This window comes from Anabrus simplex, chromosome 9 (genome assembly GCF_040414725.1).
Source record: "Anabrus simplex isolate iqAnaSimp1 chromosome 9, ASM4041472v1, whole genome shotgun sequence".
Lineage (NCBI taxonomy): Eukaryota > Metazoa > Arthropoda > Insecta > Orthoptera > Tettigoniidae > Anabrus > Anabrus simplex.
In genome coordinates, this window is record NC_090273.1 from 25,045,936 (window position 1) to 25,118,024 (window position 72,089).

Consider the following 72,089-nt stretch of genomic DNA (forward strand, 5'->3'; position numbering starts at 1 on the left):
AGTGGCGCCATTATGTGAGAAACACCATAGGTCTGCGTTTCCTGTGCGACGTACCTTACTTGTGACTAGTAACACAATGTGTGGAACACCGCGAGTCTACATTACTTGTGATTAGTACCACTATATGAGAAATACCATGGTTCTACTTTACTAGCGATAAGTACCATTATGAGGGGCCGTAGACCCAAGATTTTGGATCCCTTTAGACAACAAGCATCATCGATTCAGGATGGTGCTTCGGAAGCAGCCCCTTGGTCAGTATATACTATTGTTTTAAGGTGGGGGATTGCGGGTCGGATTCACTGATGAGATGAATTTTGTTACTTGAGCAGTGGATTAACTAATGATGGTGGAAGTTAGGAGGATATAACATACAGACTAGCACAAGAAGGAAATCCTTTCTGAAGAAAAGAAATTTGCTCACTTCGAACATTGATATAGGAATTAGGAAGATGTTTTTGAAGACTTTCGCCTGGAACGAGGCATTGAATGGAAGTGAAACATGTACGATAACTAGGTCAGAAAGAAGGAAAATAGAAGCTTTGAAGTATGATGTTTCAGAATAATGCTGAAGGTGAGATGGATAGATAAGTTCATAATCATGGTTCATCGTTGTCTTTTTGAATTCTGGTCAGTGGATTGATTTTGGAATTATTTTTAACTTCCAGTATTGTGAGTTGGATCCGCTGATTATTTTAAATTCATATTCATCCATCCATTCTTCATAATCACGTTTTGAATTCTGGTCAGTAGACTAATTTTGGACCTTTAAATTGTCATTACATTTCGTACCATTAGGGGCGATGACCTAGATGTTAGGCTCCTTTAAATAACAAGCGTTAATCATCATCATCATCGTATAGTAAATGAAGAGCCACTACAGAACAGGATAGAGGCATCTAGACTTAAGTGGTATGGACACATGAGGAGAATGACAAAGGAAAGGTTATCCTGGAGGATGCAAGAAGTGGAGATAACAGGAAAACGACCAAGAGACAGGTTGATAAAAGGAGTGGAAGAGTGTGTACGGAGAAGAGAAGAGAAGAGGACTGGGAAAGAGCGAATGGGAGAATTAAGGGAAGGCAAGAGGAGATGGAGAGGCTTACAGTATGTTCCAAGCAGACGTGCCCAACAGCTGGAAACTCCAGATGGTGGTGGTGATGATGATGATTATGATGATAATCAAAATATTTCAGTTCGTAGCCAAACGTGAGGAAACACAGTCTTATTTTAAAGGTCAAAACTAGTTTTTATCACAGAGTGCCCGTCTAAATTTACTACCGCCATAAACATCCCGGTTATCTGTGGTGACTTAACAGCACAGCAACGAGAATTGCTTACCTTGATGCACAAGACGTGTATGGACGACACGAGGTGCTAGCTAGTTCATATTCTTAATTTAACTTCTTCTATAAACATTGTCGCTAATTGAAGTGCGTTGCGTGGTATCCTCTGGCATCACGCCATCTACAGATTTGCTGTAGGTAGAGAATATAAGTTAGACAGTAAAGCATTCCTCAGTGATATCTTAACAAGCAAAGATGTGGGTGATATTTTCTACTTCATTGCAAGAATACTTAAGTTCTCACCTGCTAGTTTTTATTACCTAATTATGCCCTGCAGGTCTAGACAAGTGTTCATTTAATTTCCTTTAAGAGGGACATGCAGGATAGCTCCAATTTCAACAAGTATTGTACTCGAACGCAACTTTGGTTTGTCAACTGAGTGAATATAATCAAATTTTAGCTTTAGACCATACTTACCTACGAGTTTTCAGGCGGATTTTCTGCAGGTCACGTTGTGTTTTCGCCAGTTGTGTTGCTTGCGTTCTTGAGCAGGTTGCTCCTTTTATATCAAGAGCTCCTCACTTGCCCTCACGGAACTGATTGAACCGTGTCTCAACACTCCTTGTGCAAGCCGACAATCGAATTCTAGGCCTTCATTTAAGACGCAGTGCTGCATACCCTCGTAAAGCTGACAAGCAACGAAAGTACTGTTATTTAATTACAAATAAGGAAGACACACATTCTCTTGTAGGATATTAGAATTTTCTAATACCCTGTAAATCCAGATGCGTATGGTGATGCAGTGACTTAACCACTAGCATGGTGTTGAACATTTACGGAGGAAAACACTTAGGTTATCAGCTACTGCCTGATAACATTAAATTCAGCAGGAGGAGAGATTAATACATGGTAAATAGTACAGAGCAATATGGAAGTGATTAATTAGGCAGAAGGTATGTCCGGCTGAACGGGGAACACCAGCCTGAATGCCCCGGGGTACTTTAGGAAGGTTATCAAACACTACTGATCTGCATTTAGGGCAGTCGCCCAGATGGGAGATTCCCTATCTGTTGTTTTCATAACCTTTTCTTAAATGACTGCAAAGACATTGAAAATTTATTGAACATCTTCCTTGGTAAGTCATTCCAATCCCTAACTCCCCTCCCTACAAAAGAATATTTGACCCAATTTGCAATTTGAATTCCAACTTTATCTTCATATTGTGATCTTTCCTACTTTTTAAGACACCACCCAAACATATTCCTCTACTAATGTCACTCCACGCCATCTCTCCACTGACAGCTCGGAACATACCACTAGTCGAGCAGCTTGTCTCCTTTCTCCCAAGTCTTCCTGGCCCAAACTTCGCAACATTTTTTTAACGTTACTCTTTTGTCAGAAGTCATCCACAACAATTCGAGCTGTTTTTCTGTGGATGATTTCCAGTTCTTGGATCAAGTAATCCTGGTAAGGTTCCCATACACTGGAACCATACTCTACTTGGAGTCTTACCAGAGACTTATATGCCCTCTCCTTTACATCCTTACTACAGCACCTAAATAACCTCATAACCATGTGAAGAGATCTGTACCCTTTGTTTACAATCTCACTTAAGTTACTACCGCAATGAAAATCTCCCCTTAACCTAGGTACTTGCAGTGATTCCCAAAAGGAAATCAGTAATTACAACTGAGAGGAGGTTTCACGACCAACAGCTGGCCTTCAATCTCAAAGTAAGTTTAAAACCAATATAGCTGCCTCGTGATCTTTCCATAAAAGAAGAATATATTTAAGGCTAGCAAGTATGGTAGAGAACAACGCTAGTAACACATGCTGTAGTGGACATCAATTTGACCTTACATCATGGAAATGTTTCTCAGCATTGGTATAATCAATTCGGACCAGACTACGAGTCTTTCTGCTCCATTGAGTTTTAATTTCCAGAGCTCGCGAATATCGATTGTTCTTCGGTAGATTGAAGTCAGAGTACTCGAGTTACCTTCTTGATTTGCGTATCGCGGGGAGAGAAGACTCGCTTCACGCCAGATAAGTGAGCGCTAATTCAATTACCGGTAGTCTGCCGCACATAGTGACACGTACCCAAGAGACGACAATTTTCCATCGATTTCCTTCACGTCACGATATCTTCAATCCTTGGAAACTGAGTTGAATGAAGACATTATCTGTGACGATCCCCCTTTTTCTGTTCACTCTGCAATTCTTGCTGTCCGTTAGCTTCTTTGCAGTTATCTAGAGTGAATGAGAATATTAACCCTTCGCGCTGATATGTTCCAGCACAACGATCTCCCCAGAACTCTACCTACATCAATTTCTGCTGAATAGCTCGGATAGTAGAGCGCTGGCCTTCTGAGCCCTACTTGATAGGTTCGATCCTGGTTCAGTCAGTTGGTATTTCAAGGTACTCGGATATGTCAGCCACCTGCGGTAGATTTACTGGCACGTAAAAGAGCTCCTACGGGACTAAATTCCGGTACCTCGGCGCCTCCGTAAACCGTCCGTTCTACAGGACCGATTTGCTTCATTTTCGTTTTAATCTCTCCGGAATTATCTGCCGGTGAACCATGAGACGTTCATAGTTCTCTAAGTTCAGGTAACTTTGATTAATCATAAAATCATATCATTAAATGATCACTCCAATAATTGCAGGCGAATGCTTGCGCTTACCCGCAATACATCCTGTACTTGGCAGGTTGCTAAGCGACTAACACTCTCATTAATATTCTGATATGAGTTTTTTTTAATTCTTAGTAATGTCATTGAATGCAGCTATGTTTGATTATTACCTGTGAAGCCAGAGAGTATACACTTCCCACTGATGATGGAAGAATACTATTCTCTGCTAGATATTCTTTGATTCGGCGACTTTCCCCATTTTCGGAATATACTCAACAGAGGGCAGAACGGTCCTAATAACTTACATGCGGCTAAGAGAAAACGTCTACGAGCAAACAGACCCCCATCATGACATACGCCTTAGACATTATCTGGGAACACTTGACGAAGGATAACTAGCTATACTAGAAAGAGTGAAAATGCTACTTCGAGGCAAACCTATGAGCTCACAAGACAGCCGTTCTATATAGAAGAACTGCGATTAAGAATACCATTGAGTTCTACGAGACAATACCAAGTTTTACATCAAGAAATGCAGGATAAAAAGGCGAATATATGGATAGATTTTTACCAAACAGACGGCATGATGAGTGCAGAATCTGACCTATTTAGAATGAACGCTGCGGAGCAGCTCGGGTCCTCTAGTTATTGCAAAATGAATGTTGTCGGGTGAACATCCACTGTGTCACCAAAGTGCAAGTCGACATCGTACGACATAGAATATCGAATGGACTTCTATCCGTCGTTCACAAATCTTACTATTTCTGGCGGGTTTGAACCTGTGACCTTGGGATCCAGAGGCCGACACTACCACTGATCTACATATTCACTAAATGCAAGTAAAGTTATTCGACTCTTAACAGTAAAAATATACGTTTAATCATTGCTTTAGTTGTCATTAGTAGTTATTAGACGAGTTACCATGGAGTTACTTTTATTATTGTAATAACCTAGGTGACAATATATGGCGGTAATTAATAGAATTACTACTGTATAGTCATCTAGGTCCAGGGGCGAAATCGCGGGGAGAAGGGGGGTTTTCCCCCCACCGATGATTCTATCTCAAAGCTCCCCCCACTAGAATTGCCCAGGGGAATTCGTTCATTATAAAATGAGGAAAATATAACACATATATTACTGAAATCAATGTATTTTACTGCGTATATTTTCATAAAAACATCAACAGTAATACACATAAGATCAAAATAATTGGATGACTGCCAGACCTTGAGCAACTCCACACATGCAGTCTATTTTTCATGTTTCATTCTGGTAAGTCCATCTGAAACCCGCGAATAATTTTCTATTGAATATCTTTATTGTTATAACAACAGAATTGAAACAAAAACATTTTAAATGTACATTTTTAAAGGAGAGGGGTCATTTACTTAGAAGGGAATTATATACCCCTATATACTGTTTGAAATAAACACCAGTAGTTAAGTCCTACGATTCTTCTCCCCTCACCAGCATTTCTTCCGATTTCGCACCCTGCCTAGGTCATTTTGTCCATGTTATTGTTTGGAATTTTTTCAGAAATAAAGAAATGCAATACTGTATTGACTAAATAGAGTGCGCTGGCCACACTCTCCTGTTTAAAGTCGGTGCGCCCAAGTGGCGGTGCATAACTTTGTAACCAGCCGATAGATCGCGTTAATTAAAAAGAATGGTCCATGCTTTCTTTTTCTCTTTTGTCTTACAGAGTTCTCCCCTTAAGCTTTGATTTCTTTGTCCTGTTCTGTTACTTTATTTTGCCCGGTGTTGCTAGTGGTTGTTTTGGAAACTTTAGTGTCAGGAAGCCGCGAGTTAGAGACACACCCAGGCTGTCGAACCAAAGACTATCTCTCCCGCTGGCAGCTTATGTTATACCGGTAAGTTCGGCAACAGCACTCGGTATTTCAGAACATGAATTAATTGCTTGGAGTTAATTCGCCTCTTTTAAACGTCTACCTTAAAGTAATGTGTCGAGCACGTGACTGCGCGCTTTGAGTCACGTAGCTATCAGGTACTGGGTTCGAGCTCCACTGTTAGCAGTCCTAAAGATGAACACCATGCAGACGCTTTTGCTGTACCTTAATTAAGACCACGGTCGCTTCCCGCCCCGCTCTCGAATATTTAACAGAATTTATACGGTAAATGTATTTTTAATTATTTTACAAACCATTATAATATTACATGTTGATTAATTATTTTCCTGCTTGCATCCAATTATTATAGGAGTAAATTGATAACATGTTAAGTGCGTTTACCTATTTTCAATGCTGTAGGAATGATAGTGTGAGGAAATGTAACCTGGTGTCAGAATTACAAGTATTCGGTAAATTGAGAAAGAAAATTGACATGAACATGCACTATCGTACTTGGTGTTCAGAACAGCACTGCTCTATACTCCATATTGTCTTTCAATATGGTCAGCATTTTCTTCCTTCTTAGTCATTTGTAGGGTATATTTCTTTGAGGCTAGTGATTTCTATCAATATTTATGGGTTTAAAAAGGGATGTGGAAATAGCACGGATAGTTGTATGTGTAATTTAAAAACCTTTAATTAGTCAAGAAAGTGTATGTATATATATATATATATATATATTCTGATTCAAGATGATCACTTCTTACATTTATATATATACATTCATTCATATCATTTGGGGTACCGTGTTTGAACTCGAATATCTCATGATGACACTTCTTTCCCTTCTTCCTCTTCTCTTCCCAAAATCTCTTCATCCTTTGGCTATGCTCCTGTTTCCTTTGTTCTGTCCACAATGTTCCTGTCTTCTTCTTCTTCTCCTCATTTACTATACATTTTTTATTCCTAATTTTGTTTCTGAATTATTATCTCCTATCAATTGCCTGTTGATCCCCACCTGCCTTAAGTTTTCCTCTATTTCATGATGCCAATTTGTTTTCTTGCTTGAACTGTTTACTACATCAAATATTTTCATTGTAAGTCTCTTGTTGTCCATTCTCTGTGTTGGTCCAAATATTTTTCTGAGAATGTTACGTTCTGTTTTTTCTGTCTCTATGATGCCTGATGCTCCAATTGTAGTCGTTTCTGACGAATATATACGTCTTTTCGACGCACTTTCACTTTTGGGGTACCGTTAAACACATGAAGTATGCTTCTCAGTGAAGAAACTTCTCTACAAAGGGCGATTGTTTACATTTTAATAAAGAAAGAAACACTCCTCTTTGGTAATGAGTTGGGGTGAAAATGGCGGAATAACTTTGCTGATTTTCGTAATGTAGCTATCCTGAAAAGGAGAGGGATTTCCCTAAGCTGAAAGCACAACTAATCCTATGTTACAGAGAGATAAGAGTTTTTCATCGTCTACTGGACGAAATTCAGAATCAAAGTGACAGGAGGGTTACCGGAATCAGGGATTCAGGCGGTAGAGTGCTGGGTTGTTTCTTTTTAGTTGAACTAACAAATAGAATGTTTTCGGCAACGCTAGTAAGGCTTTGATTAAGGTACAGCCCCAGCATTTATCTGGTGTAAAAATGGGAAACCACGGATTCCCATCTTCAGGGCTGCCGACCATCTCCCCAACGTAAGCTCACAGTTTCGTGGCCCAAACTCCCATAGCTACTGAGAGCAGTTAGAACACCACATTGTACAGAAATTCAAGACTCTTGAGTGGCTATAATAATGACAATTTCTGAAATGCAAAAATGAAATTTCACTTGCAGATTTTTTTTCACTTAATCTTTCTTCTACTTCGCTGACACTCCCAACTGTTGATCGCAAGATACAGCTTTGTTGTTGAAGACTTGATCCCCACAGATTCTTGCATTAGACCAAATCTCATTCCTTGTTCCTGACGTCACGTGATGTTAATTACTCTGGAGAACTAATTAATGTGGTAATGTCCTGACAGAGAGCGGTCTCTAGCCCCGGGTAGCAGCATCCTCTCAAGGGACACGCTGGAAATATTCTCATCTCTCTTCTGTGTGTTCAAAATCTGTTCATATAAAACAGAGGAAATGTTCTTAAAGTAGAGCCTAGGTAGCATCTGAAACCTTAACTAAACTCACTCTCATCCCAAGAACATTCACGGCTTCTTATCTATTCAGCTCGTATTCTCAACGATACGGAATGGAATCTCAAAAGAGTAAGTCCTCCCATCAATAATAATATGTAGCCTTGAAGAGTGATAGTATTGTTCTTCTAAAGAGTAACATATAAGCGGAACTACTGAATGGTGATGGTGGGATTATTGCTTTAAGGGGAAATACAACTGGACAACCATCCTCTCTTCATCAAAGGAAAAATGGAGAACGATCCTTCAGAAATGATGGTATCCGAAAAAGGAAGACAAGGGGCACGAAAGGCAAGAAAACGAAAAACCTCGTAAAACCCAAACAAAACCCAATACATTGTACCCCCTGCTGGTGAGAACGGTAAAATACATCCATGATATTCCCTGGGACCTAGGTGCTTTCAACTTGTGCGTTTGGGTTGGCAGCCACGGCGTCTTAGCTGAATCTGGCATTTCATCCGTTTACTTGTACCGGGATTCCGACTTTAATCATTCCTTTCCGACCTTCCTTGTCTAACTCTTGTTCTTTTCCGACCCCGACAGTATTAGGTTTGCGATACCTAGGGAATCTTTTATTTTCACTCCCTTCGTGGACCTTCTCTTCATTTTGCCGGTCCCTTCGTTATTCGAAGTTTGACCTCTTTCTGTCTTTCCTCTGAGTATTCTTAATACAGAATGGTTGCCCAGTCGTAGTTCCTCTTAAAACAATATTTGCCGCCACCACCAACACCACCACCGTTGGGGTCGAAAGAGAACAAGAATTGACCAAGGGAGGTCAAGTGAGAAGCTAGGGATTGAGGAGGCTGGCACAACTAAGTGGTCGCGGTGATTATTGTTTTAAGAGGAAGTACAACTAGGCAACCATCCTCCTGGCACAAAGAAAGCGGAGGTAAAGTTAGACTCAGTTATTTGACCCGTGGTCTCCAGCACACGTTCCAAAGTTGCCGGGCTCCCCTTTCAGTCACCTCCTACGACAGGCAGGAGGTAATATGTACCTATGTACATTCTATTTTACTGACTCAATCTTTCGTAATTCAAACATTCTTAAGTACAAGCCGGCTTTTCTGGGATACCACACTTTTCTTTTAATATATGTCCTCCGTCTTTAGAACATTTGACCATCAACGATGTACAGTGTTTAAAATATTACAGCGAATAAAGAAAAACAATTGGATAACAAAGCGAAGTGCCTAGAATAGATCGGAGGGGGGGGGAGTAGAGAAGAAAAAACACACTTGGAATAAACAGTCTTGTTTGTTTAAATATTTACACCAGTTTTCAAGTATTTTGTAATTCCGCTGTACATGTAGATCTCCGGTTGCCAGTAACAACTGGATATGTGTTGGAAAGGGAACCCGAATATGCACAATTCTGTGCGACAGGATACAGTTCTACGGCACTCAAAGTTGAGGTGATTAACATCTTCTGTGTTTCCTGCACTAAACGGGCATTTTCCACAAGCTTGATCATATTACATAGGAGAACACTTTTCCATGCACTTTGTTTCCCTATCCAGTGGTTTTGACTCTTGTGGGTTTCTCTCTACTTTAGTCCCATAAATGATAGTAGATTGGATTGGTTGGCTCTCAATTAACTACGGATGTAGAAACTTTAATCCTTAAATCACAGAATAGGTTAAAATTAACTCGGTTCTTTATGGCTTACTAGTGACTGTAATGGTGTTACATTATAAATTATACTTTGAGTTACTGAATAGTTTAAAACTTACGTATGCCTTACTGTATATTTGTGAAGAAAACAAAGAGAATGAGAACTTTGTTAGAAAAATACAAAATAAGAAAGGAAAATAACTTCAGAAGAATAATTATGAACTAGACATTGGAGTAGTCTGCTCTCTGTCTGAACTATGTGTAACTATGTGTACTCACCGCCCACTCAGTACCTCTTTTCAAAAGGGTGACAATTTGGCGCCCAAGCGAGTGGGTGATGATTAAGGGAAGGTGATTACGGTGTGACATTGTCACTGGATTCTCACCAATGCAACCGCAGTTCGAATCCTGATCATTGGGCGTCAGATTTCTGAAAGTGAATTTCACGTCCCCATACCCCGAATTCCACTTAAAATGGGAAATGATGTGCGAGAGCATCGTTTCGTGTGTTGGTAACATTTGCTATAAAGCACGTGTTGATAGCAAAAATGTTGCTAAAATTGTTTCATCTTTACCGTCGTCTTGCGGAAAACAGCATTTCTGTTGACAACACAGGAAATCTGTTGCTAAAATGACATGTTAACAAGGAATTCACAAGCGGTTTTTGAAGTATTACCAACATCCCTCGGAAACGTGAGATGGCAACACTGGTGAAAAGTGGCTTTAGAGCGTTGGTTCCCATCCTGATTTTAAATGTCCAATTCCTCTTTATTACGGTCTGTGTTTATTTATTTCTATATCGTGCATATGTAGCGGTGATTGCTTCAACTACTAGGAAGTGTCAAAATTAACCTCATGTTTTCTTAGTGTACCATGATCCTCCTAATTGGCTGGTATTTCATTTTCAGAAACGACAAATACTAATTAAATAATTATAACAGTGCGAATTCAGAATTCAGACATCCACTCAAAGACAGTTTTGCAGTAGGAGTTCTGTAATGTTAGTAATACAGTATAAATGGTGATTATAATTGGCATTTTATTCACCTGTTATCCTACAAGAGTAGTGTAGGTTATCGGTAATGTGTCTTCACGCCGCCCTGGTTCGAGACCTCGTACAGACAAGTCTCAGCCCATCAATCAACCTCGTTGTAGCATTAACATGTCAAGATATCAGACTGGGTATATAATTAACTGTACCGATTGATTTCTTGTTCTCATGTCTTACTTCAGCTCACTACCGAATGAGTACTGAGATTAAACGACTGGTTGATCCGCACCTTCGTGCAGTTTGTTTCATATTAGCTGTCTTTACTTGAAATTGGTTGTACTCACTTCCAATGTGCAGGGTACTTACTTATGCTTGATAGCTGCAAAGGGGGAGTAAAATATGGCACAATTGTATTATATAAGACCAGATTAAGTAGTTGTACTCATGACATAAGTGTGATAAATCTGAGAACTTAAGTATCCTGTCCTTAGCGTGGGAGTACGTTCCCCAGCTCTTACGAATTTCAGTGGTTGTTTCTCACATTCTAGTTATCACTATCAAACAGTGATGAAAAAATTGTCCTTCACCCTTACGATTCTTAGTATTACATTTACATGGTTTATTAAATTAATAAGTAAATAAATAACATGATGTGTATATATCTTTTTACTGGTCATTCATTCCCCCTATCAACAGCTGACTAATCAGTTTCAATCACCCTGCCATTCTCATATTCATGTGCTCACATACTTCCTTTCATTCTGCCAGTCTGTCATTCACGCATTCTCGCTCACACTCTTGAGATGGTCAAAATCCCATAGTTTGGAGTAGTTTGCAGTCTTCGAATGCTCAAGGATGTGCGACGGAAAGCCAGAGGTAATGTCAGAAAGGCGGGTAGCCCCGTGTATCAAGCCATTCTCTCGCTCCAATTACATCACTCTTTGTGTACGATGAACGTATGGAACGAATGGTAGTTAAGCGGCTCACAATAGCAACTTATAATAGAGTTATCGATTTGCTAGCTCAGTTTCTTAGCTCGTATCAATTTCTCTTGCTTTCTTTTTAATCGTTTTAATTTTTTTGTGTGCTATTGAACAATAAAGTGTCCGTAACAATTAAATCTAGCACCTGCTTGTTTGTACATTTTAAAAACTCGATTTATAACACGATACTATCACGAATATATCTCTATATTTTGTATGCAAATTGTGTTAGCATGGGTTTCCTGAAGCTAATGCTTTTCGAATGCTGCTAAGATGTTCATAAATGTTTAATGTCAACAGTTATGACCTCGAAGATTTTGGAGCTAGATTGATATTGTTTCCAATTTTTAGGGATATTCTTAAGCAAGAGAGGTAGCTAGTTTTAAGTTCAGAAATATATCCTATTACTAAACCTAAAACAATCTTTTTGAACTGTTTAGTGTATATTTACATATTTTAGTAGTAATAAATAATAATAATAATAATAATAATAATAATAATAATAATAATAATAATAATAATAATAATAATAATAATAATAATAATAATAATAATAATAATAATATGCTTTTAACTACTGTGTACAAGCATTTGGATTTGGCGGCGTCTAGGTTGTTAGTGTGTCAAATTCGAAAGTCTGTTTAATTCTACCAGATGGCAGAGGAACGGATTTCTTTTGGGTGATCTACGGATGAGGGTTACTACTTCCACCTGAATCCAACAGCTGGAAGTGGGAAGGATTTTGGTAGTTTCTCGAACATTAGTTATTTTGCTACCGTGAGACATTTATTTATTTATTTATTTATTTATTTATTTATTTATTTATTTACATAACTGCCTCCAGGCGAAGGCCCCAAATGATTCTTTACCCACAACACAGTAATAATGAACAAGAAAACGATAATCACAATATTTTACAAAATAATATGATACAAATACATTGCTAAACAACATCTAGATGTCTGAATTAAAATGGTGTTTCGGAATTTAACCCATTCCGGTCTGGACCTGAACATTCCTAACAAACGTTCTGGACTGCGCATTTTTAAGGATTTAAAAAAGATTATATCTCTGTACCAAAAGGAGATGTTCGCACGATTCTTTTTTCTTTGTGCTTGTTTGAGCATCTAGTTTTCAAAAAAAATGTTTGTTTCACGTCAGCTATCACTTGAGATTTTAAAATTGTTTATATGTTATACCATATTTTGCGAATGAAAAAAAGTCTCATGGATTACTAAGTAAGTACTGTTTTTTGAAATACCGTTACATTCACCCTAGTTTGATAACGTAAAATGTGCATTGCAATTACAAAACAACAATAAGGAAAATGATATAAAATAATAACTGTTCAATAATACTAGTAATAACAATAACGAAAATGGGAGCTCTTATGAAATTCTATTTATATATAATTCTATGTGACGATACTGGCTCGGAAGGTGGTGTTAGCGAAGATACTCAGAGTGAAGATGATATTCATGATATGTAATTATAATTTTATGCACAAATGGAAACGTTGACATCCAAATATGAATTCGAAACAGCATCTTGCATTTCATTATGATTGGAATTCATTTTACAGTTTACCCTATGTTCCCGCGCGTTTCATAATTGCTCGAGTACGTAAGAATATCTACATATTAGTAAAGTTTTCTGTTCTTTTTAATATATGAGGGATTACGATTACGTACAATATCAAAAATATAACTTTCATCTAGCACTTGCTTGCCGCGAAAAGCCATGTTTTAGAGCACATTGAGTGACAACACCTACTAATGCACACTCGTCAATAATATCGTAAATTCTCTGACTTAGACAGATTGTTTAGATTAAAATGGTGCTTCGAAATTTAACAGTAGGTCCAGATAAAGTAACTGTAACTATCGATGAGAAAAAATGTGTTCTGTAGTAGAAATACGTGTTCTTCAATATTTTTATTGTGCATAGAATATATTTCCATTACGTTATCGAGAACAGTAGAAGTCTGACAAGAAGCTCTAACAATTTTCAAAGAAGATGGAACTGTAATATTCTTTTGGGAAAATTAAAAATGTGTGTAAGTGCATGCATTAGAGGGTTAAAGGACAGTTTGACATTATGGCTTGTTTTAAAATTGAAAATGATATGGATTATGATATATTTCCTTTAACCATGAAATACGTTGTAAAATAATTATCGCCGGGCTGAGTGGCTCAGACTGTTGAGGCGCTGGGCTTGTGACCCCAACCAGCCCCAACTTTTGCAGGTTCGATCTTGGCTCAGTCCGGTGGTCAGGTTAGCCTCGTGTCAGTAGATTTACTCGCACGTAAAAGAACTCCCATGAGACTAAATTCCGTCACCTCGGCGTCTCCGAAAACCGTAAAAGTAGTCAGTGGGATGTAAAGCAAATAACAATAAAATAATGATCGCTTGTAAGAGATATATGTGAGGTCTCAGAAAGCCAAATCACACAAAGTGAAGCGAAGTACTCTGATAGAGATATCAGAAGGAGATGAAGTGATTAGTTTTAAAGAAAAAAGAAATACATTCGAAAGAAAGAAGTACAAGGTAATTAACAGCTTTTGGTTCGTCCTCGAGATGACGGTAAGAAATGATGGTGATCCACTGGAATGAATAAGATAGACGTTACTTGCAATGTATCAATATGAGAGCCAATTACGAGGCATGTTATGTGTAAATGGTGCTATTAACACAAGTAGATTTCAGGTGCAGAGGAAAGAGATCTAGACGATAATGAAGTGATCTGCTCTGCGGCCTCCCCCACATTCGATCAAAACAGTTTTGATTGCTCAAAATGTAGAGCCAGGGTGAAAAATTAAGTTACCTCCTAAGTTCCTCTGATTGACCAGTTTTTCGTTTGTTCCTCATTCCCGTGACTTCATATTTTAATCAGGTATTCTATCTTCGAAGGTTACTTTTAACAGCAGTCTCTCAGAATTTTTCGTCGAGAATTCTCCCCGCTTTTGGGTTGCCGGTGTGGTATTTGTTGTACTTGGCTATGTTTCACTGTCGGATGCCCTTCCTGACGCCACTGATATGTTCACTATTGTTTGTTCTTGTAGTGGTTATTAGTGTTGTGTGTGAAAAAAGAGTGTACGGGGCAAGCACTGACACCCACTCTCCGAGCCAGATGAATAAACCAATCGTGGACAAATATCCCCAACCCGTTCGGGAAGCGAAGTCCGTACCCTCAGGACCGAAGACGGTGACGCTGAACCGAGTGAGCTGCTATAATAGATGTATTCGGTATTCAACCAAAAGTAGTCAAAGACACTCGAAAACTCTGTGGAAACATATTTACGGCCAAGGATGTTCCATCCAACTTATCCTTACTAACTGATATGGAAGCCTTGCCCTGATATTGATTCCAGTGTTATAGATTTTGACTGTTACAACAGCTGTTTCAATTAACATCTCTTACTATTATTATTATTATCATCACCATCATCATCATCATCATCACCATCATCATCATCATCATCATCGTCGTCGTCGTCGTTGTTGTTGTTGTTGTTGTTAAGTTAAAGTTACATTTTGAAATTAGATATCACGATGAACACCCCTGTGTACTTAATAGAAAGCAAAAACCTTATCGAAACCTGGATATTGGTGACATATTCCAAAGAAAAGTAGTTATCAATGCCTGAGCTTATTTCCAGTAAGATGGCCTGTTCCATGTCGTTCATTCACTGAATAACAACATAACTTACGTGGTCCATCTTCCCAAGTACTTACTACGCTCATACTTGCTGAACTTCGGCGATTTCATGCGATGTACGGTTTTAACTCGGCTATGCCATTTACGACGAGGTTTCAAAGTTCATTATACCGCCCCTTACGTAGGCGTCGGTAAATTCAGAGTGGGTTTCGGCCCATAAGTTGCCACGGCTGGTCCGTGGTCCAACAGCTCTGCACTCTGCCCGGACAACCGAGCAAATGAGGGGTGGCTACGGCTCTACCGTGGCTCTACGCCTCTGCATTCGGGAGACGGGACAGGGCTGGACCTCACGGCTGGCCCCAACCGTCGGCTGCCCTGAGAATGGTTTTTCGTGGTTTTCATCCTCCTGCACTAAGGCGAATACCGGAGCAGTTCCTAGTTTAGGCCACGCCCGCCAACCCTCTCACCTTCTCCGTAAATCTCCTTTACCATAAGAAATCTCCTAGCTTGAGAGACGGTGTCACCGTCAAAGAGGCCCGCCTCTCCCTTCAGGGGAGGAATGAAAAAATGTTAGTAGCAGTAGTAGTTATGTAGACGACTTGCTCAGTGTCCGTTGCTGACCCAAGGGAGGTGTGATAAAACTTTCTAAGCCATAGTTTACTTACAGAATGGTAGGTACTACCTTCCTTCTGCTCTTTCTCCTCAAATCACCAATACAAGAATGCAAAGGAAACTTTTGCCAGTTTGCAGACCAATAGATAGCGATGGTATATATGGTCATTCTTAGTTAAACTGGTGAAGTTATCTTACTTCATTGAGATGCTTACTGGGTTCGACAGACAATTGGGTTCGAATGCCATAAAGTCAACTATTTTTATGGCGATTCCTTGTGTGTTTTCCATTGTAAGCCAGTCCCAAACCACCCTCAAAATTCTGGCAACTGTTTTCCTTGGGGTTTCTCTAGTTATTTTTACAAATTTACAAGTACAGTTGCCACAGAAGTCCACCCATAACATCATCTTACCCAATATCAGACTTGCTTAAACTTACGTTTTTACATTAATGTTCAAACATTGGCAAGGATATCAGTATCCAGAGCTGTCGAATGAGATGTTAATGGAACAATTGTGCAATGAGTGCAGCCATCGAGTATGAGATCTGTGGGGCACAACAATCCCCCAAAAAGGATTGAAACCTCACTTGAAGGCATCCTGTGTCTGACTGCTGTCTTGAAATGAATATTTTATCTGCAAGGACATCTTTCTCAGCTGTAAACTGCCACTGATAAAGTGTTCATGAAGTCAGGAGTTGGAAAATCAGTCCTCTGATCTAGATCCAGCAGGAAATCTTGATCTAAGCTGATCGGGCACCCCTTCTGTTTCTGTGGCGGTCACGGCAAGAACGTTCTAGATGGACTTCTTCCAATAAAATCCGTTTCGGGCTGCTCCCTTTTCATTTCTATCGCTTGTCCTCTGCTCCTACTTGGCATACTCATGTTTTCTTTGGAGCACTGCTTGTAATTTTCCAACCAACTGGACAAGAGTGATCCAGAAGTTTCTTTGAATGTCAGGTTTCCTCTATCCTGTAGATGTACAAACCAACGGAGTCGCGCCCCTTTAAGTGTATGCTTTATGAACAGGTCTTTCTGATCTGTGGTTTCCGCCAGCGGTCTTAAAAGTGAGATTCCGGTCTTAAAAGTGAGATTGCAAGAATTGTACTTAATCGAAATATCACCAACTAACTCAGGAAAGAATTGGTATAATAAAAGTCAGCATTCACGTAACATAGTCATTGAACAATTAAGAAATGGAGGTGCCCATATGCGTAGGTAGCGTCTTACGAGGTTGGAGTAAAGCAATTCCTCTTTCAATAGCGCTGTCACTGAACCGACTGCAGAAGTCGTATAAGTGGCATTGCAATCACTGAGTGAAGTTGTGAGAAGATTTAATATTAGCCGTGTCTCGCTCCTTTCGAGTGGTAGAGGTTAATTGAGGTCCCTCTTCTGCAAATGATATTACTCTTCACATTTATTAATTACGATCAGGCTCACCATACAGTAATGTACGAACACAATCTCTCTCTCTCTCTCTCTCTCTCTCTCTCTCTCTCTCTCACACACACACACACACACACACATCAGGTATATGGAAAATTACTTCTCCTGAATGTATCTTGTCACTTCTCCAACATCACCAAAGCTCCATCATACTGTCGCTAACTACTACTTCTTCCTCCTTTTCACCGTATATTTGTAGAACTTACTAAGTCAATTCAATCGGCACCACACACATGTGACGCCACGCCGGGAATCTAGCACTACAGTAATATTGATAGACGCGCGGCACGTCCATTTTACTACCTCAAGATGGCAGCACTGTTCTACCACCCGATGACGTCATACCAAGGTCCGACTCTTGTTGCTAGGAACAATGGTCCTTCCTCTTTACAGTGAGATATATTGAACTGTGTCGTAGCTTGAGTTCTCTAGATAACACAGCATTTCCATGTTTTTGTAACACTCACTGGCCCAAGAACTTTTCTACTCTATATCAAAAAATGGTTGAGCCTCGATACTTGTGAATCAAAACGTGATGAAATATTAGTGATCATTGCGGAATACAGTAGTGGGGTACGTTGTAGTAGCGGCGGAAAATCAGGAAGAGATAGCGAACGACTAAGCGAAAATATAATGAAAATTTTAGCCCCCCGCCCCCTCTTGTTCTTTCCATTCTCTACTCGCAGGTGGCACATTCCATAAATATTTAAACGTGACACTTTTTTATAATTTAGGGGTGTTTTTAATGTTAATTTATTTTTATATTTTACTTTCGCCGTGATTTGGTATCGGTGTTCGGAGTGCTCTGGTATGCCTCATGGTGAGAAAGCGATCGAGTTGTATAGGGTTCGAGCAAGCGACCAGTGTGTGTGTGATGTCCCCAAAATGTCGCCCTGCCCTCCTCTCCACCGGTCCCGGACAGACAGGTTTGGGGTCGAGGTATGCTCTCTCACGAAAAACAAAAACAAAATGGAGTGAGAGAGCAAGTCAGAAAACGATTCTTAGCCTTTTCTTTGTCTCTTACATGTTGGAGATTTCTTTCCTTTTATTATAAAACGACACTTTTATCTGCCGAAAAGAGATGGAGGGAGTGTGTATAAGAGAGGTGTGGTCATCCTAATGAGACACCTCCAATGTGTCACACCTTCAAACAGTCTGCTCTATGATTGACAGCACTTACAGGTGGCAGAAATCACACCTCTCAGCGTTCACCACTTGATTTAATGTGTCCATTTCGTAAGATGTTTTGACACATCCACTTTGAAGTTGATAGCAATTATAACTCTCCCTACACCGTCCTCATTCTTATCATTTAAAATTGAATTCATTTCTGTATGTTTTATTTCCTACCTGGAGTCGACGCTATGTGTGGGTGTAGCCCAGTTTTGCTCCCGGATGACTTTTCTGACACTAACCCTATGTCGAGGGAAGCATTCACTTTTCTGTGTTTCTATTGACTGTGTGATGTGATAATTGTAAATCGAGGACGCGTATTAAAAATAATACAAATATCCCGCCCGCGAGCTAGAGCAGTTAACCAGACGCGGTTAAAATTCCCGACCCGGCAGAGAATCGAACCCGAGGTCCTCTGAACCCAAGGTCACTGCTCTGACCACTCATCCAAGGAGTCTGAATTACTTTCTTACCACTGAATTAAACATATTTGTCAGTGGTCACATTAAAAAGGACCTGAAGGTAATCTAAATATTATTTTCCCTTCAGGTGACTTTTCGCGTGACATATTCATATTTCCTCGGACGAAATGAAATTTAACATTTTATTATTTCGTTATTTAATTATGTTGCAGGAAGACTCATTCTGTATATTTATTTCTTTTCCGTAGTTTTTGACGTACTTTTACTGTTTTCAAACCTTAATTTTAAACTTCAACTAAGTAACATTTTGTCAAACTATATCAACAGCTCAGGAACCTTTCCAGTTTTTTCTTAAATTATTCAAGTTCTACACTATACTATTACAGACATCAGAACAACACAGGATATAAAACAGATTATTCAGTTCATAATTCCCCGATATGTATTTAATCTTTATTCCTAATAATAGTAACGAAACATCATCAATCATCACCATCGTCATCATTTGTCAATATATTATCCGAGTGATGGAAACTGTAATACAGTTTTCACTCACGGAAGACATGTGTGCAGTCTTTTGCTGCAAGCGGAAGCCCGAGGATCGCACTGTACCAAATTGATAGTCTTCACGCTAAATAAAATAAAATGGCATTCACACGATTTTGAGAAAAGCGGAGAAAATTTAGCCTAATGCTATGAATTATTTCCGTACAGCATCAATCCATTTCTTGGCAGTAGTTATAAAGGAAGGATTTACTTACTTTTTACATACAACATAACTTGTGGGGCATTTTGCCAATGATAAGATTTTTTAAATTTTTTATTATTTTAGGATTAATGTATTGATGATCTTCAAATGCAATACTTCACTCTCAATACTTATTCTGTAATACGATAACATAAGTATACAAGATTTCTAAGTAGATAATATCCATTAAAATATCCCTCCTGTCTTTGAAATTTAAGAATGGAATGCATTTTAGGATTGATAGACTCTCTATAGAATAAAATGTAGGCCAAAAAATTAAGACACGCCATTTTCTTTCGGAATACAGTTCACTTTCGAATGTGAAATATGGTACTACCAACCTTATAACACAGAAGAAAATCCATTTTAATGGAATTTAAGAGTTCGAACACCCCGATGGTCTTTCTGGCATAAGAAGCAGCGCTTATGAAGTTTCATTCGGTTTTATTAACTGCGTCTTTTTTTTTAAAATACTTAATTTAGTTAGCACAAGATTATCCTAACGGCAGTATACATTATCCCCCACTGAGCTCGATAGCTGCAGTCGCTTAAGTGCGGCCAGTATCCAGTATTCGGGAGATAGTAGGTTCGAACCCCACTGTCGGCAGCCCTGAAAATGGTTTTCCGTGGTTTCCCCATTTTCACACCAGGCAAATGCTGGGGCTGTACCTTAATTAAGGCCACGACCGCTTCCTTCCCACTCCTAGCCCTTCCCTGTCCCATCGTCGCCATAAGACCTATCTGTATCGGCGCGACGTAAAGCAACTAGCAAAAAAAAATTATCCCCCAGTCAACCCTCAAGAATATTTTTATGGTACTTCTTATCAAGTACTGGAGTATTAAATTACAGTTAAACCTTAAGTTATGAGATTGCTTTCGCCAGTAGCACGGACTGATGTCTAGAATATCCTTTAACAGCAATAGTTATACTCGAATATTTCATTTAAGTAAATTTGGTACATTTCACTTTTTGTGGGAGCTGTTCTAAGATAGATTGATAAAGAAAATAACCTGGCTCAATTCTATCCACAACCGAGTAATATAGTTTCTAACAAGATTTTAGATCATACATCATTAGTTTGTTCTGACCTGAAATGTTAGCACCTTAAATTATGACGTTTGAACTTCCTAGCGTAAGCAGGTTAGTAGTTAACCAAGCCATTCTTGCTCTTGTTGTTTCGCTTAAAAATAACGCATGTTTAATAAATTATATGCAAGCGTAATTATTTAAAGATTAGTGGCTTCGTACAGTCTATCGTTTTCTTTTCTGTAGAATCAAAATGCTTACCTGGCTAATTTTGTAATCCGTGAGTGTACAGAACTTGTTCTAGTAATTAAGTACAGTTCTGTGTTTGAATTCTCTTTCTCGAGGAATTTAGTGTGAGAGGGAGGGAGCTTGGGTGTGACAAGAATTGAGATAGTCCAAGTCTTTTAGAGAGCCCGTTGAATACTGAGGTGCCGCTTCATAAACAAAGTAGAAAATGAAGGTAAATACATTTCTTTCAAATGTATATAAAAGAGTCGCATTGTGTACTTCAGTACCAGTAAGTAGCATTCGCTGTTCGTTATTGACAGACTCTGTAAATGTAATATATGACACACCGTTTCTAAACGATTAACAACTTAAGATCATTCTATGTTATTGTCACTTTTATTTCGGTATCTAAGGATATCTAGGAATGAATCAACTGTAGTAAAATTATATTCTTCCGAGGGCTGTACAAGTGGTGCAGAGTTCCGGTTTCTCATTGGGATTGCGCGGTATTCCCATCGTGTCTGAATGTGAAACAAAGGACTTGTCAAATTTTCTTTTGAAACACCTGCAGTCCTAGAATGGTCAGTGCATTAGATCCGAGGATATAAGCTCCCACTGCCATGTGACAGTTTTATTTGTAAGTATTCTGTACACATTAACTACCTATTCATACTTAAATGATTAAAACATAATCCAAGTGGTTGAATCTCCCTGCTCATAGCTACCACCTCCATGTCTGTTCAACTCTCTTCTAGTAACACAAAGCTAATTTATATTTGTCTTTTTATACCTCAGAATATCTGTTGATTGACCGTTTTGCCAGTGGTGGTACATTTGGGGTACACGGTTAACAATTTCAAAAGTATTATTTCTTATTTGTGGAAAATTTCGTGTCCTACAAAATATCACAGGTTACCCTACAGGTATCTTACAGCTTGACCCCACCTCCGCGATTTTTTTGAAATATATCAGCCTGTTTTGGGTCTAAAGATCTCTCATGACTGGTGATACCAATGCTCGTAGTAACAACGAACCTTTATCAACATCGTGTAAAGGCAATATAGAAATGTGTTTTTCATTCGTAAACATGTAAGCGAATGATACAAATGTTATATAGTATGCTTTATTTATTTTCAGAACTACACTCTTTCTTTGTGAGAGGTTTTTAATATGCAATTGCATTATGTTATTGGTACATTCTTAATGCATCTCTGTATAAAAAATTAAAAAACGAATCATTAATGTGAGTTACTGAAAATGTTTACTTTGTTTATTACGTGATTTTTCTGTAATAAATGGAATTTCGTTTTTACCCGTCCTTAAAATGAACAGTTATATTATAATCCATACCTCAACTACAGCAATATTGAATACTTCTGATATACTGTTATGGTTTGAACTGAAGAAGAACGAAAATACATAACTGCATTAAAAAATTAAATAAATAAATCCCTTTACATATATGGAAAAATTGTCGCCATAATGTAATATCTACATTATATATTCTTTATTTTTTAAAGAAATTTTCCTGTTCTTATTCTGTTGGATTTCCTTGTCAGAATAATAGTCTTTATTAACTATTTTATCAATTGTACCCCGTTTAATAGTCATATCAAGTTTAAGAAGCACAACTTTGCGCTCGACTACATTTTGAAATGTCCAGAAGTATAAGTACGTAAAGTAAGGGAAGGTCCAAAATTACCTTATTTATTTTCGTTTAAATGACGTATCTTAGACCAGTAGTCTATTCATTTATTATTTAATATGCTCACCACTCGTATGGATCACCTAAAATTGTTCATTGATGATTTTATGGGTAGAAAGTACAATTTAGTGTACATAAGCGATCAAGAGAACCTTATTTTAAGCAGGTTACACTCTGTCTTTTATTGACAGCATTATTGGGTCGTACGAATGTTCATTGTATGAATTCAAAACTTATATTTACACATGAAATCGCATAGACACACACAAGTCGGGTATTACCTTCCACAGATTTTTCGGTTCCATTCCAGTCTTAAATCATGCAGTGAACTATGTCTATGACGTGATGTGATGAGATGTGATGTGGTGTGGTGTGTGCGGTTTTTGGTGGTAAATGAGGCGGTAGAGTGTCACTGCGGGTGGGGCGGGGTGTCTAATGGAGTCCCTTATCGCATCTCGTACATGGGGAAGTAAAGACTCATCCATCACAGAAGTTGTCAGCAAGGGCGCGAGTCCTTGTAGTGTCATTGAGTCTGGGCGGACTGAGGCTGGACTGCTAAATAGGTGGGCCCATCTCAAGAGCCTAGCAGTGAGAGACGCGTCTTTCTTCTTTGTATTATTATTATTATTATTATTATTATTATTATTATTATTATTAGATGCGAAAAAGACAAGAAAACTGATCACGCAAAGTTCACTGAAAAGTTGTGCATTTCCTTCTTTGCCAGGCAGCCTTCAATTTTTCTCTCATCGTGGTTCTTCGTTCTTCTGTCCACTTAACTCCTGTCTTCTTCTTGTTATTTCTCTCTGACTCTACTTCCCACTTGTTGATTTTCGTTCTGTAGCAGGTTCGGTCCGCGATGTCGGCCACTTTGATTCCTGATTTTTCCAGGTCTTGGCGGATTTCCGTTGTCCACCTATTTGTTTTGATGTTTTCTGTTGGCTCAAGTAAGATTCTTGTCAATATGTTTTCTGGAAGGCGTTTGATGTGTCCGTAAAATTTCAGGCGTCTTTTTTCTGATGTCGGCCGCAAGGTTTGAGAGCTCCTCGGTTTTTGTACGAGATTGCCGTCTATATCCTTCGTCAGTCAGTTTTGGGCCGAGAATTTTTCTGATGATTTTGCGTTCCTCTTTCAGGATGTCTTCGAGTACCGTTTTTCTGTGGAGATCCAGTGTTTCACTCGCATATAGTATTTCAGGTTTGATCACAGTGTTGTAATGTCGAATTTTAGTGAAGATTGAAACGCATTTTTTGTTGTAAATGTTTTGCGTTCGGCCGAGGGCTCTCTTCATTTTCTGGATGCGGACCACCAGAGCCTTCTGTTCTTTTCCTGTTGGTACTATAATTTCCCCGAGATATCGGAACTCAGTTACTTTTTCGATTATTATTACTATTATTATTATTATTATTATTATTATTATTATTATTATTATTATTATTATTATTATTATTAGTTAATGACATCCTCAAGAATCATCAATCTTCGTTGATGTGCGCGATGTTCACTTTGAAGTTAACTTACGTCATCTATAAAATCAAAATGTGTTGCCAGGCTGAATAACTCAGATGGTAGAGTGCTGAACCTCTGAACCGAAGTTGGAGTATTCATTCTCGCCTCAGTTTGGTGGTACTTTAAGATGTTCAAATTCGCCGGTCTCGAGACGGGTAGATTTACCGGAACGTAAAAGAATGCCTTTGGGACAGAATTCTGGCGCATCAGCTTCTCCAAAATCCGGAAAAGTAGCCAACGGGATGTGAAAGAGCAGCATTATTACATCATTCTCAGCAGTGTTCATTTGCGATTAGCAGAAAAATGTATAAGTGCTTAACCCATGGGAACGCTTAGCATCCGTTACTCATTTATTATCACGTTAGTAAACGGCAGTCTCGAAATGCAAGATATGCATTTGTGGCTATTTACATCAAGTGAGTGGGTGTTGTACGTTTTGGGAATGCCACTGAACACAAATCTCACCGAGCTCGATAGGTGCAGTCGCTTAAGTGCGGCCAGTATCCAGTATTTCGGGAGATAGTTGGTTCGAACCCCACTGTCGGCAGCCCTGAAGATTGTTTTCTGTGGTTTCCCATCTTCACACCAAGCAAATGCTGGGGCTGTATATTATTAAGACCACGGCCGCTTCCTTCCCTTTCCTAGCCCTTTCCTGTCCTATCGTCGCCATAAGACCTACCTGTGTCGGTGCGACGTAAAACAACTTGCAAAAACACAAATCGCATCGTTGTCAAAGCACTGGTCATTGTAAAACGCAGTGGAAAATGATATAGAAAAAAAATTAAATATATTTATTTTTAGATTGTGCATGTTTACTTACCTACGCTGTAACTGGGTTATTCATCGTCTATTGTTACATACGTTTTATAGTCATAAACTACCGAGTTTTTAAATAAAGGTCGCAGATATCTTAATATGGTTATGGAGGTATTTAGCGGTTTTAGTAAGGATGTAAAGGAGGGGGCATATAAGTCTCAGTAAAACCCCAATTAGAGTGTGGTTCCAGTGGACGGGACCCACATTAGGATTACTGTGTATGGGATCTGGGTAGGAGAACAGCTCGATTTGTTCTGGATGGCATTTTCGGCAGAATAGTGTAACGATAAGTTGCAAACTATGGGATGTGACGACTTGGAAGTAAAGAGACGAGCTCCTCGACTGAACGGTATGTTCCGAGCAATCAGTGGAGAGACGGCTTGGAATGCCATTAGTAGACGAATAAGGTTGAGTGGAGCTTTTATAGGTACGAAATGATAATATGAAAATAAAGTTGGAATTCAAGATGACAAATTGTGGCAAATGCTAGCTTAGAGGAAGAGGAATTGTGGATTGAAATAATTTATCAAGGGAAATGATCGATCAATTATCGATTATCCCAAGATAGCGGGTTCAAACCCGGCAGAGGTAGTCGGATTTTTGAAGGGCGGATAAAATGTCCATTCGACACTCCAGTCGTACGATGTCGGCATGTAAAAGATCTCTGGTGATACATTTGGTATTTACCCGACAAAATTAATTAAATCTCAGCCATAGACGCCCAAGAGAGATCCGGTTTACTCTGTCTGCCATCTGGCGGACCTAGAGTAAAACGGAACGTCGAAATTGACGAGCAGACAGCCAGATGGCGTCAAATCGAAATGTCTGCACACGGTAGCTGAGGCCATACGATTATTATTATTATTATTATTATTATTATTATTATTATTATTATTATTATTATTATTATTATTATTATTATTAGCAATTCATATAATAGCAAATTATTATTACCGCCATCTTCAGCTTTGTCGGCATTCATTTCTTACGTCAATAAAATTCCCCGATGGTGAAAATCCTAAATTCAAATGAGGTTTAAAATCACATGTTCGAAGTGGTCGAATATGTTTGTTGGTTTTTCTACGCAAGGCTGGAAAACATTTTCCGTATTGGGAAATGTTGATACCACAGAACTCCCGACCCTATAGAGAAGGTGTCGCTGATACGGATGTCGCCATAATGGTTCTACTGTATTAAAATAGAATTTGAGAACTTATTAACTTCATATATTTTCCAGCTCTGATTGTATCGCTGCATCTGTTGACTGACCATACTTCCTGCAAGTTCAATTTCCAATCGATGATTGAAGGTGTACCATAGGAGTCTTTTTTTTTCAACTCCTCTGAGTGTATTTGGGTGTCTGGCGGCTTCAGGAGGCCCTGCTAACTACTGAGCATCTCTTTTCTCTCGCTGTGACATCACGGCCGCCGCCATTTTATCTAGACCTCACGTCAGTATAGATCTAGTCCTTTATCAGAGTACTTTATTTCAAATGCATCGTGGGATGAGGGAAGAAGAGGACAGACAAAAGAAGAACTAAATGTGATGTCTCAATTAGGGGAGGTTACCCTTGCGTTACAAATTAATGTCGATACGGAATGTAAATGGAGAGACTTGAGTGATAATGGAACGGCATGGCGGGGTAATAAGCACCTTTCAAGCGTGTGACATCTTTAGTGGGATGAGTCAGTCATTTGTTTTAATGTGTTCGTCTTGTTGGAAGCACTTAGCTAGAAAAGTGCGCAAAACACACGATAAAATGATTTTCTTTACTTGTGTGGGACCAACTGCGGTCGAGCTCTCTAGCCTTGTTCAAGAAGCTCGAAATTGACGAGTCATGAAAGAAAATTCCCTCAGTCTGCGTATTCAAGAAGGTTGAGGTTTCGGTTCGGCTTCAGAAGAAATGTGCCTCGGAAATTAACCCCTCAGCTGATCATCCTTTGGTAGGTTGGTTTCCTCTCTCTCTCTCTCTACTGCATAATACTGCAACGTTAATAAAACATTAACTTTATAGCTACCAAACTATTCTGATTGTTGTTGTTGTTGTTGTTGTTGTTGTTGTTGTTGTTGTCGTTTGGGTCATCAGACAATAGATTCTTTTCATCCACCCTATCCTATACCAATCTTCTAATTTCCCTATAACTATCAAAATTATCATTTTTATTTTCCTCTATACTTCCAAGAAAAATATTTTAAACAAGTCTTGATTGTCTCGAAATTGCCCCATCATATTCTCTTCTTTTGATCGAATTTCGCTGGATAGTTCTTGCATCACCAAGTTGTTTCTTTACGCGTCTCTATCTCTTTGTGATCCGATACATTCTAGTCTGGCATATTTTTCTACATATTTCTTAAAATTTTGAAATAATCACCCACTAGTGCAGCATTGAAGTCTTTGTCAACTACACTAATAATTCCACGTGATTATGCATACATATATACATATATATTCATTAGATCCAGGATTTATACGCAGCAGTAGGTCAGAATGCAAACTTACTGAAGCGAGTAACAAGTATAGTCTAGCCTGCGCAAGGGTTATGCTATAAGTTTTGCATAACTTTAGGGGCACGGCCCATCAGAACTCCTAGAATTTATGTTACACTTGCCACATTGCGGAAGAGCAGGCTAGTCGACACTTCCTAATAACAAAATTAGATTGCATTCTGACTACATTACTACGTAAAAGTCGGGGGTCTAGTATTCATCATAGAGTGCTTACCTTTCAGCTATCTGTCTGCAAACCTCTGTGTGCAACTAAATATGTGACCTCGTTTATTTCCACATTTCTTTTAAAACATTATTATGAAGTGAAACACTGTCGTAGCCCCAGTGCTTCTCTTACTTCCTATACCTGAGTCCTTTATTCTCCTACGGAACCTGTCCTACTCCCTTCGCCTCGCATAACCCCACCACCGAAGCTGGGTTTATGCCTACCATTTCATCCATCGAGTTTGTTCCTAACTTAGCCTCTCTCTCCTTATTCGGAGAATCCTTGCGACATTGTTCGCACTTGCTTCTCGCTGCTTCCATATCAGTTGCTTCAAACTTGTGAATGAGAAATTCTCAGTCAACTCCCGTACAGTCCCTTGAAAATAATCCAAACGATTTTATTTTTAAACTAGTTTGAGCGAACGGAATTAGCATCCTTTCAGTTTCGTTTTGGAATGACCGTTATGGGGTTACTAAAGTGTTTCACCTAACAGTACTGATAGTCGTTTTTGGACAATTAAGGGTTATCTTATTCTTTATTCTCCTGTGGTGCCAAGGTTGCTACTAATGATTCGAATATGAAGTTAATCCTGAATTGCTGAACTCCATTATAATCGACTATCCATACGTATGTTACCTATTTGGTAAGTTGTAAGACTAGTTTCATTGTCGCATGACCACTTCTTCATAATATTACTTCACGTCCAAACTAGTCGTATTGCTTACCAAATGGGTTTTATACCGATACAGCATGATGAACTGAGTGCTCTGAGAATACAAGAGCTTCATCTCCTAAGAATCTCACCGGGCTGAATAGCTCAGACGGTACAGTATTGGCCTTGTTGGTAATATTAAAGAGCTATGATATATTTTGTTATAAATAATCCCTTCCAGGCAGTGATAATATCTTTCTCTTCTTGACATGAAGATTAAGATTGTAAGAAATAATCCGTTATCTGACAACACACTTCCTGTGACACACAACGTCAAGTGACATAGACTCCATAATTAACCCAGACCCCTGTAGAAGAAACCTAACAAGAGTATCTTTAGGGTTCCGCTACTTAAATTATATTAAAATTAATTAATTTGTATGTAATTCACCATTAATAGTAACAAAGAATTCGTAATTTTCTCCATTTTCTTCCAGTTCCTGAAAAATTCTAAATCAAGCTTTATTCAATAACATATTTTTTACTCTTTGAAATGTAAATGGAATCGGTCTTGAAAAAATTCACATTAAGGTTTATTTAGAGTAAAACATTTCTCAGTTTACTTAAATTCAAAATTTTCTACCTAATTTTCTCATCTTACCAGGTACTTAACTACGAGTACCGAACAAGTTAGCTGCACGGTAACGGTTGTGTAGCTGTAAGCTTGCATTCAGGAGATTATTGATTCGAACCCCAACGCTGTCAGCCCCGAAAATGGTTTTTCATGGTTTCTCATTTTCACACCAGGCAAATGGCAAAATGCTATTACAGAAAGATATTTCGCCCATTCCACTTGTTCACTCCTTACTTTAGCTAGTTAGTTGTCATCACTTTTGAAGTTGTGTGTACTAAAATAACTCACTAATGCGAGTACTTTTAAGGGCTAAATAGCTATAATTAATAGTCAGAGGGTGGCTGCCTTCACCTTGAACGCTGGAACAAAAGGAAAGGAAACGTAATCAAAGGAGGGATGAATAGAAAATTCGTGTCGTTACAAGGAACATCATGGGCATTCAGTGTTTTTATTTATGAAGCTTAAGAAGAATAGCTTCTCGGACAGTCAGCATGGGATTAGGAAAGGCAGCACTTAGTATCAGTTTGTCAAAACTATGTTGAATTATTCACTTCATTTGCGTATAACCCTCTGCTTGTTTTTTTTTTTTTTTTCATACTATGGTTGTGCCTTTTATATCAGATGTCGGACAGAGGTCTCCTTCGCCTGCAGGGCTTGTTTATACAGGCCCGCTTCACATATTTTCACATATTTGAAAATTGAACATGGAATATGGTGTGCTGCGGGTCAGTATTGACACGATTTACACGAAATTGGGGACCAATGGTCCAGTATATCTACATAATATTTATTATTTATATCGATATAGTCGACTGTGGACTATGAATTCACAAGCTACATAGTTTTTTGTTCTCAGGCTTACTTGTTTCTTTAAATGCTCAACAATGCTTTATCTGTCGTTCATCCGGCGATATGTTCCTCGGTTTAGCAAGACGTTTCCCAGGATTATCCCTCAATTCTGTAACTTTCTTTCGATAAACATGTCTCTCTTGATTTTTTGCTGGTTTTGTTCTACCTTCACAAATATATCTGTTAACCTCTGTCAACCAGCGGGAATAGTACTTTAAGAGGAAAACCTCCTCGTTCTCATTCTGGTAGCCATCTTTCCACTCCTCGCATATAATTCCTCGTATCTCAGGTGGAAAGTAACTTTTTCTGACGCTTTCATGGGTCATAAGACCTTTTGCTTTCTGTCAGTCGAATGCATTACGATTGAAAAACTCTACGGCAGTGTTTTGAGTTTGTCTGGAAGGAGATGGATCCGGATTTATATGTACCCAGGCATGGTTTAAAGGATCCCAGCCTTCCTTGCTCTTCCCCTCAGCGATTCCCTTTCAGTACCGTTGAGTGTAAGAATCTCACCCAGGTATAATTCAGATATATTTTGAATAATTCCATTCGCGTTTCAGTAAACTGCTTTCTTTACAACAAGCAACAGATTGTATTCCTTGCTGTGATACATAGTATTAGTCATAGAATTCTCACACTATTTCTATTCAATTATTTTCTGGATTTTGAGATTTTGTATCAAAAACAGAACTGGGTGATTGTTAAAAGCCATTCATAATTAGTTCCTTATTGTAGATTTTTCCCTCTTTGGTTCGCTGATGATTTTTTTTAACCTGGAGCAAAACAATCTCATGTACCTTGACATATGACACAGGTCTTCTGTTTGTGAGTGGCAAATGAAGCATGTACTTGACCGCCTCCGAAGATTACAAAGTAGTGTCCTTGCTGGAGGCTGTGTGTAAGCTAATCCTCGCTAAGCGACCATAGCTGCACTCCTTGTTTAAAGAACGTCATGTAGATATTAAAGTAAGGCAATTGTTGCTTATTAAAGATATTTACGACTCTGTGGAAGTCTTCTAATAATTCATGGCTACAGCTTGACAACAGACTATGTGACGCTACTGTATGCTTCTCAATGTTTGAAACGTTTTAATATTCCTTGTTAACTTCGTATGAGATAACTGGACGCCAAACTTCGCTCTGTCGAAGAGAATAAGACAGATTTCGAGGCAACCGGAGGTTTGTCTTAAAATCTGTAACCCCGAATGACCTGCATAGGCTAGGGAAGACAATTACCATTAATATTAATTTATTTGGCAATAGATTATTCAAAAATTAAACTGATTTGAAACAGGGTATTATTATTATTATTATTATTATTATCATTATTATTATTATTATTTGCTAGTTGTTTTACGTCGCACCGACACAAATAGGTCTTACGGCGACGATGGGACAGGAAAGGGCTAGGAGTGGGAAGGAAGCGGCCGTGGCCTTAATTAAGGTACAGCCCCGGCATTTGCCTGGTATGAAAATGGAAAACCACGGAAAACCATTTTCAGGGCTGCCGACAGTGGGGTTCGAACCTACTATCTCCTGAATACTGGATACTGGCCGCACTTAAGCGACTGCAGCTATCGAGCTCGGTATTATTATTATTACTACTACTATCATACTATATTAAACATCCACTTAAAAATCCATATCAAATTTTAAGCCACGTCTCAGTTCACTGCATGGTTAAATACGTTGATAGTTAATACAATTTTATATAGATACAGGTCATTAGAACTTGTGTCTCAACCTCCATTCGTCATTTAATTTGTTCTTTAATTGACAAAAAATGTATAAGACATTGCCTTAACAAATTATATCTGCTGATTTTTCCTTTCTGTAATCCATTTTTATTCTCAAAAGTTGTTCCTTCTCCGTCGTCATTCTTTTCTTATCAGCTAATAAATTACGTAGTTCTGAAATTTCAATCGGGTTGAATGTCGTGTCGTTGAGAACATGGATAAATGTATAGATATTTAGTTATTTCATTTTATTGTAAAATCCTACTCCGAGTAAATCCATGTACACACCTTTGGACGTACAAGTAGAGGGGGCGGATCTCACCCTCTTGATTGCTTGTTTTATTTTGAGGAGAGAACTGGCAGTCCCCGATTTTGTGAAGTTACTCAAGGAATATCGCACAGTTGGTCGGCAATTATGTTAGGACGAATATGGGGAGTACTTTCACGTTTTGACGGCGATAGACATCTGAAACGTGTGGTTTTGTCGGTATAAGGCTTTTGGAAACTATATTGTATGCTCTGTTTCAAAGTGTTTATTCTTAATTTAATGTATTTAAATCTTCTTCTCCTACATCTCCTTGAACATTTTTCCCAATTATCTCGGGTAGTCTCTTTAGAAACTTTAGAAACTGAGCAAGAGAAATTAAGCAAACGCTACTAAAACCGCCCGCTTGCCGAGAATCGAAGCCGCGCGTGTGTGAATCGGAGGCGATTACACTGACCATTCATTAAGGAATCACGCGTTTTCATGTGTTTGATTACCCATAAAAATCATCCAAGTCTGGTTCATCTTGTCTCTTAGTGAATTTCAAGTAAGATCTGAAGTAATATCACGCGCATTTCCCTCAGCTTTATCGTACCAGATGCTGTTGCTGACTGCAGGAAGTATTGAAACTCTCTGCTACATCTAAATGATTTTGCATTATAGATTCTTGTCTTTTTTGCCAGGTCTAGCCTCCTCGTCATAGATGGTTATTGCTGATATACCACTCCGTAATGACACCGCCCACCCTGCAAGGGCACCAACCTGCCAGCCCTCGGTCATTCCAATGCCTCGATATTCACAGATCGATGTCTATGATATTCTCAGAGCGTTGTTCCTTTTTGCATTCGGGAATTTCACCCTATGAGAATCACTGTAAGCTACATACTATGCATTCTATTACTATTACTGGACCGACCAGAAAATGCTATTTCAGCTCAGCTAAAACCCTTTCAAAACAGTCAAACTTACTAGACGTGCTATGTATGTCATTATCAGCACCACTCTCGGGAATTCCAGTTTTACGAGAATCTGAGCTAGAGGAACAGGAATTTTTATTTTTAAAAGTCCCACATGCATTGGCCGGGATTGGAGCAGCGGCCGCCTTGGTGAGAAGCCAGGAATGATGTATCTCAGCTGCCATGCCTTCTGTAAGGGAATGAATCAAACAAGTTCGTTCCCTGCACCTTCACACGGCAAATATCGTACAAAATATGTATCAGAATGGTGGTGGTAGTATTATTTTAAAAAGAAATGCAACTAGATAATCATCCCTTGTTCACTGCCATAGCTGAGTGGCCTTAATTAAGGTACAGCCTGGAGTGAAAATGGGGAACCACGGAAAACCATCTTCAGGGCTGCCGACAGTGGGATTCGAGCCTACTATTTCCCTGATAGTCCCCTAACCGCACGACCAACTAGCCCGGTCCATATAAAATTATTATTATTATTATTATTATTATTATTATTATTATTATATTTGCGAATTAGCCCATTAGGACTACGCAGAGTACTTAGAGGCGTGCGATGGCCTTTTTTTATGCCCATATTTCTTTTATTCTTGTACTGTAGGCTTCCTTTCTGTTTTCAGACCAAATTGTTCCGAAGTTCTTCTTTGATCTTTCCTGTTGGTCAATTTGCCATTTATGAATTTTTCACCTGAAGATTACCGAGTACTGCACATTTATTGCTGTAATTCGTGCCCTTTTCAGAGCATTTCTGAATTCGCCAGTCCATTTCATTGTGTCTGTTTTGCCTTTACTCCTGTTTGCATAGAATTCGACTATATGTTTTCAAGTCTGCCTGGGTGCATGCTTTTAGTGTGTCCATAGAATTGTAACTTGCGTTTTGTAATTTCACTGTGAAGATTTGTGTATTGTTTTATTTCCTGTTTGCCTCTGAGTCGGTGTTGTCCGCCGGCGAGTTTTGGGCCTAGAATGTTTCTTGTGACTTTGCGATCCTTTTTCTCAATGCTTTCAATGTCTGCTTTCCTGCTCAAAATTAATGTTTATGACTATTATTATTATTATTATTATTATTATTATTATTATTATTATTATTATTATTATTATTATTATTACTTCTTTTTCTTCTGTCCGATGAGGCCTGCTAAGGACCACGTACTAACTTCAATTCAATTCTTCGTACATTGTATTTTCTCTTCCGTTCCTTTCGATATTCTTTGATCTTTTCACTATACTATTTCTTTTTGTTCTCCGACCACTTCGCACGAGGTTTTCTTGTTCAGTCTTCCTTAGAATCCTTCCATACTTACTACCCTCTTTCTAACAATCTCTCTGTCCAAATTTTCTCCTTCTCTTATATTATTTCTTTCTAAATCTTTCTTTACTTCTTGAATCCAGCTATTTGTTGCTTCTTTGTCCCAAAGGTACTTGAAAATCATTTTTGTTAATCTGGAATCATCCATTCTGTAAATATGTCAAAATAATTTGCATTATCCTTTTCTTCCTCTTCTTTTTTCTTCTTCTTTTTATTATTATTCTCTCATGTGTGATATCTGCTGGCGTAGTATCACTCATATAACCCCATGACACAACAGCCCTTGAAGGGCCTTGGCCTACCAAGCGACCGCTGCTCATCCCGAAGGCCTGCAGGTTACGAGGTGTCGTGTGGTCAGCACAACGAATCCTCTGGGCCGTCATTCTTGGCTTTCTAAACCGGATATCACTCATCTAGCAGCTGGTATTATCTTGAGCCTTATGGTAAAACAAGGTTAGTGTGACTGTCCGGAAACGAACTGTGGGCTCAACGTTGCATGTAACTGACCTTATGCATGCCTCCTGACCCAGAGAAGGCAAGACGCATTACCAGTTTGTGGGAATACAGCTAACCTTTCTCCTATCTGAGTACATTTAGCTTGTCTTCACTTGTTTTAGAAATTGAGAAAAAAGGAATGTTGGCAAACGCGTTATCATGTGAACAAGTGACAAGATAAATCACGCGAACTCGGTTCCTTCAACAAGAAAGAAGAAGACATTCCTCTAGCTTGCAGCCCACCATAATTCTTCGTCCGGAGACATCGCAGCAGAGAATCAGATTAGACTATGTTTTAATTCTCATACAAGATTATAATTATCAGTAAAGTGAATACAGCTCGTACCTTAATGTTGGTTCTGAATAATTATTAAACCCTGATTGTAGTGGAGGATATCCTGCTTGAAATTCTATGGAATTAATCACGTCTTGAAGTAGGTGTAATAACTTTCCCTTCAAAAAACTTGTAATTTACTGCCTGCATTTTTATTTATGAATTTTAAAAGTGTGTTGACGGCATGTTACAACCTACCATCAAAGCAAAACTCCCTCAAAAGAACCGGAGAATCACACCTTCAACATTGTTCTGTAACACCACATTTCAAAACCTTTTATTCTCTTTCTTTCTTACCTAGTTTTCGTCCATGTTTCACGTTCCAGACGAAAGTCTTGAAAAACATCTTTCCAATTCGTATATCAATGTTCAAAGTGAGCAAATTTCTTTTCTGAAGAAAGGCGTTCCTTGCTTGTGCTAGTGTGTATTTTATGTCCTCCTTGTTTCTGCCACCCTTAGTTATTGTGATACCCAAGTAAAAATATTCATCTACTTATTTAAGACTTAATGTCCTAATCTAATATTTCCTACATCACATGACTTCGTTCCAGTATACTCCGTTACTCTGATTTTGGACTTATTTGCTTTCATCTTGTACTCCATTCCCAAGACTGTACACGTCATTCAGCAATTTCCCCAGATCTTCCGCAGATTCAGATAAAATAAAAAGATCATCGGCAGATCTTAGAGTTTTGATTTCCTCTCCTTCGATTATGATTTCCTTTCCAAATTCCTCTTTGATTTCCTTTACTGCGTGTTACAAATAAACATTGAAAAGGAGAGGGGACAGGCTGCAGCCTTATCTCACTCCTTTATCGATTGCTGATTCTTTTTAAAAGCCCTGGAATAATAATAATAATAATAATAATAATAATAATAATAATAATAACAATAATGGTGAGTGTTCAGTCCTCAGCCCTAATGCTGGTTGGATCCTCAACAGCTCTGCCATCAGCTGTCATATATGGCCTAGGCGTCACTGAAGAGGTGTACTGGGGAAATGAAGAGTGAGGTAGTTTCCCGTTGCTTTCCTCAATGATGATGATGATGATGATGATGATGATGATGATGATAAATTATTGCGTCGACAACATGTGAAGACAATTTAATTGACGCCATATAGTTTGCTAGCGAGTCAATGTTGATGTTCCATTTTACTCCACCAGATGGCTAAGAAACGGATATCTGGACGATGTATGACTGATTTGTTATTTTTACGGGGAGAAAATGTGTCACAAAGCTATTTTACACGCCGACATCGTACGGCATGGAATGCCACTCTTCAAAAATCTGACGACCTCTGTCACAGATATGAAGCCGAGGGATTCGATCCGAGTCAGAGTGACTTTTCGTATCTCTCCTGAATATATTTTACCATAACATTCGTGTTGCTAATACTTTTACCACACTGCAGAGAATTTACCTCTGGAGTTAGTTGTGAAATTTAAAATAAACACTGTGATGGCAAGACGTTGATACGCCATGCAAACAAACCGAGCCGTACGTTGCTACAGCTCTGGTGGGCCTTAGCTGGTCACCAATTCGAATACTCTCGGCTGATATTCCTGGCTTTCCACACTGGAGCAGCTATCGTACCGTCATATATCTCCTCAATCATTCTCAAATGGTCTGAGTGGACGTCGAACCGACCTTCAGATCCACGTAAAAGTCCCTGGCCAGTCCGGAAATTCAACTTGGGGCTTCCGGATAAGACGTACGCTCGTTATCGCTATGGGATCGACACGCCATGTGGAATCAAACTACTTCGGTCCTAGTCCAGCGAAGTTCTGGAAGGTGTCTTTTTAACTTGGTCAGGAATATTCTAGCGAAATCTATTGATATCGGCGTCATCGGAGTGGAGATTTTGGGTTCAAATCCCAAACGATATCATATATAAGCCTGGAAATGTATTTTTTTCTGTATGGTATTGTTATCCTTGGGGGTGGGGATGGTGGTATACAGCCTTGATTATTTTTCCTAACACCTTGTCACTGGTGAGTCCATTCTTCAACCATCTAGATGTCCTTAAGTTGACACTGTTAAGATACTGTAATTTAATATACTATTTTACTGTCGCAACTCCTTGTAGGTTTTATGATAATATATGGGCAATAATCCACACAAGTGTTTCTTTACAAATTGTTATGGGACGTAGGCTTCTTACTTGTGAGTTAATAAAGCTATAACTGGTTAATGCCCGACATTTCACTTATTTGCTTCAACTCAAGGAAATCAAGCTTCTTTCTTGAGATGTGAGCTTTACTTTACGGGACAGTAAGTAAACAGTTTATTTTGTTTACGACCGGGCGAGTTGGCCGTGCGGTTAGGAGCGCGCAACTGTGAGCTCGCATTCGGGAGGTAGTGGGTTCGAACCCCACTGTCGGCAGCCCTGAAGATGGTTTTCCGTGGTTTCCCATTTTCACACCAGGCAAATGCTGGGGCTGTACCTTAATTGGCCACGGCCGCTTCCTTCCCATTCCTAGACCTTTCCTGTCCCATCGTCGCCATAAGACCTATCTGTGTCGGTGCGACGTAAAAAAAATAGAGGAAAATTGTTTACGTGTGAATTGCTCCCCTTCTTGCTAACTAATGCTCCACGGTATGACTGGTGATATGTAAGGTGTGGTGTGATCTGAAAGCCGGCGTTGTCATGAATTTAAATTTACTCTGGATTTTTTCAGATCAAACCTAGGCTAGAAGAGAGTTATTTCATCCACTCTGTGAGGCAGAATCATAAAACCATCATCTTCTTCAGAATAAGATTGGGTACATTTATTAGTACTTAACGTATTGAGCCTGACAACTTCCTCATCCGAATTGCTTGTCATTCTTGTTAGTGCTCCCACATCACTAGCCCTTCAGTTGACCTTATGAGGTTGTGTTAATCCCGTTCTAAAATTCTCTGATGATCCAGGATTCCAACCTTAGAATTCAGGGTAAGAAGCAGGGACTCTTGTTAGTAGTCAGTCGTCAGTGGTTAACCTAATCGCCAATAAACTTCATCTACACCCCGTAAAGAGCATGACTAGCGCATTGCCTTTACTTATGCCTTCCCAGTTGAAATGTCCATATTAACAGATCGCATGCCATCGGAAGGGGCGTCCAGACTGAATCAGGGCAACTAAACTTACCTCGGTAATAACTGGAACATTATGATAATTGCGTGTGTCCAACTTTCGACTCGTTTGTCTATGCGGTTGGGTGTGAAGGGAGATGAGTTTTCGCAGCGATTTTTATGATCGAATGTCCTTCATGACGTCAACCTCATTAGAAGATTTAATGAGACGAAATGAATGACTTGATTATAATATGATAGTAGGAAGAGAGAGGGTGAAATCCGGTGCCGGCATATAACCTACACCTGTCCAAGGGGTCTGCTTACGGCTTAACGTCCTCCTCCGATTATTATTATTATTATTATTATTATTATTATTATTATCGTATTGATATGTAGGCCTAACTTAATCTAACAATTATCTTTCCGTAGTATTATTTCTTTCTAGAATGTCTATGACTTACTTTTATGTTTACATTTTTAAATTTTATTGTTTATATGGTTAAGTGTAAGAGAGGGCCGTGAGAACTAACTTCGCCACAAATATAAGTCAGTAATTAATAAATAAATAAATAAATAAATAAATAAATAATAGGCTAACTAGGGACCACGATGAGTTTCGTTATACCTCCTGGCGTTTACTCAATTTTCGATAGTGCCAGTAGGTTTTCATTAGCTCGGTGTTCATCCGTTCACTTTATTAATGTGATTTTACGTCTCGCTAACTATCTTTACGGTTTATGAAGACCCCAAGGTGCCACCACTTTGCCCCGCAGGAGTTATTTGACGTGCCACTAAATCTACCGACACGAGGCTGCAGTATTTAAGTCCCTTCAAATTCCACTGAACTGAGCCAGTAACGAACCTACTAGGTTTGGTTCAGAAGGCAGTTGATTCTACCGTTGTAGTCACTCAGTCGGCTGGGAACCCAATACCTAGTCCGATATCGCGTTTCCTTTTATTGCACTTTAATATAATCCTGCCAACGGCCGTAGCCGTGTTGAAACACCGGATCCCGTGAGATCTCCGAAGTTAAGCAACATTGGGCGTGGTCAGGAGTTGGATGGGTTGCCACGCGCTGTTGGTGGGGGTAAGGGAATGGAGGAGCGGAAAGGAACTGGCCCCCCTACCTCTGCGGAGGTTCGGACCTGCCTTCGGGCAGAATAACCCTTACCTACCTAAATATAATCCTTGTAACATGATTAATCGATAATCATCAATCATATTATCCGCAAGTTAGCATTAAAAGATTTGAGTGCATACTCCTAAGGAAGAATGGTAAACCAGGGGTGTAATTTTCACGTGAAAAGAGGCTGGCGTCGAAAAGTGCATTAGTCCCCAAATAGTAGTATGATGATGTTAAGGAAAATGTAGAAGAAGAAGGAGAAGAAGAAGACGAGAAAACGACAAGGAGGAAGGAAACTTTTAAGACCCTCCTGTATATTTTCTCTACTTGTTCAATCGTCCTTAATGAAGAAGAAGAAACAATAAATTAACAAAGAAGTCGAGGTAGAGAAGAAGAACTGGACGAAGGACGATTGTAAGACCCTCGTGTATGTTTTCTCGTCTTTTTCTCCAATCTACCTTGAGAAGAGGAGAAGGATACGAAGAAGAGAGAAAGACAAAGGAGGAAGCAGAATTTTAAGACCCTCCTGTATATTTTCTCTGTAGATTTTGGTGCCCTCTAGTTATTCTAAACGCAGTGAGCGAGTGACATCAGTTTAATGTCAGGAATTATATTCTCTATGTCCAGAATCATTGGTGTTAAACAGCATTTTATAATAGCCTTTTTATTGTCCTCCGTACTTACACTTTTGACATGTTCATTCTTCCTTTTTTCCCACACATTTCATTTCCTCGCTGTAAGTGAACACCTTGTTACAGGCCTGTCTAGGATGTATTCTACGCCTCTGCGCTTCATTTTGTTTCACATCTACTCCACGTTTTATTGTCCTTCATTGCAACATACACGAATAAAACGTGTCAAAGAAACTATAAGTTTTGAAACAAAGAACAGTAAACGCGGCGTTTAAAGAGCATGCAGTTTTATCAAGTAAGCATCGCATCGTAAATGTTCAATGTCTGGCTTCTTCCTCCAGGTAACAGTATTTAGTGAAGAATGGTTCATATAAATCAGACATTCACTGGAAAATGATACATGCACAGTTTCCTGTATCAATAAAAATGGTGTGTTATTTCCATATGAAAAAATCAGATGATCATAAATATGTCTTACACGTTTCTCCGTCATGGCCATCAATCAACGGTTACTAATTTCAAATCACCGCTAGCCATAAGACATAGCCTGCACGGTTGCTAGGTGAAATTGTCTGGCCTCTGTTCCGTACTTTAAATCACAGCCAGCACGGTTGCTAGGTTACAGTTCCGTCACACATTTTGTCACGTAACACTACTCGGATGATCACCAGCTCCAAGACATAGTTATATCATTATTTGATAGGATTGTAATTGGTTTGTAAAATATTTCTTTGCTTTCTGCGGTAGTGACGCACCAGTAATAGGTTTGACTCCACATTTTTAACGCTTGAACTGCGTGGCGGTTATTTGCCTCCTGTGCCTGTTGTTCTCGGATAATTCCCGAAGGATTGTGGTTTTACAGGGTATTGAAAAACTATCTGTGAATCACTACCTCATATCGTGAATTTACAAGCAAAATTTATTGTCAAAAATCTTACTTCTGAGACAAACAAGTTTAAACATTTTCAGTCTTTCCTAATATCTGATTAACAATATTGTTTATTTTAAAATGGTGCAGTGGTTTTGTTAGAGTGTCCGGAATATCGTTGTGTACCTGAAATTGTGTTAATGTATTTTATTTGAATGAAATTCCTCCCTGGGGACTTAGCAAAAATATACAAATTAAAACATTCAGTAATCAAAATGACGTCGTACGATTTAAGGATATTACCGGTGAATACAGCCTAAATAGTCGCTAAGCGTAGTGAAAATATAATCAACAACAACAGTAACAACGATAAGATGAATTAATGTGTCTACTTGTGAGCTCACAATATTTTGTTTAGGGAATGGATGTCCTCCGACTTAACTTTCGGCAGGATGATTATCGTACACGTTCGAAGACTCCATGCATGCTATAAATGGTTCTAGTAACGACAGATGTATTTTAAAAATTGTTCGCCCCAGCTAATATTGGCTACAGTGGCGAACTGGGGAAGGATAATCACTTGTGCCTCTTCGTATTCATGCTAGAGCGTAGGCCAGAGTAAACTCAAGAGCTTGGCCACCGAGATACCCTGTTCTCTTTACTCCTCGATTTCTTCCTCTGGGAGCATATCAATCAGTTCATGTGCGAGACAACTGTGAGTGAAAAGAAGACTTCATCACAAGAATTAATAGTCCGGATATGTTAAGTACGCAATTATGCTGATGGTCGCACTTTCAAAACACCATATTTGAATATACAGCTGTTCCTAGATTTTCACTAAGCTCCAATCTGAAACCATATAGAAGTCTCTCAGTGCCATAAGTTGACATATGTGGATATATATTCGTATACAAAATATAATGTTCTCTATTTTATGTATAAATTTGAACAGATAGTTCATGATACCCCTATATTTATAGTTCACACATCTTGTGATGAGATTTCTGTTGTCTATCACCTCTATCGATTGTCCTCTGGTACTCTGTGGATGATTGTGGCCTGAATTTGTACACTACGAAATGAAACATGGAGAAATTACGGACACCGTTCCTACAAAGTACCACTTATCTGTTTACGTTAGTATAGCTTCTGATTCAGGAATGCCCAAGAAACACCCATACAATAACCTTACACATGGGGTTTCCTTCTCAGCATAATATATATCTACATGGTATCACATATAAACTAAGACCGTCGAAGCGGCGTTCTTACTCTCGGGGACGTAAACTGCAGTATGGGAGGCGCACGCATAGTTTTTGACCTTGCAAGAAGCTTGCACGAGTTAGACCTTGCAAGCATCAGTCGCCACTCTGAATCTCAGCTGTTAACATTGCAACACCGTATTTTCGTAAGTTCTGGTTTCATTGGCGTGCATAAAATTCTAAGGTTTATATGAAGTCTCTCATTATGATAGGAAGATTGGAGTTTGGTGTGCTGTTAGTGCAAGACGATTAATTGGTCGTATCTTTTTCGAGACAACAGTAAATTCAGATAAGTGCCAAGATGACATTTTAACGCCATTATTCCATCAGTTAATGGAAGAAGGAAAATCGCATGGGTGGTTTCAAGAAGATTCAGCTCCTGCTCATACAGCAGAAGATTCCCTTCTTACAATCTCGAAGTGTTTGCAGACAGAGAGATCAGTGCTGGTCTATTCTCCCCTCGTTCCCCAGATCTAACAGTGTGTGATATTTATTTGTGGGTTAAACCGAAAGAAAAAGTGTATCGAGCAAATCCTCACACATTGTAGGAAGTGAAAGAAAGCATTACGATTGAAATCAGAAACATTACACTGGCAGAACTCACTCGTGTCAGCCAGAATGTAGTTACCACATACAATGCCTGTATAACTCAGGATGGACGACACTTCCAGCAATTTTTATAAGGTAAGATTTCATAGGGTAATTCCGGGAGAGTTGCCGCACTTTTTATGTCTTTTGTTATATCTCGGTATATTTACTTTAAAAATTGTTGCAAATTCATCGAGCATAATTTGAAAACATGTACATTTGATCAGGGATGAACAAAATATTGGCAATTGAAAGTAAATGGGAGAAAGGAGTGAACAAAGGAATTGTTGCATCTGCGGCGTCTCTCCCTGGATCCCTGTATAGATGCCGACTTTGCTTGGGAGGGATGCCGCGAGTAAAATAATTAATGACAAAATCAAATTTAAGCCAATTTCTTCAACTTTAATATAACCGAACACTAGAACGTACTACAAGACAATTATATCCACATAATATAATCATGGAAAAAATCTATCTGATAATTTACAACATTACAATCATATTTTAATTTCGATTTACTATAAATGTGCATGTGCAATGGATTCTTCACTGTGTTATATAAAACCCCACGGCACTTAACACCCTTGAAATGGCTCTGGCCTGCACAGTGACCGCTGCTTAGCCCGAAGGCCAACTATCAGGGAGAGACGCCGCACCCTCCTGTTTTCATACCTCAAGGCTATCATGGCCCAAAATTAGCTTACTCTCAACTACAGTTATGTTTATGACGTCTACTGTACTAAAAACGTCTGATTTAAGCATTTGAAGCCAAATTAATATACAATAAATTAACACACGCAAAAACTTTGTCAGGAGGAAACATGTACTCGCCTCATGATATCGCTATAATTGGCGTAATATACGAGCAAATTTCGTCACACTCGCAGACAGTAGTTCTTCCTTAGAAAATGACAAACCACATATATTGCCATCTAGCTGTAACGATGGGAACCTTTAGCTACAGTGTATGCGGCATCTCTACCGGGGCGGCATCTGTCCCGGATTTACCTTAATAAGATCGCATACACGCTTAAAGGACCTCCGTGGCTCAGACAGCAGCGCGTCGGCCTCTCACCGCTGGATACCGTGGTTCAAATCCCGGTCATTCCATGTGAAATTTCTGCTGGAGAAAGCGGAGGCGGGACAGGTTTTTCTCCGGGTACTCCGGTTTTCCCTGTCACCTTTCATTCCAGCAACACTCTCCATTATCATTCCATAGCATTTATCACCTTGGGAGTCGTGACCCCTTTGTAATAACAGCCTATATATGTTTCATTCATTACATCCGTGACCCGGTCTATGACTGGAAAACAGGTTGTAGGTTTTCATTTTCACACGCTCAAAGCACGGGGGCCGCGCGACAAACATCTGCCGCAGCGCAGAGTACATACAAACACCATGCGGTCGGTCTTAGTTTATATGGGAGATCCTGTAGATACTTTATATGTACAGAACAGCTGCACCATATTAATAGTAAAACTACCGCGAGTAAAAATGTTCCATACATTTGAATCACCATGGATGCATACCAAAATAAAGAAGTACAAAAGTCCCTAATATATCTGCAACCGTGCCTTAAGTTTTCTTCCTACATCTTAACTGAACTTCACTCGCCTTTTGTTAGTAGTCGTAGTATCGCCATAATATGTCAGTTATCCTCCTTTTCCAGGCTTCAGTGCTTATAAAGCCTCAAAAAAAAACTAATATAATAAAAGGACCTAAAGTAACAATCAAACATTTCTTACCAAAGATGATTTTTTTCCCTTCTTTACGAGCAGTATCCGAGTGGTGGTTGTTTTACAACCTCTGTAATCCAGATTAGCAATAGATAGGCGTTTCTAACGTTATTTAAATACCTATGCTTCCTTCCTATGCCTTTGCTGGCAGGACGTAGTGTTTACAGTGCACTATGTCTTCTGGTATGGGCTAGAGCAATATTGTTACTTTCATTGATCTGTCTCAGCTTTATCCTTGGCTTTGACAAAATGAAAGTGACTGAGGTATGAGTGATGCTAGTAATGCCATTCCTTATGCAGCCAGTCCCTGTTATGAATGGTGTGAAAATGTTGCTCATAGGGCCGGTTGTTGCATGCATTTCAGTGGGCTTGGCAGACTGATATGTAATAGCAGCTTCTGGCTCGGTGAGGATAGCAACGGGAAACTACCTCACTCCTCATTTCCCTAGTACGCCTCTTCAGTGATGCCTAGGCCATCTATGACAGCTGATGGCGGAGCTGTTGAGGATCCAACCAGCCTTTCGGCTGAGGACTAAACATACATACATACACACTTCCTTCCTGGGGAGAATTCTTCCCCACCTTTTTTGGCTACAAATTAGCCACTGTTTAAGAATAACAGTTTTTACAAATCCAAAATGTGTTTGCCAACATTCCCATGTAGTCCGAGTCAAGTGAGCTAAATGTTTCCCATCAGGAATACACGAAACTGGGCTTGCGCACTAGCGCTGTCTAGCACTACCAACTTCAGTCTAAGGAGCGTCTTGTTTCTCCAAGACAGCAGCCTATTTCAAAAGTTATCAACCGTTGTGGTCCTATACATTAGCATTCCGAAAAGCGAGTCAAATAAACAATCAAAGAAAGGAAGACATTTCTCATTGTTTTAATCTGGCTAAGTACATCATTGGCAAGTGTGCAATTGTTTATGTGACGGAGCGTGACCTTTGTGGCCTGCTTGGTCCTTACAATACTCGGCGGTAAGAACATAGGGCATTGTTCCTTGGTGACATTCGCCTCCCTCCAAACTACTGGGCGTTCAAAATAAAATATGTGACTCTTAGAATGGCTATTTAACATTTTACAATAAGCACAGTGCTGACAACCTAACAGCATTTTAATGTTACATGGACCTCGCAAAGAAGACAGACGAAATTTTCTATCTACTTCTTTTTTCATTTCCTTTTCTGCTTGCATATATTCTTCTGTTATACGTAACTGTAGAGAGTTAATGCTATTCATGTCATTATTAAGGGGCTGCCTGGCCGATGCGGTAAAGGCGTGCTCGGTTCGCCCGGAAGGATGTGGGTTCGAATCCCCGTCAGGAAGTCGTATAATTAAGAAACGAGATTTCCACTTCCGGAGGTGCATATGTCCCTGAGGTTCACTCAGCCTACACAAAAAATGAGTACCAGGTTAATTCCTGGGGGCAAAGGCGGCCGGGCGTAGAGCTAACCACTCTACCCCATCAAGTGCCGAGGTTACGGATAGTGGAAGCCTTTACCTTCCACCCTTCCAAGGGCCTTTATGGCCTGTACGGAGATGACTTTGCTTTGCTTATATCATTATTATAGGATCATGTTAGAGTCAGCTATGAGACAGACTTCTCCTTTGCTAATATCTTCATAATAATAATAATAATAATAATAATAATAATAATGTCTTCACTGAGTCCATTATTCTCCTAGAAAACCTATCCTTCACTGAGGCCATTTTATGCGTACAACTTCATGTATCGCGGTCGTTCCTAACTTAACCTTCGTATACTCATTTCGGGTACCCTCCCTCCTCTGTTCCCAACTGTCTGTACCAGCAATCATTCTCGTTATATCGTTGATCGCAACTACAAACTCACTTTACTAGCTTTGCTGCAAATAATAATAATAATAATAATAATAATAATAATAATAATAATAATAATAATAATAATAATAATAATAATTGTATAGCCTCAGCTGTTGTGTACAAGCATTTTGATTTGACGACACATTGGCTGCCTTCATGTCAATGTCAACGTTCCGTTTTTCTTTTAACAGGTAGCGGAGAAGCCGGAATTCTGCTGGTCGTCCTAAGGCCGAGGAAAGTACGGATCAGGATTAGGAAGATCGCGGCTGTTACGTTACGGCTTCCGCATTTATCTGGTGCGAAAAATGAGAAAACACGGGGCTACTAACGGTGGAGTTTAAACTCACCACTTCCAGAATACAAACTTACAGCCTCGCGATTAATAATTGCACAGCAGGGCTTATTACGTCCTCTGAACACGTTGTAATCTGATAGTATATGTTTTAAATTGTGCAGTGGATTCTTTGGATGTAGTATCAAGAAACTTCACTACCTGTCCTGTTCACGGAGCTTCTTTAACCAGAGTACTTCTACAATACTATTTATTACTGTCAAATGGTGTTATTTGCAGTAGTTGGCTTACTTATTTACGCTATTAAATATTCGTCGCAGTGACAGGAAAAAATGTCTATTTTGACATATTTATGTCTTACGACTAGAGGACATCGGAAAATTTGTGTAACGTAACGCGACAAAATGTGTGACGGAATTGTAACCATAGCAACCTTGCAGGTAGTGATGTAAGGTATGGATGGATGGTGAGACAATGTTACCTAGCAACCGTGCAGGCTATGTCTTATGGTTGGCTGCCATCTGAAACTAACAGCCGTTGATGGATGGCCATGACCGGGAGACATATTTGTGATCGTTTGAATTTCGCAAAGAGAAAAGTGGTTTCCTTTTAATATCTACTGGAAGTCGTTTAGGATAATAAAGATGTTCGGATAAATGCGATTCGGATAAATTGGGTTTTATTGTATCGTTCCTTCCTTTCAAGTTTTCATCCTTATTATTCATCTCGAAATTGAAGTTTGCCTCATCTCCTGTGAGTTGGACAACAGCGGATGTACTGCATAAGTAAAAGACACCTCCCGAACCATTTAAGGTAGAATTATATCAATTAAGTGATGGGGCATGGTGTTTCTCAAGAGCTCCAGTACCTTACCTCTATAATATTATTTTAAGCGAACGTGATACGTAAATATTTTCCTGTGTGGTACGGTCGTTGTAATTGTGTTATTAAACTTTGACCCGTAAAATCCTTCATAACGGGTCTCAGTATATTATATAACCCCTCTGCCTACGATATACAGAACCTTACTCACAGCTATTGGACTTAAAGACCCGTCTGTGAAGACTATTTTGCTGAATTTAGTTGACCTCTGACACTCTATTACAGGTTGCGGTAATCAAGCTCTGAACAATGTAGATTAGAGGGAAGTGGTAAGACATTTTAATATATAAGAGTGTATGGGATTTAGAGTGTTTTTAGGACAGCATAAGGACATGTTTACCGGTTGCCTCTGGAGGACTGTGCAACACACATTGTTTCCAAATTTGGTTTGGCTTGAATATGTAATAATGTCATAATCCTTCTGTTGTCTTGTGCCTCATATAAAAAGCAGATCATTTCCGTAGTTAACACTATGCTAGACATCTTATGAAGCAATAGATTCTGTGCCTATTATTTTGAGGCCTAATGTTCGACTCTTGGCTCGTTCAAGGAATTTTTTGTTTACCTGAAATTAAAGGTGGCCATAAGGATACAAAATACAGCAAATTTATATTTCTCCACTTAGTATTTTTGGTTACTGTTTTTCATTTGACTGATGCACTGAAATCGCCACATTCTTAGTAGATTAATGCTTCATTCCCATAACCTTCCCTCGATCGATGGTTCTAGAGACAAGCACATGTCGGCGAATACAGGGAACTTTATTTTATGTGTATCGGTAGCCTACTGTATGCTTTTTCTTTGCAATTATATATTATATAGTTGCCAAAATATAAGAGGGAGGGGGGAGGGGCGGGGGGTGTTTCAGTTAGTAAAGACATCAGTGCTACATTGGTAATTTGCAATCTTTACACCGAATGAGTTGGCCGTACGTCACACCGAGACAGACATGAATTATGGTGACGATGGGATAGGAAAGGCTTAGGAGTGGGAAGGAAGCGGCCGTGGCCTTGAGTAAAGTACAGTTCCAGCATTTGTCTGGTGTGAAAATGGGAAACCACGGAAAACCATCTTTAGGGCTGCCGACAGTGGGGTTTGAACTCACTATATGCCAGATGCAAGCTCGCAGCTGCGTGCCCTTAACCGCACGGCCAATTCTCCCGGTAACTTAATCCTTAATACGAACTCTCCCGTCATTCTAGTTAATAACTAAAACAGATAGACCGTAGGAAAGATCTTCATTGGCGTATTCACTTAAATAGGATTTGTAAATAAAGGGTACAGATCTCTGTACATGGTTATGATAGTATTTAGGGGTTGTAGTAAGGATGTAAAGGGGAGGGCGTATAAGTCTGTAGTAAGACCCCAACTAGAGTATGGTTCCAGTGTATGGGGCCCTCACCAGGATTACTTGATTCAAGAACTGGAAAAAATCCAGAGAAAAGTCGCTCTTGGTGATTTCCGACAAAAGAGTAGCGTTACAAAAATGTCGCAACGTTTGGGCTGGGAAAGCTTGGGACAAACAAGACGAGCTGCTCGACTAAGTGGTATGTTCCGAGCTGTCAGCGGAGAGGTGGCGTGGAATGACATTAGTGGACGAATAAGTTTGAGTGGTGTCTTTAAAAGTAGGAAAGATCACAATATGAAGATAAAGTTGGAATTCAATAACAAATTGAGTCAAATATTCGTTTATAGGAAGGGAAATTTGGGATTAGAATAACTTAGCAAAGGAGATGTTCAATACATTTCCAATCTCTTTGAAATCATTGAAGAAAAGGCTAGGAAAACAACAGATAGGGAATCTACCATCTGGCTGACTGTCCTAAATGCAGATCAGGTTTGATTGATTGATTGATTGATTGATTGATTGATTGATTGATTGATTGATTGATTGATTGATTGATCGATCGATTGATTGATTGATTGATTGATTGATTGATTGATTGATTGATTGATTGATTGATTGATTGATTGATTGATTGATTGATTGATTGATTGATTGATTGATTGATTGATTGATTGATTGATATGGCCATGTAGACTTTGTATTGTTTTGGGATGTACACTCGTAATACGAATGCTTTCTACATATTTCGGATCACCCTGTATCTTCAGCGAATTCTGTGAAAGATAAAGCACCGTTTCGAAATAGCAGGTTAACAGTTCAATAAGATAACGTTTAACACAAGACAGTCATCTTGGTTGTTTTCATTATAAACTCAGTTACAGATAACCTTAGATCTTTATCGTAAATCGAGATAGTTTGAAATTACTCTCTCGGTTATTATAATGTGAGGACGTTGACGGCGACGGTCAACACTTGAAAGTGATTTAGGTTTCTAGTCGAGGCGAGAGAAATTTAGTGTTCCAAATGTCATGATGGAGTGTCATGTTATGTGTTTGTTTTGACTGGCCTGGCGTAGGTGTATGGATGACAGTTCGCGCTACCTACTTCAGTGAGTGACAGAACCATGGTGGTACACTCCGCTCGCCTACAAATCGGTTTACACCTGCCTACACTCACTTTGCCTCCCAGTTCCGCTTCGCCGCTCGAAACGTACTGCAACACCCCTGAAAGGATTATGCAATTCGTAATTATACTTAACTGTATTTTGAGCCTCCATTCGTTCTACAAACTGTGCGTAACAGCTCTCCTAGTATAACCACTTGTGTAAGTTGTTGTTGAGTTTTTTTATTGAATTATTATTAACTTAATAATAATAATATTAATAATAATAATAATAATAATACCTACACAATCAGAAAAAGACGGGCACCATTTTACGGTCGTCTGAAAAGAATGGACGGAAGAAAGTTAACTAAAGAGATCTTTCACTTTTTTTATTCAAACCCCAAAACTACAATTCCCTGGTTTAGAAATACCAAAGAAGACCTGCAAATGCTACGTATCTCAGCTGAAGACGCCTTTAACAGAGATCGCTTCCGCAAGAAAATATTGACCAACAGGCTAAACCAAGACGAGCAACCAAAGAGAATACACGGTGCCCCTTGGACAGAGGAGCGTAAGCAGGCCCACTCACAAAGAATGAGGGAAATTTGGGCTCTGAAGAAGGCCAAAGTGTCAAATGCAACAAAACTTAACGTGGTCCTTGATGGACCCAGCGAATTATATATATATATATATATATATAGTAATGACAATAATAATCGTCATCGTGGACTGATACTCGTATTCGAGTATTCATCTCTCTCCTGCGATTCCTCCGATGTTTGAATTCAGGGATGCAGATGCCTTTGATGGCTAGGGTGACCAATCTTGGCGTGAAACATGCGGCAACATTGGTTGCATCTTATAGAGAGTGGAGGTCGTGGTTGAGGCTGACGTAGTGATGGGAAAATCGAATACAAAATAATCGCTTATTCGGCTACTTCATTTTATTCGATTATGTATACCAATCGATTATTTTTCAATTATTCATTCGAATGAATGAGGTAATCGAATAGTGAATATTTTTTCCATTCGATTATTTTTTCGATTATCCATCCGACACATTTAAACCGAAAATTTTATTCATGACGCATCCGAATATTCTTTGCGATACAATTGAATGGTATTCGAAAATTATTCGATTGTTTTATTCGATTATTTATTCGATTATTTAAATAATCCGATGGAGGTTATTCGATTATTAAAAGTAATCGATTATACCATCACACTACACTGAATGATATTTGCAACTCATTCGATTATTTTATTCGATTATTTAAATAATCCGATGGAGGTTATTCGACTATTAAAATATTCGATTATAGAGCCTACCATCACTGCAACTGAATGATATTTGCAACTCATTCGATTATTTTATTCGATTATTTAAATAATCCGATGGAGGTTATTCGATTATTAAAAAGTATTCGATTATCCCATCACTAGACTGACGTTGTTTACGCCTATGACGTTTAATAGTAGTAATAGTAGTAGTAGTTTCAACTTCGCACTAACTTATAAAAGGTTCTCGGTGACGCAGGGAGGGCTAGGTTTAGGAAGGTAGGGACTGTCGCCTTGATTAAGGTACAGCCCAAGCAGTTGCCTAACTTGAAACTTGAAAACCACGGGAAACCATGTTATGGCTATCGATAGTGAGTTCGAACTACCACCTCCCGAGTTAAGTCATTCTTACTCGCTATGCAAGACACAAATTAGTTTCATAGATCGATATTTAATTTGACAAGTTCTTCCTCTTATTAATGTAGTTATAAGAATCAGAAATTTGTTAAGTTGGATGGATTCGTTTCAATTGTCCATCTAAATATTTTACTAAATGGAAGAATATAATTTCTGATATTCTTATATTATCAGTCAGTTAGTAAATATTGTATTTCAATAGTTATTGGATTCCAAAGATCGTAGTAGAAACCGACGATGATACAGAGATGCACTGCGACCAGGTTTGGAGCTTTGTCCTGGTGAGCAGTCGGACTGCCTGTTATCATATGAAAGGCATGCTTAATAGGATTTTCTTCCGGTCATATAACTACCAGGGTAGCGAGACCCGTGACTGAAGAGAATCCTGTTGTAGCGATACTGAACATATGTTAACGTCCATACACTTACCGCGAGGAAAAGGATAAACAAGAATTGACATTCGTTTCAGTGGACTATAGCGACGACACCGTTCACACATAGGAGGTTACGGAGGTATACCATATCATGTCAAGGAAGTTATAACATTTGTTATGAACATTTGTGCATAATGCAACACATCTTATGCAATATGTATTACTGAGACTAGCCTCTGATTCATAGGACTGGGACATCGATACTCAATCAATCAGTCTGTCGGGCAGTCAAGCATTCGATCAGTTAGTCACCACTGATCTGAACTTAGATCTGTCGCCCAGGTGGCAGATTTCTCATAATTTATTTACCGACAATCTTCTTAAATGATTTCAGTGATCCTCGTCAAACATCTCCCTTGGTAAAATATTCCAATCCCTAGTTTATCTTTCTGTAAACGAATATTTGCTTCAATTTGTCCTCTTGAATGCCAGCTTCATTTTATGATCTTTCCTACTTTTATAAACTCCACTCAACCAAGTGATTTGGCCGTGCGGTTAGGGGCGCGCAGCTGTGAGCTTGCATTCGGGAGTTAGTGGGTTCAAATCCCACTGTCGGAAATCCTGATGAGGGTTTTCCGTGTTTTCCCATTTTCACACCAGGCAAATGCTGGATCTGTACCTTAAGGCCACGGCCACTTCCTTCCCATTCCTAGCCCTTTCGTATCCCATCGTTGCCATAAGACCTATCTGTGTCGGTGCGACTTAAAACCAGTTATAAAAGAATACTCCATTCATTTTGTCTACTAATCTCATTCCACGCTATCCATTGACAGTTCGGCATATACCGCTTAGTCGAGCAGCTCTTCTGCTTGTAAATGTTTGCAGACCAAAGTATTCAACACTTTCTTAACTGAACTCTTTTGTCGGAAATCACCCAGAACAAATCATGCTGCTTTCCTTTTGATTCTTTTTCATTTCGTGAATCAAGAAATCCTGGTGAGGGTGCCATACACTGGAATCAAGCTCTAATTGGGGTCTTCCAGGGAATTTATTAGCCTTTAATTTACATCCTTCTTACAAGCCCTAAATGCCCTCATAACCCTATGAAGAGATCATTATGTACAACCTCGTTAATATGCTTACCCCCAATGAAGAACTTGCCTTATATGAACGCTAGGCACTTGAGAGCGATCACCCTGAGGTACTTTCACCCCATCAACACAGTAACTAAAACTGAGGGAACTTTCCATCCCATTTACCATCATACCATTGTTTGCTGATCATCTCACAACTTTGTCCTGATAATTTTACAGTCACTCACAAACCTGTAACTTACATATTACTCTGTAGTATAACAACATCCGCAAAGTGGAATGAAGAAAACTCTCATATATTAGAGAGGAAAATGTTAAGGGATGTCTCTGAATATAAGTGTGGAAATTGTGTTTAGAGGTCGCGCGCATAGCTGGGAATAGGGACCCTCATTTTAGGAACAAAGGCTAGGGTGGGTAGGGCACGTTGTAAGGAAAGGAAGATGATGATGATGATGTGAAAAAACTATTTCTATGAAGAATTTCTATGAATGTAGAAAAGAGGGAAGACCTAAACTGCAGTGGTTAGGTGATGTACTGTAGGGTCAGATCTGTATGTTGTGGGAGTGAAGGCATGGAACAAGAAAGCGTCCAGGATGGACGAGTAGAAGAAACTTGTTGAAAAGGCCAAGGCTATAAGGCTGTAGTGATAAAGAATAGGAAGAAGAACAACAGATCTTATTCAGAACTCATTCAAAACTGGTTTCTATATCGTATTTCTCCGATAAATTCTATGCGGCTAGTATATGTGTGAGAAGATTTCTACCATTGCATAATAGCTTTATCCCATATGTGCTGAATATATTTCTGCTTTGACATTTGCGTCGTAATTTGATCTGTTTTATAATTACACAAGTTCAGTATTGAAAACGTTTGCTCTTCTTTGAACATAATAGGCTGTCAAAAAATTGGGATATCGGCAATAAGGACACACTGATATCTTTTTTAATATTACGTATTTTGAGAGTTTCGAAATGTGCCTTATGAAAAAATTATTTTCCTTCATTTTAGAGCAGTAAAGATTATTGTGTTTCATTATGTAAATATTTAGACTGTGCTAAATAGAAATATTCTGTTTTAACGTAAAAGCTAAGTGTGTTACACAAGTGCTGTTATATTCTCACGTGACCTTTGCTATTTATCAACCCGATATTCCTATTTCTCTAAAGTCCTGTTTCAGAATTCGTCTTCTTTCTTCTTCAATCACGGACATAAACAGAAGCATAAAAAAGAAAGAATCGTTCTTTCTTTCTTAATCTCTTTACCGTCCAGGATTGGTTTTTTCTTCGGACTCAGCGAGGGATCCTACTTCTACCACCTCAGGGCAGTGTCCTAGAGCATGTGGCTTTGGGTCGAGGATTAAAACTGTGGAGGAGGACCAGTACCTCGCCAGGTGATCCCACCTGCTATGTTGAACAGGGGCCTTGTAGCGGGATGGTAGGATTGGAAGGGATAGACTAGGAAGAGGAAGGAACCGGCCGTGGCCTTAAGTTAGGTACCATCCCGGAATTTACCATCCCGGAAAACTACGGAAAACCACTTCGAAGATGGCTGAGGTGAAATTGAACCCCCTCTACTCAGTTGACCTCCCGAGGCTGAGTGGACCCCATTCCGGCCCTCGTACCACTTTCCAAATTTCGTGGCAGAGCCGGGAATCGAACCCGTGCCTCCGAGGCTGGCAGCTAATTACAGTAACCACCACACCAGAGAGGCGAACAAAAAGAAAGAATACCTGTAAAAATTGAATCTTTTCTATTACGTAAACAAACAGTTCGTAGTTCCTTTTGTTTGATCGCTAGTTGATCCTTATCCTAACAATATTTCTTCTCTGATAAATTTCCTATTCAGGAGCATGTAACTAAGTGTAAAAATGAACTTGCACCTATTATTTTTGATAGCATTGAGAATGATAACGTCTTCACCGATAAATGAGTAGGTTAGATGTATGTACGTTGGACAAGTACCACTTTCTAAGACTCTAGTATGCGCATTCCTGAAGGCTTTCGATTGTAAATGCCATTGTCAATTCACTCTCTGCAAATCATTGTTAATTAAGTAGGAGATTGTATAAAATTGCTGCCATGTCCTGCCTTGTTTTATCAGTACGAAGTATTCCAACACTGCGCTGTCACAAGGTCCGCACTGACTTTTTATCTACTGTAAGCTGTAGAATTACGAGTAATACTCATGAAATCTTTATCTTCCAAGGTTTGAACTCGAAGGTACTGGATGATTTGAAAGCCACTATTAATGTACAACCTTTGATTTCAATTTAGGTATGCATAATTAAGGAACATACGTAGGGAATAGATGGGGTGCTAGATGAAAATTGCTTTCCATTCCTTAGAAGGTTTTCACACCAGTTAGTCTATGCTATAAGCCATCAGCAGTTTGCCAACAAGTAAGTCTCCAATATTTTTGTCACATCTTGAAACCTGGAGAAGGTAGTCTCGTAAAACACACAAACATAGGAATTGTCCCTCGCAGGAGGAAACTTGACTGAATCCTACACGTTGGACGGACTGCATAAAACATTTCCCTCATTCTATGAGATGACGACAATCAGCAGACCTCACAGTTTATGTTATGAGGCACAGTGGAATATTTAATGGGTTTAACTGAAATATCGAATTCTAATTATTTTAACTTTTTTTGCTATTTGTTTAACGTCGCACTAGGAAGGTTTTCATCAACAGAAGAATTGAAAAGAGCTAGGATTGGGAAGGTAGCTGCTGGGGCTTTAATTAAGGTACAGCCCCAGCAATTGCCTGGTGTGAAAGTGGAAAACAACAGAAAGCCAACTTCAAGGCTACCGACATTGGGAATCGGTTCCACTATCTCCAGAATACAAGCTCATGTTTGCGCGACCCTAACCGCAAGGCCAGCTCGCTCTGTTTATAACTGCTTTTTCTTCATTTTTATCGATTTTGGCCAACAATGGACGACGTAAATAACCCCTCATGATATAATTTTCTTTGGCAACATTATTCCTTCATCTCTTGCTTACAGCTTCTTTCTTTTCAGCCTCCAATCTTGTTTCTTCTTTGTCGCTGTTTCTGGCTCTAGGAAACCCTCGAATTTATGTATCTTGTTTCTGAAAGTGGTTCTGTTGTGGATGTCTTGATCCATGATGTCCGTTTCTTGCAGACCCTTCTTGGGGTTAAAAAAATCATTTGTGATAAGAGTTACCTTTCCTATTTGATTTGTTGGAATGGATAAACAATTTCTTAGTGAGTGTCGCCGGGCATTCTTGAAATATGTCCAAAGAATTTAAACCCCCGTTTGGGTATGGTGTCTGAAATCCTGCTGCATGTTTTATATACCTCTTTATTGCTGCGTAACCGGTATGTGTCAGCACTTTTCTTTTTGCTCCAAGAAATTTTCTTAAAACCTTTTTTCCCCTCTTCTCGATTTCTTTAGTGTATAGTTTGGGTGTTGATCCTAGGCTTTCTGGCTCCATTATTGTCTGACTGTGTCGTGTTTTTTTATCCTAATAGAAATCTCTTTCTTGTTGTATGTGTGTTTCGTAAGGTGGAATACAAGCTCAATTTTTCTGGCTCTCTCGCGGTTTCCTTCTTTATAGAGCCCGTTGGGCTGATGTATCTCATCAAGGTACTTAAATGTATTATTTATTCTATTTTCCCTTTTAGTTTTATAATGTTTGAGCTGTATTCTTTTTTCTAGGTACGGTGCTAGTTTTGTGCTTTAAATTTGAATTTCACTTTTACATTTTTGGAGTATTTGTTAATTTACTTTCAAAATTGCAGCCAGTCCCTGTTAAGAATGGTGTGAAAATATCGCTTATAGTGTCGGTTGGTGCATGCATTTCAGTGGGCTTAGCAGACTGATATGTAATAGCAACGGCTGGTTCGGTGAGGAAAGCAACGGGAAACTACATCACTCCTCATTTCCCTAGTACGCCTCTTCAGTGACACCTAGGCTATTTATGACAGCTGTTGGCGGAGCTGCAGAGTATCAAATCAGCCTTCGGGCTGAATACCCAACATACATACTTTCAAAATAAATGACATATTGAATTTTTGTTACTTAATCGTTATATTGAAAATAAGGCATTGATAATCAGATCCACTGATTATAGTACTGTCTTTCATTAGAAAATAGAGCGCATAGTATTGTATAAGTTCTTCGCAGCTACACTTTTCTCATAAACAATTGAACCTATAGATATAATGTATTTTGCGAGTATACAGAGGGTTTGCATCTACATGGGAGGGGAATTGTGTTTTGATAATAATTGAAATTAAGTCTGATAAAATATTAAATGCAAGGAACATACAATACCACGCGCTCATTCTTTTTGTGTCGACACATTCATTTTAGTCAGTGCGTAAATGTTCAATTATTTACTTTTATGCCACCAGGGGCTTTAAAACGGCAATCATCATAATCGAAATGATATATTTAACCACAACATCCCTCATACAAGCAACTCACTTGACAGAAAAACTGCGAGGAATGGAAACTTGTACAGAAATCACAATCCTCAGGATTGAAGGAAAGATGATAAGAATAAGGAATATTAAAATCAGTTTCTCGCTACTGAACGAAGATATTTACCAAATTCATATTTTGTCAAATGAAGTTGGTCCATCAAGGTTATGCCGAGTGACACTAATGAATCCCAGAGCAAGCAAGAACAAGACGGCGAGGAATGTCATGATTACCAATACGGGAAGTGGTATGACTATTGTCATGTGCATTCCTCTTCCTGATTGAGAGATTATCTGAACCTTTTTAGGGCCAGCCACTGTCCACAATAATTAACGGAGATTATTCTACCTACTCCAACAACAAAGTGATCGTGATCCTTAAAGCATATTAACACAGGAATCTTTTCCGTTTATTTCAAATTTTTATATTACGGTTTGTGATTCTATCTTTCACGCTTTATACATTTTACTGTACGAGGAATAATAGGGAAGATGTTGCTAATTATTACAGTTTTCACACACATCAGAATATATTCGAAAATATTAGTTCTATCTAAAATAAATATAAATAACGAAAGCCTGTGTATGAGAGTAATTGATGAATTTAGAATTTTATTGCAAAGTGTATCAACGGCGAGCAGTACTGACATGGTAGTTTTGTAGTCGTCATGGTAACGGACTAATTGGCGATGACGTTCACAATAACCCCTATCGATCATAAAACGATCAGTAGAAGAATGAAAGGGACCGGGAAGGACGTGGGTTCGATTCCCCATCAGAAATCAGAAAATAAGTTTATAAACGAGATTTCCCTGCTCGAGGAGGTACGTTATAGTAACGTTCCGATATATCAAAAAATATCGGTATTTCATTCCTTATCGATACTTAAATGTCCGCCTCTGTGGTGTAGTGGTTAGCGTGATTAGCTGCCACCCCCGGAGGCCCGGGTTCGATTCCCGGCTCTGCCACGAAATTTGAAAAGTGGTACGAGGGCTGGAACGGGGTCCACTCAGCCTCGGGAGGTCAGCTGAGTAGAGGTGGGTTCGATTCCCCCCTCAGCCATCCTGGAAGTGGTTTTCCGTGGTTTTCCACTTCTCCTCCAGGCGAATGCCGGGATGGTACCTAACTTAAGGCCACGGCCGCTTCCTTCCCTCTTCCTTGCCTATCCCTTCCAATCTTCCCATCCCCCTACAAGGCCCCTGTTCACCATAGCAGGTGAGGCCGACTGGGCGAGGTACTGGTCATACTCCCCAGTTGTATCCCCCGACCGAGAGTCTGAAGCTCCAGGACACTGCCCTTGAGGCGGTAGAGGTGGGATCCCTCGCTAAGTCCGAGGGAAAAACCGAACCTGGAGGGTAAACAGATGATGATGATGATGATGATGATGATCGATACTTAATGAAATATCTATATATAATTTCTTATCGGTACTTAGTTAAAATATCGATATTCATTCCATATCGTTACTAATGGAAGCATCGATATGCCGATATTATCAAAATAAAATATCGATATTTAATTTTATTGATACTTAATGAAACTATCGATATTTCATTCCCTATCAGTACCTAATGCCGGCTCCGCGGTGTAGGGGTAGCGTGCCTGCCACTTACACGGAGGCCCCGGGTTCGATTCCCGGTCAGGTCAGTGATTTTTACCTGGATCTGAGGGCTGGTTCAAGCCTACGTGATTACAATTGAGGAGCTAACTGACGGTGAGATGGCGGTCCCGGTCTCGAAAGCCAAGAATAACGACCAAGAGGATCCGTCCTGCTGACCACACGACACCTCGTAGACTGCAGGCCTTCGGGCTGAGCAGTGGTCGCTTGGTAGGCCATGGCCCTTCGGGGCTCTTGCGTCATTGGGTTTGGTTTGTTTGGTTTGGTTTATCGGTACTTAATGGAAGCTTCGATACGCCGACATTATCAAAACAGAATATTGATATTTCTCGATATCAAATGATAATTTTATTTCAAAAATACAAGGATTGAAATTATATTGAATTGGGTTAAATTTCGGATTACGACAGTTCCAAGTGTAACAAGATCATATATTAAGAGAATAACGATCAAAATATTGTGTGTAAAACCATGTTCAAACGTTTGTTGTATTTCCGCTGAACTTGGCATGTTTAGAACACTGTTTACACACTGTGACACTTCACTATTTTTGTCAGGTACACACACACACTCTCTGGTCTACTTGTCAGAGGAGCCATTTTCGTAATTGAAAGTAACTTTCACGAGAAAACACCAACTCAGAAACATTTCAGATTTACCCGCAAAATAAAAATGTCCACAGCGTGTAACAGACCAAGAGCAACTCAAGACACACAAGGAACACAGATAACCGAATACACAGATTGGACAACGAAGAATATAAGGACACAAGTCCTTATTGTTGGTCACTACGCCTTTCCTATCTGAAAAAACTTAGTGCCTTTCTATTACGGTAATAGGCTATTCATGAAGTTTGCTCTTAATCATCATTTGTTACGCATTGTTCGATTAATATCGATATTCGTTAAGTTTTTCAAACGATCTTTCGATAATGGTAATGTTATGATATGACAGCACAAATATATCGATACAAATCTGTCGATATTTACGTATCGATAATATCGCAACATCGCTGGGTACGTAGCTTTGACCTTTACTCAGACTACCCCAAAACTGAGTATCAGGTTAATTCTTGCGGGCGTAATTGGCCCAGAATAGATTTAAGTCATGTTTCCCACTTGGTGTCGAGATTACGAGTAGTGGAAGTCTTCAGCTTCCACTCCTCTGAGGGCCGTCATGACCAGTATGGAGACAGATTTGCTTTGCTTTGCTTTGCGTTGCTTGCATACTTAGTTCCATTAAGTAATTTGAAATGTTCTAAATCGCCTTAAAATCCTTAAGTGGTTCTATTTCCGTGTATTTAAGTTCAAGAAGAAATTCATTGTAGAGATATGAAAGAGTTTGAGGAAAAATTATTACGTAGATAATCCGAAGTAATACTTCAAAAGAGAGTTTATAACAAAAGTAGGTTTTGACGTAAAAAGTATAAATTCCTTTAGAAATGTAAAAGGTAACTGCGGTTTCATGATCAAGGAACCGCAACAGCATTGCAGCGACAGCTCTGCCCCCCTCAGCGATCACCGGAAATGGAATAGGTTGATAATCTCTTAACTGGAACGACTATTTTATTCTGTATCTCATTTCTTCATAATTTATTCATCAGCGATCTTGAAGAGGTAGCGAAGAAAAACTAGTTCTTGTACAACCTTTTAGGCCGAGGAATCACTTAGCAGATACGGTGTCAGTGTAAAATAAATAGAGTTGCTTCAGTTTTGGCAGACACTCAAAATTTGTGCTACTTGAGTGGTAAGTCATAGTGACACCAGGCTTCTCCTTCCCCGTCTGTCTACTTCTCCCTCTCTCTGTTCCTCCTTTCTTCAAGTGTCAACGCTTTTCAAGCCCGTGATGCTGGTGGGAAAATGCCGTTTACAAACAAAGGCGCACATGAAAGGATGGCCCGCATACGGTGAATGGACCGAGCCCCAGTTGAAAACTGATATGGTCTCGACAACACTGGAAAAGAATTAATGTCCTATACATAAGTTTTACGCGAGCGAAAATTGAATGTGATGGCAACTACTTGAACGTAGAACCTTCCTAAATCCTTCATTGAATTGGTGTATCTGATGACTGAACATTATTCGTGCTTCCTTTACATCGTCGTCTATCTTCGTGGCGTAACATTTGTCGGCTTAATCCTGAAACGGTTCGAATTCCGTTACAAATATATCTCTGTATTATTATTATTATTATTATTATTATTATTATTAATGTATTTGTATTATTATCATTGTATCTCTATTATTATTATTATTGTAACTAGTATTACTGTTTGATTCAATTCTCCAATCTGACTTCGCTACGTATTAATTAATTACCGCTTGCTTCATTGTACTGTGTGTGTGTGTGTGTGTGTGTGTGTGTGTGTGTGTGTGTGTGTGTGTGTGTGTGTGTGTGTGTGTGTGTGTGTGTGTGTGTGTGTGTGTGTGTGTGTGTGTGTGTGTGTTTTAGCATTAAATCATGCAGAGTGAGAGTTGCTGCCTAATATCACATATGGATGTATTTTGTGAAACATTTTGACACTGCGACATATGGTGTATATCCGTTACAGTAACTGTCGAGTCATCGCTCTGTCATTGTATGCTTGTAGCGATGAGATAATTACTGGGAGTTTCAAGTTTGCCTGAGGCTATATCACCACAGTCTGTAACATCATAGCTGTTTTGAGAGGTGACGTGTGAGTGACAACTTATGTGTATATACACGGGCTGTATCGTATAGCGGCAGTCAGTTGGATAGTTCAGTTGGTTGGAAGGAGTTGGATGAAGAGACTTGCCATGAAGTCAATTGCAGTCAATTGGAAGGAGACGGGTGGAGAACAGTGATACAGATACGTAATCGTCAGTGCCCAAATGTATTATACGTTCGGAGTATGTTTCATGTACCTGTTCGGTCGAGTTCTTGTGTCAGTTCAGTGACAGCCGAATATTGCGTCGCCGTAATGCAGACTAGCAGTTATCATTGAATTACTTGTAAATTTGATTGTGAATTGTGGATATTTCAAGCCATGCTATATCTCGTTTGTGAAACTAAAAGGATACATCACCCAATTAGGATTGAGATACCTACAGCTGATACCAACTCAAAGTAATATGTCGTAATAACACTCAGTGTTGAATGTATTGTAAAGTGAACCAGTGAGGGATAAATTTCTTGTACAACTTTTAAATGTCCGGTTAATAGGACAGAAAAAATATGACAAAATTAAACGAGTATCACAAATTAAGGATATTGGTGAAACAATTTATGAAAATGGACTCGAAACAAAAAGCAATAAAATTAAATGGCAAAAGATGGAAACCCAATATATCTACAACAAAATATGTATCTCAAACACACAAAACTAAGACGTAATACTGTAATACATTCATAAAATCAAAATGTCTTTATAAATCAGAAACGCTAATTTTGGATAGGGAGGCAGACATTGATAACATAGAGAAAAAGGAACTCAAAGTCATAAGAAAAATTCTAGGCCCAAAACTCGCCGACGGACATAACCGACTCAGTGGCAGACAGGGAATGAAACAATACACAAATATTCACAGTGACATTACAAAACGTGGGTTAAAAAAACAAATAGTCAAATTCTACGAAAACACAAGAAAAGCTAAAACAGACGCAATGAAATGGATTGGTGAAATCAGAACCGATTTGAAACAGGTAGAAATTATAGCAGATGTCCAAAACAGGGTAATCTTCCGATCCAAAATTCACCCATGGCAAGTTGACTAAGAGGAAAGACCAAAGAAGAGGAATGGAACAACCTGGTCCGAATATAGAAAGGAAGCCCGCAGTAAAAGAATGAAAGAAATATGGGCACAAAGGAAGGCAAATGCACGCCTCTATGTAGTTTGCAAAGCAAAGTCACCTCCGTACAGGCCATGAAGGCCCTTGGAGTAGTGGAAGGTAAAGGCTTCCACCATTGTTAACCACGGCACGTGATGGGGTAGAGTGGTTAGCTCTACGCCCGGCCGCCTTTGCCCCCAAGAATTAACCTGGTACTCATTCTTGGTGTAGGCTGAGTGAAACTCAGGGCTATATGCACCTCCGGAAGTGGAAATCTCGTTTCTTAAATTTACGACTTCCTGACGGGGATTCGAACCCACGTCCTTCCGGGCGAACCGAGCACGCCTTTACCGCCTCGGCCAGGCAGCCCCCTACGTAGTAATCCTAATAGGTTTATTCGCATTTATATATAATGAACTTTACCACTTTTTAAGGCATACTTTTTGGTGATTGGTGCGTGAAATTCTTATGCTTTCTCCGAGAAGACTCAACGAAAGGGAACTATGTTGGCAAAGAAGAAGAATGTAGATAGCCAAAAGTGAATAATATAACACGTATAAAAAGGAGAAAACAGTCTTTGTTTCTTTCGACAGCGACAGTTCTTATACAGTAGTAATGTGCATATCCGAAACTGATTTTTTTATTTACCGGCTTGGCTCAGAGAACTGTGCTGTCCCCCTCATTATGAACGGCCTACGTAACAAATGATTTTCATAACAGGTTTTTAGTCATATAAAATATACATCTCTGATTAATACGAGATATAAAATGTTCTTTACTATTCTTTGTGTTACAGTTAGGTTTGTTCCTCTATATAAGAATTATCTTCATTTCAATTTGTGGTTTGTTCAGAACTAAACCCATTGTTTCACATTCATGATAATGACTTACTTTTGGATTCCGAACTGGCCAATGCTCTTTCAACTACAGCAGGAAGACAATTTCTTTTTTATTTAAAAAAGCCCATCCCTGTATTAGAGCCGGCCGGGATGATGTTCGCAGGCGTCGACAACGATGGTAATTGTTAAGAAGCAGAACCGGTTCGTATCTTGTTCGCTGAAACAAGAAGTTTAAACGAAAGACATAAATGTTGCCCTCGTTGCAGCGTTTAATGCTAAATACACAACTTGATACCTTAATGAATATTTTTCTGCATCGCATGGTTATTTTTGCTCGCTGAACATTAGCACACTGACTACTTACGGCTACGATGTTTATACTTAACCTAAGAGTTTTATTCATCGTTAACTTTCACTGCCAGATTTTACGGTCGGTCAGTGTCCAATATGTTATAAGACAATCCTTTCTGGCTCATATAATTTGTATCTCGAATTTCAGTGCACCCATAATGTATACATATACATTATTTTACAATCTCGTCATAACCCCAGTTCTTTAAATCCTTCAACTACTATCGATCTTTGTGAAAAGTCAGAGTGCCAGAATTTCAACCTGGCGAGAGTTCTGCAAACTGACTAATAACATTACCGACACAGGTTTATCACAGTTCAGAACTACCAACCAACTGTGTTATTTAGGACACTGTAAGCGCTGTTTGTGGCATACATACATGCGAGTTGTTTCCATTTTTTTTTTCATTTCAACAGTTATGTTTCTTAAAGCGTTTCATCTCCAAACCATCGAGAAAACAACATCGACATCTCGAATCACATCTGAAGGTAAATTTTATTCCGATTTATCGAAATTTGGAGATATAGAGAATATCGTTTTTGAGTATGTATAGCACATAATTTAATCATATGTATCTAGGGGCTTATACTGAATACATCATTTTTAACAGCACTTAAAAAAATAATATACAAACACACTAAATTTTACTGCATCACTTTAATTATAACACCTATTATAGTAACTTTTTAGGAGACAGGATATAGTACCGTCAATAGTGAAACAAGAAACATTTCTCCGTTAACACCTTAGGAAAAAAGTCCGTTAGTTTCGTCTGTTTGTTACTGTTAACCTTTCCTCCCTTCACGTTCAAACTTCTCGTCAATACCACGCAGCCTAGATTCGTAAATGGACCTTGCCATCCGCGACTTCGGGGGTTGCTTTCGTACGTGTCCAGTAATTAATTCACACCCGAGAAACAGCGAGGCTTCGCCGATTTTCCGATCACTAGAAGTTCATTTTTCGGTTCCCGTTATATAAGCATTATTTTAACCCTCTCCTTACTTGTTAACTGTTCCTCACAAACCACAAATGCCGTATTGCACAGTTAATGTTACACAAAATTCGAGTTACAGAGTGTGTTTTGCTTCACGGGAGGAAATTTTTGCTTCAAGAAATCGAGAAATTTGTGTAACTGAATTTCTAGTAATGGAGGTTCGAGATATCGAGATTTGACTGTACTCCCATGAATCCGACTCATTGGCTGAATGGTCAGCGTACTGGCCTTCGGTTCAGAGGGTCCTGGGTTCGATTCCCGGCCGGGTCGGGGATTTTAATCGCTTCTGATTAATTATTCTGGCTCGAAACTGGGTGCATGTGTCCGTCCCAACACTCTCCTCATCATATTCAGAGAACATACCACACTACCACCCACCACAGAAACACGCAATAGTGATTACATCTCTCCATATAGGGTTGGCGTCAGGAAGGACATCCGGCTGTAAAATAGGGCCAAATCCACATGTGCGACTCAGATCGCACCCGCGACGCCACAGGTGTGGGAAAAGCGATAGGAAAATAATAATAAGAAGAAGAACTCTGCTCCCATGAATCTATATTGGCTATTGCATACTGCCCCCGTACCTTTCACTTTGAAATCATAGAATACCGATCCACCTCATCGTCCCCTAATAGTTTTTTCCTAACTTCATCCCTATTTCCTCCCACTCTCAAGATATCCCACGTCACTCCAGTTATTTTCTCATGCAATAAAGTCCTTATTGGCAAAGGCCGATGAAAGGACAATTTGTTCTGCAAAGTCAATGCGTTAAAATTGTTACACATCGATTATATCTCTCCCACAATTATTTTCCCATTGATAAAAAGAAAGGAAGAAATCCCATTAACTTCCACTCCTAGAAGATCATTTCTAGGTCTCTACGTAGATTACTTTTGACTTTGCTTTGGCTTGCCTGGTATTTCAGGATCACAATCTTTCAATAGCCATAATTTCTCTTGAGCGTTCTTTCTACAATCCTCAGGGTTCCTTTTTCTTAAATTTCCTACAAGATGTCCCCGAGCTGATTTACTCAGACTGCATAATACTGTCTTTCCGAGCCCAGGTTTTCGTGGGTTCGATACCAGCTCAATCCGGTAGTATTTGAAGGGGCCCAAATACACCATATTATTATTATTATTATTATTATTATTATTATTATTATTATTATTATTATTATTATTATTATTATTATTATTATTATTATGCAAGATGATCCTGTTCCAGTAAACTGAATATGTCATCAGGATTTAAAAAAATAATTATATCGTTTGTCGAAAGAAGTTTTTTGGATACATTGCCCCCTTGGCCATGATGATGAGGTTTACAATGTTTCTGGTTAGAGAAGTTAAAAGAGTTGCACCCTTGCCTGGTAATCATGATCTCTAGTCAATTATCTGCTTCACACGTGCACTTTCCTAATGGACGGTTACTTTGATGTAATACCTGCCCTCGCATGCTTTTGCATGATGTTCCTTCATGCTTTCAAGCCGATTAAAAGGATCATGAAAACGAGAGTGAAGAAATAAGGGACTTCCGTTGTCTGTGGTTAAGCCGTTGCAGATATATTATTAAATATTATCAAAATATTATGTGTACCTCCAACCTTTTACCTCATAGACCCTTTAATAATTTAAGATGACCTGAAATAGGGACAGTGTGTAATTATTCTCTTGGATGAGTCTAGGACCAGGCGAGTTGGTGGTGCGGTCAGGGGCGACCGGCTGTAAGCTTGCATCCGGGAGATAGTAGGTTCGAAGCCCACTGTCGGCAGCTCCGAAGATAGTTTTCCGTGGTTTCCCGTTTTCACACCAGGCAAATGTTGGGGCTGTACCTTAATTAAGGCCACGGCCGCTTCCTTCCAACTCCTAGGCCTTTCCTATCCCATTGTCGCCGTAAGACCTATATGTGTCGGTGCGACGTAAAGCCACTAGCAACAGAGATGAGTCTAGGATAGGTCTATGTTCTGAATTACTCTGAATTCTTCTTATCTTTCGGTAGGATAAGTTGTTCCTACCAAGTTGCTTTACTTCCTCCGTCACTGAACATTATCCTCATATATGTTCGAGCTCGATGATATTCGATGTAGTTGATTTTATTTAAGAAACTTATAATAATAATAATAATAATAATAATAATAATAATAATAATAATAATAATAATAATAATAATAATAATAATAACAATAATAATAGTAATAATAATAATAATAATAATAATGTTATATGCTTTACGTCCCACTAACTACTTTTACGGTCTTCGGAGATTCCGAGGTGCCGGAATTTAGTCCCGCAGGAGTTCTTTTACGTGCCAGTAAATCTACCGACACGAGGCTGTCGTATTTGAGCACCTTCAAATACCACTGGACTGAGCCAGGATCGAACCTGCCAAGTTGGGGTTAGAAGGCCAGCGCCTTAACCGTCTGAGCCACTCAGCCCGGCTAAGAAACTTCTAATCCTCTTCAATTTGTCTTGCTGTTTCTTCTTCAGCTCAAATGTCGCTTAGTGGGACTTAAAGGCATAGTGTTAAGCAATTACAGACCAAAGTATTTTTACTAAAAAGTATACTTAATGATTTCTGCCTCTCGCCTTGAAATCGACGCCTACATCTCCCTCTACTCATTTATTCTCTTCGGTAATTCATCCTGCTCCATTCGCCTTACATGACCCAACCACTGAAACTAGTTTGTGATGAGATTTACCTTTATCAGTAATATTATTTAAATATTGTATTTTTAAAACTTGATCCCTTTCTTCTTATCATGTTTAACCATCTAAGTACCACTACAAGTAAACCTGTGCATTTACCCTCATTCGTTTCAATAACTTTTCATCCTTTCATCTCGCTTCTTCCTCCTTTCTTCAGTCCAATGTTATTTTCTGCTTCTCACTGAAACCCTACACGCTTTGTATCACTATCCTGACAGCTGTCTTGCCTTGCTTTATATTCTGTGTTCTCCCTATCTCAACCATCTTCCTTCATACCTTGAATCCACTTGTTGTCTTCTTGCTCTTGTAAATGTGGTTGAAAATTCGTGTTGTAAGTCTGTTGCTATCCATCCTCATTATGAGACCAAAGAACCTCATTTTCCTTTCTCCGATCATGTTTGAAATCCTTTCTTTTCGTCGTTGTTGCTGGTTTATCGTCGTACTAACACCTCGAAGTTTTTCGCCAAACCAAGGGTGAGAATGGGATGGTATCGGCCGTACACATACAGCTATGGTGACGTCCAAACAGGACCAACGTGCTCTTATTCTGTTCTGTCACACCAGGCAAATGCTGGGGCTGTACCTTAATTAAGGCCATTTCCTGTCCCATCGTCGAGCATCCGCCCTATGGTCCTGATTTCTCCCCGTGCGATTATCACACCTTCGGTCCCCTCAATGAAGCGTCAACGCTTCCTGTCGGGCGAGGATGTGCAGCAGGCAGTTACGGTCTTCTTCACGCAGCAGGACACTGTGTTTTACCACACGGGGATCTTCAATCTGGTGCGTCGGTGGGATGAGTGCCTCATTGCTCGCGGTGATTTTGGCTGATTGGCATCCCGATTCAGGACTGTACGGCCGTGAACGGAAACGTTTTGGTTATACCTTATACATTATGTAGTGTTCTTTTAGGTGTAAATATTTTCTCTCGTTTAATAGTAGTTCTCATGCTTTTAATGTTGATGATTGCACCAAAGGATTGTGATTCTAAATACAGGAGCCAATATCCTTCATATTACAGGCAGTAGTTAAAGGACGAAGAAAAATAAAGGTATTATAACTCATAATGGTCGCTGCAACCATCATTTAATACCCATAGTGTTCATGCCCATGATAGTAGATCTTCAATTTCTTATTGTATGTTGATAAAGTCTTGTTTAGTGCTGAATGCAAGCTCAGAGCACCTTGGAGTGGATTGAGTGGGCCAACATCTCCCCCTCTTCGATCTTCCTAATAATAACAAGGTAGATGAAAACACTAACACTGCCAGCAGCTGTATACATTTGCATGGCGGATAGAAGGTGAACTACTTCCCTTACTACCAATTCGAGGAAGATGCGCCCGTGATTAGTGTCTTCCGGAATGCCTGCCTGAGTAAAAAAAAAATGTAGTGTAAGTAGTTTATGGTTCGAACCCTTCTTTCGCGCGTTGTTAATTGGGGGGGGGGGGTAAAACTGGCATTTCTTCCTCATGGTCAGCGTCGAAGCCTTGGGTCATCACAGGGTCCTGGGTTTAATTCTCGGGAAAGATAGGGATTTTCACAGCCATCCACTATAGAAACACACAGTAGTGAATATATCCCTCAGCACGGCGTCAGGAAGGGTATCCGGCCGTAAACAGGGCCAAATGTCCTCCCGTGTGTGGGAAGAGCTGTGAAATGAAAACGTTTGTTTAGTTTTGCTTTACTTCGCACCGACACAGATAGGTCTTATGGCGATGATGCGATAGGAAAGGGCTTGATGTGGGAAGGAAGAGGCCGTGGCCTTAATCAACGTACATCCCCAGGATTTTTCTAGTGTGAAAATTGGAAATAACGGAAAATTATATTCACCCGGTGAAGAAGTAGTTAATAAAGATGAACTATATCTCAAAAAGTAATTGTCCTGCAAAATTAAATTTGGAATGCATGCACTGTTCTCCAAGGATTTAGATAATTTAAAAAAACAGAGACTTCTATTCAAAAATGTGGAAAATTCCCTTACAATTCATTGATATATGAAGTGTTAATGCACTACATAGTTGGAATCGTATTTTTGCAAGTTGGCTGCTGACTTTGTGCCGAATAGCTGTGAGCTTACATACGGAAGATGATTGGTTTGACTGTCGGCAGCCCAGAAGATGATTTTCTGTGGTTTTTCCATTTTTACCCAAGACAAATGCCGTGGCCACAGTCGCTTCCTTCCGACTCCTAGCCCCCTTCCTATCCTGTTTTCGTAAGTCCTGTCTGTGACGCAAAATGAATAACAACGGTATTTACTTGTAATGTCGTAAGTATTTTCGTCGAGTGATCCTGATGCTCCGATTGTCATTTCGGGTGTCTAGACTGCAGCCATGTAGCATCCTCATTAGTGCTAGGAAGGAGGCAGGAGTGCAGGAGCTATACCACTAGCTCATTAACACTCCGGCGTGACTGGCTGATGCTTATCTGGAGAGATGGACGATGACGTCACAGCACAGTGCACAATGAGATCGAAAAGTCGTGCCTCATAAATATAGCAAGACTTGAATGAATCTTTCTCTCAACTGCGTAGCGTTGAAAACATTAATTATTTGCTAATATAGTTACTGTGCGCCAAATGAGATGGATTTACTACTACCTGCTTCCCTCGGGACATATCCTGTAATGGATTAACAGGAATGGGTGGAAATTTGTACGCCTGTTTAGCAATTAAATGGCACGGTATTAGAGCCTTAGGTCGTAGCTCAGTACCCAATAACTAACTGAGGGACTAATAAACATTAAACGCTATTATTTCATTTTAAGAAAGTGGCTTTAGCTTCGCGTCATTTTCACATCTCTGTAGCTAAAATAAGTATATGTATGGATTAAAATGTTAGTATATTAGTGGTTTAACTACTGGTATGAATGTAGTTTAAAACTATAATAGTTTTGAGGTGACAAGGGTGTACTCAGTTCTCATGAAAGAACGTGGGTTTAATTCCCTGTTAGAAAATAGAAAAGTTCAGAAACGGAATTTCGACTTTTGGAAAAACGTATGGCCGTAACGTTCACTCATCCGAAAACGAGCGCTAGATTATTTCCTGGACGCAAAGTCAAACGGGTATAGAGCTAACCACTCCAGGCCACTTAGTTTCGAGGATACTGGTATCTTACATTCTTCCAAAGGCCTGCCCGAATCCATCACTGGTGAGATATAGCGCGTGCACTGTGCTGTGTCTTCTGGTATGGGCTAGAAGTAGTTTATTACTACCATTTTTCTGCCTCAGTCTCGTCCTCGGCTTTTAAAGTTTTTGTAAGCGAGTGAGGTATGCATTATGTTAGTAACACAATTACCAACACAGCCGCATCTCGTTATGAATTATACGAAAGTTTTGCTTATAGGACCAAGTGATGTTTGTATTTCAGTGCGCTTTTCGGAATGATGTGTAACAGCAACTTCTGCTTCGGTGAGGAAAGCAGCGGGAAATTACCTCACTTCTCATCTCCGTAATACGACTCTTCAGTGACACCAATGCTAAAGCATCTGATGGTGGAAATGTTGGGGATTCACCAGCCTTCGGGTCGAGGACTTTACGTACAGTCATACAGTACAAAGGCCTTCTTGGCCTCTAGAGAGAAGGTTTTGCTGGTCATTATTTTTACGTAGCTGAAGGTATAAATATTCACTTGATATGTATTGACACTGGAGCCTCCTTGGCTCAGGCAGCTGCGCACTGGTCTCTCACCTATGGGTTCCGCTGTTCAAATTCCTGTCAGTCCATGTGACATTTTTGCTGGACAAAGCGGAGGCGGGACAGGTTTATCTTCGGGTAGTCCGCTCTTCTCTGTCATCTTTCATTCCAGCAGCACACTTCAATACCATTTCATTTCTCATCTGTCACTCATTAATCATTGCCCCAGAGAAATGCAACAGGCTTCGGCAGCCGGCACAATTCCTATCCTCGCCGCCGGTCGAGTGCAAACGGGCTGTAGATTTTTCATGAATTGACACTACCTGCTCTACAGTTCCGTAGTAAGATTTGCATAACTGATACAGATTCTTGAAATAAATTTTTAAAAAATTCAAATCTTACGTATAATGCATAAAATTCTGTTGATTAGTGGAAGTGGGCTAGAATCGGTATTTGTAATCACGACATCAAAACACGCGCCATTATTGGCGCCGTACTCTGTAAATGGGAGGGGCTCATCTGTGTATTCTGTTCGTAAAGCATTGATAATGTAACCAGCTCTACATAGAACCTTCCAGCTGTATTCTACTATCGCCAGTGTGGTTAATTCATTTATGCTTCTCAAATTAACAATCACGCCATATCTATCTTTCTTTTTAATCCACTCTTATTATGAGTTTATGAAGAGATTTATTATAGAATACATAAAGAGTTCTTGTCCCCTCTTTCTGGCTTCTTTTTCAGAGAAGTAGAGGAAGATACGTGCATAATAAGCATACATCCCATAATCTTTAACCATTACAAAAATGCTTAACCACTCGTGACTTAGAATCGTTTTGTTACAATTTTGCTTGTTGTTGTTTTATGAGTTCCAGAGGACGATAGTAATGAAGGAGGGAGTGAGATTACAGGGAGGCAGGTGAAGTGAAGTTGATTGCGGGGTGTGTGTGTGTCCGCAGGATACAAGCTACTGT